Genomic DNA, 72,089 nt, shown 5'->3' with positions numbered 1-72,089 from the left:
TTCTTACCTATAAAAATTACTATAAAGGTATTGGATTAAAGTCTTCAATCAAAACACAGAAAGAAAATGTGATATTTATACATAATGGAGTTTTACTCAACCATAAATAAGAATGGAATTAGGTCATTTGCTGGTAAATGGATGGAACAACACATATGATGCTAAGTGAAATAAGCCACATTCAGAAATTCATGGTCAAATGTTGTCTCTCATGTATGGAACATAGAGAGGAAAAATGGGGGGGAAATGAGGCGATCTCATGAAAATAAAAATGAGACCAAAGGCATATAGGAATCAAGAGGGAAAGAGGATAGGAGAACATGGAGGGAGTAATGGGAAGGATGGGAGAACATGGGGAAGTACTGGTGAATGGAATCTACCAAACAATGCTTTGTCCATGTACAAATAATCCATAATGAGTACACACACACACACACACACACACACACACACACACACACACACGTAATGGGGCAAGGCACTAATTAAACTAATCATAATAATAATAGAAGATAAGAAGAGTAGAGCAAGTGGTTCAGGGAAGAAAGAAAGGGAACATAAGGGGAAGAAGGCTGAGCAAATTGTTAAGTTCATGCAAAAATATTGCTTACCGATTTCACTATTATATGTAATGATGGTGCTCCAAGTACACAAACATAGAGTTGAAGAAAAACAATGCAACATGAACCAACTATATACTACCTTCACAAGAAATTCACATTAGTTTTAAGGATACACAGAAAATGAAGGAATGGAAAAACAGACCACATAAGTGGTTACCAAAAGAGAACAGGGATGACTACCTAGCAGACAAAATAGACTTTAAAATAAAGTGTTATGAGATAAAAAGAGTAAGGAGAGGGGCTGGAGCTGTGACTCAGTGGTAAAGTGCATGCTTAGCACACATGAGGCACTGGGTTCCAACATCAGCACCACATAAAAATGAAATAGATATTGTGTCCATTTACAACTAAAAAATAAATATTAAAAAGAAGAGTAAAGAGAGTAATAAAGTTATAGATGATCATCTCAGAAAGAACCAGAGCTGGGTATGGTAACTCACTTCTGTAATCCCAGTGAATTGGGAGGCTGAGGCAGGAGGATGGCAAGCTTGAGGCCAACCTTAGCAACTTAGTGAGAACTTGTGTCAAAATGAAAAATAAAAGTGGCTGGTTATGTAGCTCAGTGCTAAAGTACCTCTGGATTCGATCTTTAATACCTCCTAAATGGTAGGGGACCCACATTATTTAGAAATTCTTAGCCTCCCCATCATTCAAGAAATGCTAACAATCATAAATTGATATCAAATGATTGATAAGGAGAAAGGTCTAATGTGTAACTATTTAACCTTCTATTCAATCTTAGAAGGTTTTATTTATTTTTTTATAATCAGTATGTGTAGTCACAAGAAAGAACTTTTCAAAAAATTATGAATTTGCCTCACAGATCTGAAGTAAAATTTAAGACCTCTAAGAATTAAGCCATCTCAACAGGAGACCACATAAATATGGTCCCACAAAAGGGTTATTAAAATATTGATTGTTCATAAAAATGGTACATTTGATATATTTCTTAAACTTAGATTTAATGCATTGAAAGAGAATAATAAAATATTAGATTGAGAATGTATAGATTTGGGCCAAATCATTTCAACCTTGAATGCCAAACTGTGGAATTGTCTGGTTATATTATATTTAAATCTTGTGAACAACAGGGAGACAAAGATGAGTTTTACAAATGGAAATAACATTTTCAAGATTCTTTTTCAGGAGAGAGATAATTGAAAATAAAACCAAAAGTTAATAAAATAGGACAAGCAAGACTTCTTGTTTATTTGTTTGTTTGGGAAGGTGTGCTTTGAATTCAACCCAGGGCCTTCTTCATGCAAAAGAAGGACTTTACCATTGAGTTATAGCCATGACTCTGCAAAAAATTAATTTATAACTGTTATATGAAGGGTGCACAGACTCTAGTTCCTTTTTTTTTTTTTTTACTTTTTTTGGGGGATGACATTCATTGTAAATACATCATAACAATACACCTTAAAATGTAAGTTTGTCCTGTCAGAATTAAGTTATATCATTCAGTATATCATACTATGATTTTGGCCTGTGAAATGACACTAAACCCATTATAAATATATGCCTAAGGAATTTTAGGAAAACCCAAAAGGCCAATTACTTGACCAAGGTTTAGTCAGAGAAATGACTGCTTAAAAAGATTTAAGAAATATTTCATTAATAAGCATAATAATGAATCAGTAGTGTTGTTGCTAAGCTAGAAATTCTGGGCAGGACACAGGCAAGAGAATAAATGTCCTACTTTGAAGCATTTGTCAATTTCCATAGTATAAATAGTTCTAGTAAGACTGATTTCAAGATGGTTTGATAAGCAATTTGATAAGCAATGCTATTTTTATTTCCAAAATTCTGCCCAATCAAACCCAGCCAGCTGCAACACACTACTAAAAGTAACAGTATTTTAAAGACTTTGTAAAAGATTGAATTTTAGTAGGAACAATAAGTGGGAACCTAAGAAAAAGAGTTTGTTACTATTAAAATTGATCTGTACAAGATTCTTCTCCAGCACCTTAGATCATAACTGAACAGCAACACCAAAACAGAAGCACTCTTTTCCATACTGGTGAGATCCAACCTGCACATTTCACCCTGAGTTCAGTCCAAGACTTGGAGGATGTCTAAAAGGAAAATAAAATGTTGAAGGACTTTAATTAGATCATCGTAATACTCCTCATAGCTTAATATTCGTCATATAATATGAGACAGTTATTATTAATGCATTTTGAAATAAGGAGAAAGAGGTAAAGTGATACTAATAAATATATAAAACTTCAAGCTAACAAAAATGTAATTTGAAGTATTTGAATAAATGCCATTAGTGTGACAAAAGATATTTGCCAATTGCTAAATATACATAGTATGTAAATACATATTGTAATAAAGAACTATTTATTAATATGAAAGATGTAGAAAACAGGTTGAAAAGCACATAAATGTCATTTAAAAGTAAACTAATATTATTTACATTATTTTCATTTTACAGAATCATTAAACTGTTATCCTTTCCACTAAAAAAAAGTACAGAATAGTTCAGATTATACTTTAAATAGACAAGAACACTAATTTCTATACAGAATGTGCTCCTGCTTAGGCATATCATCATTGTCTTGTCTTTGGAAGAAAGCCTTTTAAAAGTGAATTTGATAATAATATGCACAATGGAGTTTTACCACAGAGTTTTTATTAAATGCAAAATAAAAGAAATTTACTTTACAATGTTCTTATGCCTCAATAAGTTTTTCAGGGTTCTCATGACTAGAAAAAATACCTTTGGTTTTGTTTGTAATTAAACAGTTAGTTTCAACTAGCCACACATGTATTTAAGTCTTAATTCAGTAGGTATTTTAAAAAATAATACAGGCAAACTGAAGAAAACAATGCTATTTTTATTTCACGCTTAGATATTCATGGTTATTGGCATTTATTATGTGTGCATCTGCTAGTGTATGAACAGCTTCAGTTGTTGCTAGGTCTATAAGAGTCTTATTGTGATCATGAGTTTAAAAAGTAAGTGAAGATTTAGATCTTTCACATGGTGACAGAAAGAATTAAAGAGACTGAAATATTGAAGTTTCTCCAATACTAGAAATCTTATAGATTGCACATTTACTATGCTAGAAAAATAACATTTTATTGTGTAGATCCCTGTTAATGCTGTTTTCTTAAATTAAACATATGATGAATGTTGTAGTTTAAAACAAATGCCATTCTAAATATTAAAAGAATTATATTGGAACTGGAGATGTAGCTAAGTGGTCAAGCACTTATCTAGAAGGCACAAGGTTGAGATTCAATCTCCAGTAGAAAACACACAAAATATTATATTATTATTTCTCTAGATTATATCAATGTTGGAAGGTTTTGTTATTATAAATTCTCACTGAATGTATGTCTCTGTGTTAATTTTTGTCCCATTGCCTTCTTATAGAACATTATAGTTAGACTACTATTCACTCTCTAAATATTAGTAATTTTTCCCTCTACATCACATTCTATATTAGGGAGGTATGATCTGAATAGAAAAAAATAATACAGTAAGAAGAAAATTAAAGACAAATGAAAAATATTTATAACACTTAATATAGACAAATGGCAAGTGTTAAAGAAACTAAATGAATATATCTATTTCAATGAAATTACAATGCTTTATTAAGATTCTCCTTTCCCACCGTCTACTAGTATTGAAAAAGGCTGATTTTTTATCAATCACATACATTTTTATTTTAGCATTATACAGATGTAAATACTTCTATAAATTTAGTTTTATAATTCTAGGCAACATTGAGTAATTATAAAATGAGATACAAAACTATTATTATTCAGTCATCAAAGCACATCTAGATCTACAGTAATAATTAAAACATTAAGAATTGGTGAATTCTCATAACTTCTTCCTTTAGCTAACAAAATCATACATTATTAAATTTACAGGAAAAGACTTGTTATTCTTTACTTTATACAAAGGCTATGTGCTATAAAATGTGCTTTTGTTAAAAGATTTTACCGTGGCTTGGCACAGATAACTACTATAAAAATTACACAGAGCAGAATGTCAAAGTACAATGAATATTTCCTGAATCCTGGATTATGTTGAGATGCAATGACAAAAATTATCTGAGAATAAAACAAAGCAAAGCAATAAGCAACAAATACGCAACAAACCCCAAAAGAAAAACACCAGATCTTTATTTCTTTGCCTTCTCTTAAGATGAACACCAGGAACATCACATTGAATCCATTTGCAGCCATTCCTATTTGGACTATATTATTTACCTTTTTTAGTCAGCTTTTTGCCTGCTGTCACTAAATGACCTCAAGAAAACTTAAAGAAGGAAAAGTTTATTTTAGCTCATAGTTTCAGAAGTTCAGTCCACAGACAGTTGATTCCATAGTTCTGGGCCGGGGATAAGGCAGAACATCATGATGGAAGGGTATTGCAATGGAAAGCAGCTCAGGACACGGCAACAGGAAGCAGAGACAAAGAACTCCATACACCAGGGACAAAATATAAACCCCAAAGGCATGCTACCAATGACCCATCTCTTTCAGTAACTACCTAACCTGCCAACAGTTACAAACAAAATCATCCATATTGATAGATTAATGCACTGATTGGGTGACAACTCTCACAATCCAACCATTCCACTTCTGAATGTCCCAGAGTTCTTTCAAAAATGAGTTTTTGAGGGACATTTCATCTCTAAACCATAATATCACCCCAAAGCACTACAGTAACAACAGTCTTATAAAGATTAGACAATCAGTGGGTAAGTCCTTAGACATTTTAGTAAATTCTCAATCACAAAACAATTTGCCTTTAATACAGACCTAAGTTATTTTCTTCAAAATAAACAAGAAGATATTTCAGTTTCTGGAATTCCATCATTGATATTATGAATGGCAAAGGCACCTCTTATTTTTCCAGTCTTTAACGACTTCTTAAAATTTTTATACAATATGTGTATTTTTAATTTTACACCTATGCTCTTCATAAATACTTTTAAAGTTCAATCCCTTATTGATTTCCTTGTAGATGTAATAGTAATGAGACTTCTTTAGAAGCTTTACACTATTTCAGTATAAATTGGCTTACCTCTTCATCCAACAAGATTGTTTTCAAGGATTAGCCTTTATTTACAGAAATGATAGAATAATTATGTTCACATGTTGGCAAGATCCTGCCATTAATAGTACTCATTAGGAATGACTTATGCAAATGACTTTGTAGTTATTCAATGCAATCTGACTGAAATAGTATTTTGCAATTATTTGTTTACACCCTTAGGTCTGCCACTCATGGTGTATGGGTAATGTTTTCAAAACATGTATTGGTTATGGTTTAAAATGATCATTTGATGTGTATGTGTGCATATAAACTAAATATTTTTCTTTTGGTTCTCTGTAATAACATGACTGTTAACCACTTCACTGTCAGATTCCAAGAGCATATGCTTCAAAGAAAAAAAGTAACAACAACAACAACAACAACAACAACAAAAAGACAAATAAAAAAATATATATACTATGTTAAATTTTTGGAAGTGATTATAATTATGATATACATTTTGGGTTGGAAGATTTTCTTTGATATACCTTGAAAAGACAAATTAATGTTGCAGTTTTGAGAAATTTTACATAAAATTCTATTTGTATCACTTTACAGAGGGCCAGGAATATGTTATGTGATTAATTTTAGAAAGCAGAGACTCTTATGTTTAATTCAGTTCCTGTAAAGAAAATATTTGATTACAGTTATGGAACCATGAAATAATTGAGTAAGCAAAATAAATCTATATATGAAATGCCCTCAGATACTGTAGAATGTCTATAGTCACTGGGTCTAAGGTGAATTTCCTTTTTGTTTTTTTTTTTTTTGGTACTGAGATTGAACCCAGGGGCACATAAACTGGGAGCCACAACTCCAACTCTTTTTGATATTTTATTTAGAAACAGAGACATGGTTTTCATTGAGTTGCTTATGACCTTGCTAAATTGCTAAGGCTGGCTTTGAACTGTCGATCCTCCTGTCTCAGCCTCCAGAGCTACTGGGATTACAGGCATGTGCCACTGTTCCCAGCTAAGATGAATTCTTGCTTTTCTTTATTGTATATGTCTGACCCTTGAGGAAGTGATTTCAGTTCTTAGGGTCTCTATTTAAAAGTTAAAAAGTGTGATTATGTAACTCCAAGGACCCTTCTAGTTTAAAAAATAAACATAAATATGAAATTAGATATAAATATATAAAGAAATAGCCTAATGATGTAATGGAACGATTTAAATTATCCTCAAAAGACAAATGATCCTGATGAATACTATCTAGAGATTGAGCCCAGGACAGATAATTCTGGATAAACTACTTTTAGACTTTTCATATGGAATCCCCTCATGTTTGAAGCAGGAGCCATATTTATACTATTTTCTGACCACAATGTCTAACAATAAGGTATACACAGAGATGCTAATTTGTCCCTGGAATGTTTCCCACAGGAATTATTATATTTTTCTGCATGACTTTCTGATCTCATGATTCATTTGCACACTGGTAACAATGTCTTCAAAGCCATTTCTTTACAAATATTTTGGGAAACAGCTATTATTGAAGGTTGACTTGCCTTTGTTAGGCTAACAAATTTCTCCCCACTTTCTAGGTTAGATACATATAACAGCAACATACTGGAAAGAAAATAAGCAATTGTCAAAAAAATAAACTGCTATAGTGTTTAAAATCTCTTCAGATGTGTTGTTAGCATAATAGAAAGCAGCTTATTACATGGTGCTTTAAAGGAAACTTCAAAACCTGTCCAATTTCTATTCACTTGCAAAAATCAAATGATAGTTCTTAGTAACAGAGCATATAGTACAAAAGACATGGAAAAAGAAATAGTCATTAAAATTTATTTTTATAAAAAATAGAGAATAAGCAATGTCTGGAATATAAAGGAACAGTAGAGCATAGAGAACATCTTTGCAATTAGAAGTTAGTACTACATTTTATATGTGGATTTGTAAAACATGCTTTGAAATAGGCAAATTTTTTTCTCAGTATATATACATATGTATAAAACTCACATAAAAAGAAAATGACATATTAAGACTTTTTTAAGTTTAATGAAAGAATTGATAAGAAAGTGAAAAACCATTTTGGAAAATATACACATCAGCCTAATAATTATAAACAACATATAGTTAATTTGATTTAAAGAAATTTTTTTTAAAAAAAGCATATCTTTAACTCTCAGTCTATGTCTGCATAAAACAAATATTAAACACAAAACTATTAATTAAACAGTATACCTAAATTTGAAACTCCCCCAAATTTATTTAATCCACGTGTGATTTTATAAGTTCTGATAATATTAAATATTCAAATCAGCAATGATATTTTAAAAGGAACTACAGTTATTCATATGAACTCTGATAAACTGTAGCAAATTTACATCAAATAAAATATACCATTTCATTTAAAAATTATATTACAAAAATGAATGAGGCATGAAATTCCTTTTATCACTTAATTTGAAATAAAAATATTTTTAAATTGGTTCTTCATAGTTATTTTTAATGTATATAACTTACTTACTTAAAGCAAAGGTGAGTTAGTTCACCTTTCCTCATTGAATAAAAATTCTACAAACTTTTGTTGCCTCTCTAGCCAGTGAGAGCTGGAAATGAGATGTCCCAATACTAGTGAGTTCTTCCTATGTGGCTAAACCCAAGGACCTTGCTCCTGCAATTCTTCTTCAATTTCCCTGTTTCACAGTTCTTTAATGTGAACGGCTCTTTCATCTAGCTCTCTTAAAACCTCCCTTTCCAACTTGGGTATCTCAGGGAGAACTAGAGGTACCAAGGAATATTTTCTCTTCTCCTCCTACTTGGATGACCATGCTTTTTGACACTTGTAGTACCATTACACAGCTTAGCCTTGTCTCTGTGTCCACCTTTGACATATCTAGAACTTAATACAATTACTCAGAAGAGATGATGTTCTAGGTTTTAATTCCATTTCCCCCAAGGATTCTGACTCTTCTATAATAAGCAAGAATCATTAGATCATAATCCACACTAGAATTCAATATAGAAATTCTGGATTATTATTTTTTAAAGCTCCCCAGGAGAGTTTGAGAAAGACTGCATTAAAGGGTGTCATTATTGTTAAAATGAATATGATATTACCTTGAACCATGGTATTTCTCAGCCATACAGTACACACCAAATTATTACTTTTGGGGGGTGGGGGGTTGGTAAAAATCACAAGATTTATGATAGAGCAATCACAGTATTCCAACTTTTGATGCATTCTTTTCTACACTGGAAATCAATTTTGCAGATAACAACTTGTGTTCAAAACTGTCTTTAGTCACATCCTTGTTATTTAACATTTTCTCTTTATACCAGTAGCATTAGCATCATCTGAGTGTTAGAAATGTAAATTACTGCCTCTACCCTATAACTATTCACTTAAACTCTGGATTTTACAGAAGATCCCTAAGTGATTCACTTGTACATTGAAGTTTTGGAAACACTTACCTAAAAATCTTTTTAACTCTGATTGAGAAAATTAATTAATTCTACCAGGACTCTGTTATTATTATTTGTATTATTGTATTATTTTTGACTAATTGTATTATTTCTGACTCCCCATGTTCACAATTGTATTTAAAGTCTGAACCATATATCTTTACTCTAGAGAGAATCATGAATAGCTGCCACCTTTTTATTTTCAGGCTGATTAACTTCTCTGAGGGAGATTCCAAAATTATGTTTATCGTTGTTGGAATCATCAAGTTTGTAAACTGGTCCCTCATGAGCTTGATTCTGGCTCATGCTGATTTTCTAAGTCTTACTCAATTTGGGGGTGGATTTGAAGACAGTTGTAATTTAAACGTGTGTGTGTGTGTGTGTGTGTGTGTGTGTATAATAATTTTCATCTCCATACTGAGATGAAGTTGCTAGTTTCAGCACATGAAAGTCCACTTCTCTAAGCTTTTTCTAGTAGTATGTAAGTTTAATTCACAAAAGAAAATACTTTTGCTGTTTGATGCTCAAGTAATCCTTAAATATAACCAGTTTTCATTGTATCGATGTTTGTTGTTCGCTCTGAATAAAAATGACAGTTTCTGTGTTATTTCAGTGACATGCTCAAATTCCCATTACGTTTTCAAGTTTCTAGCCTCCACAAACAAACTAAAATTTTATCTGACCATAAATTCTGTAGCATCCTTTATGCCTCCATAATTAACCTTTCCCTGCAAAAGTAAAGGAACTTGTCTTTAATTTTCCAGTCATATATGATTTTAATATCCATCATTTCTTTAAGAGATTTAATGATTTTGGAAATGGGGTTTATGTATAGACTTTTTAAAAAACAAAGTCCAACTGGTAATCTTCCAAGAAGGTTGTTAACCCTATATAAGTTTAGTTCTTTTTCTGATTGCTCACATAGGATTTGCCCAATGTTTATGAATTTCAAAGTTTAATATGTTGTTTTGCATCACAATTTACATATAAAAACACTAAAAATCTTTTCTGCTTTTTAAAGTGACAAAGTTTATATAGGTTGATGGCTTACAAAATAGTATTTTGAAATATGTATGAAGTGTGGAATGGCTAAATTGAGCTAATTCAAAAGTGTCATCTCATGTATTTACCTTTGTGTTTGTACATGGTAAGAACACTCAAAATCAAATCTCAGTAATTTTCAAGTATACACTGCTGCATTGATATTTGCTTTTGTCCCCATTTAGTATAACAGAGCTCTTAAACTTATTTCTCATGCCTACATGAAATCATGTGTCCTTTGCTCATCATATCCCCAGTTATCCTCATCCTCCCTGACTGAAGTCCCTGGGAAATTTCTATTTATATTTTTAATAAAAAAAAAAACTTATCTTTAGGAATCTAATTGTTCCATATGAATTTCATAATTGCTTTATCTATTTCTACAAGAAATGCCGTTAGGATTTTGATTGGCTTTGCATTAAACCTATTGAGGACTTTTGGTAATATCGCCATTTTGATGGTGTTGGTTCTGCCTATCCATGAACAGGGTGTATTTTTCCATCTTCTAAGATCTTCTTCTACTTCTCTCTTTAGGGTTCTGTAGTTTTCATTGTATAAATCTTTCACCTCTTTTGTTAGGTTGATTCCCAAGTTTTTTTTTTTTGAGGATATTGTGAATGGAGTGTTTTTTCTCATTTCCATTTCAGAAGTTTTGTCGCTGATATACAGAAATGCCTTTGATTTATGCATGTTGATTTTATATCCTGCCACTTTGCTGAATTCATTTATTATTTCTAGTAGTTTCTTTGTAGACCCTTTTGGGTCTTCTAGGTATAGAATCATGTCATCCGCAAATAGTGACAATTTAAGTTCTTCTTTTCCTATTTTTATGCCTTTAATTTCTTTCATCTGTCTAATTGCTCTGGCCAGTATTTCAAGAACTATATTGAATAGAAGTGGTGATAGAGGGCATCCCTGTCTTGTTCCAGATTTTAGAGGGAATGCCTTCAATTTTTCTCCATTCAGAATGATGTTAGCCTGAGGCTTAGCATAGATAGCTTTTACAATGTTGAGGTAAGTTCCTGTTATCCCTAGTTTTTCTAATGTTTTGAACAAAAAGGGATGCTGTACTTTGTTGAATGCTTTTTCTGCGTCTATCGAGATGATCATATGGTTCTTATCTTTAAGTCTATTGATGTGGTGAATAACATTTATTGATTTCCGTATATTGAAACATCCTTGCATTCCAGGGATGAATCCTACTTGATCATGGTGCACAATTTTATGGAAAAATAAAAGACCCAGAATAGCAAAAGCAATTCTAAGCAGGAAGTGTGAATCACGCAGTATAGCAATACCAGATTTCAAACTATACTACAGAGCAATAGTGACAAAAACAGCATGGTACTGGTACCAAAACAGGCGGGTGGACCAATGGTGTAGAAGAGAGGACACAGAGACTAATCCACAAAGTTACAACTATCTTATATTTGATAAAGGGGCTAAAAACATGCAATGGAGGAAGGATAGCATCTTCAACAAATGGTGTTGGGAAAACTGGAAATCCATATGCAACAAAATGAAACTGAATCCCTTTCTCTCACCATGCACAAAAGTTAACTCAAAATGGATCAAGGAGCTAGATATCAAATCAGAGACTCTGCGTATGATAGAAGAAAAAGTTGGCTACGATCTACATATTGTGGGGTCGGGCTCCAAATTCCTTAATAGGACACCCATAGCACAAGAGTTAATAACAAGAATCAACAAATGGGACTTACTTAAACTAAAAAGTTTTTTCTCAGCAAGAGAAACAATAAGAGAGGTAAATAGGGAGCCTACATCATGGGAACAAATTTTTACTCCTCACACTTCAGATAGAGTCCTAATATCCAGAGTATACAAAGAACTCAAAAAATTAGACAATAAGATAACAAATAACCCAATCAACAAATGGGCCAAGGAGCTGAACAGACACTTCTCAGAGGAGGACATACAATCAATCAACAAGTACATGAAAAAATGCTCACCATCTCTAGCAGTCAGAGAAATGCAAATCAAAACCACCCTAAGATACCATCTCACTCCAGTAAGATTCGCAGCCACTATGAAGTCAAACAACAACAAGTGCTGGTGAGGATGTGGGGAAAAGGGTACACTTGTACATTGCTGGTGGGACTGCAAATTGGTGAGGCCAATTTGGAAAGCAGTATGGAGATTCCTGGGAAAGCTGGGAATGGAACCACCATTTGACCCAGCTATTGCTCTTCTGGGACTATTCCCTGAAGACCTTAAAAGAGCATACTACAGGGATACTGCCACATCGATGTTCATAGCAGCACAATTCACAATAGCTAGACTGTGGAACCAACCCAGATGCCCTTCACTAGATGAATGGATTAAAAAATGTGGCATCTATACACAATGGAGTACTACGCAGCAATAAAAAATGACAAAATCATAGAATTTGCAGGGAAATGGATGGCACTAGAGCAGATTATGCTTAGTGAAGCTAGTCTATCCCTAAAAAACAAATATCAAATGTCTTCTTTGATATAATGAGAACAACTATGAACAGAGCAGGGAGGAAGAGCAGGAAGAAAAGATTAACATTAAACAGAGACATGAGATGGGAGGGAAAGGGAGAGAAAAGGGAAATTGCATGGAAATGGAGGGAGACCCTCATTGCTATACAAAATTACATATAAGAGGTTGTGAGAGGAATGGGAAAATAAACAAGGAGAGAAATGAATTACAGTAGATGGGGTAGAGAGAGAAGATGTGAGGGAAGGGGAGGGGGGATAGTAGGGGATAGGAAAGGTACAAGAATACAACAGTTACTAATAGGGCATTATGTAAAATTGTGGATGTGTAACCAATGTGATTCTGCAATCTGCATTTGGGGTAAAAATTGGGAATTCATAACCCACTTCAATCTACTGTATGAAATATGATATGTCAAGAGATTTGTAATGTTGTGAACAACCAATAAAAAAATAAAATAATAATAAAAAAAGAATCTAATTGTTAATCAAAAATTTACTGGGGAAAAATAATGAATGGATTTGTTTTTATCAATCAATTTTACTACTATAAAAAGAAATCTAAGTGATATGGATGACCTGCATGAAAAGATCAGAACTATTTATCAATCTTATAACAGACATTATCATTCCTATTTTACAAATAATAACAGTATTTCTGGTTTAATTTCAATAGTACAAAACTGTTAACTCATCTTGGCTTGCTTTCACCATATGTTTTTGCTTCTTGTCATTCATTTAGGAAACAAATATTTGCATCATTACTAAATGTCAATCACAGGAATAATATGAAGGTGATAAAAATAAAATAAAACAAACAGTTCTAATTGTACCAGTCATTTCAGTCTAGCAAAAAAGACCCACAATAAATAATAATTTTAAAGATAACAATCTGGAGAAAATGGGAGCTAGGAGAAGAACAGTTAGAGCAATAAGATGCATATCAGCATGGTTGTACTCAAGAGCTGATTCAAACTGAATAGTGGTGGTTCTTGTTTTTTTTTTATTATTATTATTTTCCTGTCAAAGTTAAATTTTTTGCTTGCTTATCTCTCTCTCTATGATTTGTGTGATATTTCATATTGTTTTAAACATGATTAACACACTTTTCAAGTATGCATTTTTTGTTTAGTTATACTTTATCACCACACCCAGATCATTCATGCTTGGTTATAAGCCAAATCCATTGCTTATATAGGTTGTTAACCCTATATAAGTTTAGTTCTTTTTCTGATTGCAAACATAGGATTTACCCAATGTTTATGAATTTCAAAGTTTAATATGTTTTTTTCAACACAATTTACATATAAACACATTAAAATAAAAAATAATATAAAATATTAAAGTCAAAATAATAAGAACCTTTAGAATTTACTAACATATAATCAATCATGCATTCACATTGTTAAATTTTAAGAGGATTCTATTAAACCTGTTTTGTCTCTGATGCTTTTATTTGTTAAAAATGTATGTTTCTACTGGATGTGACTCATTTGAGAGGGACAAAAAAAATAGTAAGGTTTTGGTCAAATTGGAGGTGGTAATACCAGGAGAAATTGTCTATGATCATTGGATAATCATAAATATTCTTTGGGAATGTGGTAAAAGTCCTCTTATTCTGAGATTATGGAGTTTCTTTAAGAATTTATAGTGATGGCAAAAATACAGACATAAAAGTTTATTTTTTATTAAATTATTGTTTCTTTTATTGTTTATGAAATTTTGGAGTTTGTTTTAAACTGACAGTGCAATTTTAGGAATGGCACACGATTACTAAAATATAGACTTGAATTATTATGTTTTAATTAAACTATTTCAGATTTAAAGTATTAGTCATATTCCATTCAGAATATTTCAATTGATCTTGTTTCATTCTAAGTAAAATGAGATAAATGTGTTTCCAATGTACCTCTTTTTTTTTCCTAATGAGCATCAATTTGATAGAATGTTTGTTTCAAGAATACCCCATTTAGGTAACTATGTTGTGGTAATTCTGTTGAGGGTAGGAATGTTCAGCTTGTAGTCACATTTCTGTGCATGCACAGAAACACAGCTATTCAAAATCATGGTTAAGCAAATCAATAAACGCAGTCAGCAATGTGACTGTTAATTTTAGCCAACTTAGCAAAGTGACAACTATAACTTCAAATACTTCCTAACTCTGATAAGTATACAGCATGCACATCATAAGATTTTAAACTATTGAAGAAGCTCATGTTTTCTTGTGTTGTCAAATGCACAGCATACAGTAAGTGACAACAAACAAGTTTGGATTAAAGACTTCTTATACTACTAGGGTGTGTGGGTTGAATGATTTATCCAAAACCATATCTATATATATTCTGGATTTCTTCGAATCCAGTAATCACTCTCCTCTTGTTTGCAATCAATGTCAATGCGGGACCATTTACTATTAGTTATTACTCAGTACTACCTCATATGTTTTGAAAAGCAAATGAACAAAAAGTAAAACATAGAATTTTTTTTTTACTTCCAAGTGAGACAAAAATGTGTTCTGCTATCTCTATCTCCTTCCCATTCCTTTTGTTGATTATTCCAAATACTTACCAGTCTCCTTAGTGCCCTTTCCTATCCCCTTCTCAATGATGATGGAATATTTTCACATTCTGCTTAACTGAAAAAAATGAAAGTAACCAATTACATGTCCTTAAGTTTTTACTCCACTCCTTAGAATTTTACTCTACTCCTGAAATTATTTCACCTGCCTTAAATAGTACCTAATCATAGAAGGAAAATCTCATCTTCTTTACTAATCCTGACTTTCTTTGAAATCTGTACCCTACAACCTTTTCTAGGTACCCTGTTTGTTTGTCATTATTTCTGTTGCTATTAATCCAACGTTTCAAAATAGCTTTGGCCCTAATAGAAAAGCCAGTACCTTAGTACACATCTTCCTATTTTCTTAACTGAGATACTGACTGATTTAATGTCTAAATGAATCTTGTTTTAAATTATTTATTTCTCCTTTTAGGAAATATGTGACAGTAAAGTGTATTTTGAAATATTGTACATACACGGAGTATAACTTCCTATTCTTGTGGTTGTAAATGATGTGGAATTACACTGGTCATGTATTCATATATGAACATAAGAAAGTTATGCCCAATTTATTCTACTGTCTTTCCCATTCCTATCCCACTTTCCTTCTCTTCATTACTCTTTGTACAATCTTTGAATTTATATTCTTCCCTACATTCTTCTTATTGTGTGTTAGCATCCACCTATCAGACAGAACATTTGGCCTTTGGTTTTCTTGGTATTGGCATATTTTCCTTAGCTTGATAGTCTCAAGTTCCATCAATTTACTGGCAAATGACATATTTTCATTCTTATGTATGGCTGAATAATATACCATTGTGTATATGTACCACATTTTATTTATCCATTAATATGTTGAAGGGCCACCTAGGTTTGTTCCATAACTTAGTTATTGTTAATTGAGCTGAATGTAACCTTGATGTGGCTCCATCACTGTAATATGATGATTTTAAGCCCTTCAGGTAATGCTAAGGAGTGGGATATAACTAGGTCCCATGGTAGTTCAATTCCAAGTGCTCTGAGGAATGGCCATACTGCTTTCCATAGTGTTTTTACCAAATTGCAGTTCTACCAACAATGTATGAGTGTACCATTTTCCCCACATCCTCACCAATTTCTATTATTATATTCTTGATAATTGTCATTCTGACTGGAGTGAGATTAAACATCAAGGCAGGTTTTTTGTTGTTGTTGTTGTTATACTTAGTTATTCATGGGAGTACAATGCATTTTGACATATCATGTAAAAATTTCTTCTGGTTGTACCTGATGTTGAATTACACCAGTTGTATAAACTTGTATATGCACAAATGGTAATAATATCTGATTCATTCCACTGTGTTTCCCCAACTTTTTACCTCTTCTCCTTCCTTCACTTCCCTCTGTCTAATCCAAAGTACCTCTATTTTTCCCTAACCTCCTCCTGCCATTGTGAATTAACACAGGCATATCAGAGAAAACATTTGGCCTTTGGTTCTTTGGGACTGGCTTATTTCACTTATCTTGATAGCCTTCAACTCCATCCATTTAACAGCAAATTCCATAATTTCATTCTTCTCTAAGGCTAAGTAATATTCTACTGTGTATTTATACCACATTTTCTTTATCTATTATCTGTTTAAGGGCATCTAGGTTAATTTCATAGTTTAGCTCTTGTGAATGCTATAAATATTGATGTGGCTGTGTCACTGTAGTATGTTGATTTAAAGTCCTTTGTGTATAAACCAAGGAGTGGGATTACTGTGTAAAATGATGGCTTCATTCCAAATTTTCTGGGGAATCTCCATACTTCTTTCCATAGTGGTTGCACCAATTTGAAGTCCCACCACTAATGTAGGAGTGTATCTTTTCCCACACATCCTTGCCAACATTTATTGTTGATTGTATTTTTGATAATTGCCCTTTTGACTGGAATGAGATAAAATCTCAGTGTGGTTTTGATTTGCATTTCTCAAATTCCTAGAGATATTGAACATTTTCTTATATACTTGTTAATCAATTTTATTTTTTCTTCTGTAAATTGTCTGCTCAGTTCCTTGGCCTACTTTTTGATTAGGTTATTTGGGGATTTTTTTTGTGTGTGTGTTAAGTTTTTTGAGTTCTTTATATCTTGGAGATTAATGCTCTATCTGAAGTAGGCAAAGATTTTCTCTCATTCTGTAGGCTCTCTCTTTACATTCTTGTTTCCTTTGATGATAATAAGCTGTTTTGTTTGAAAACATCCTATTTATTGATTCTTGATTTTATCTTTTACTCCTTAGGAGTCTTGCTAAGGAAGTCAGTTCCTAAGTCAACATCATGAAGATTTGGACCTGCTGTTTCTTCTATTAAGCACAGGGTCTCTGTTCTAGTGCCTAAGTCTTTGATCCACTTTGAGTTGAGTTTGATGCAGGGTGAGAGATAGGGATTTAATTACATTTTGCTATGAATTTCCAGTTTTTCAAGAACCCTTCATTGAAGAGGCTATCTTTCTTAATTATTGTTTTTGGCACTTTTGTGTAGTATGAAATAACTATATTTGTTTTTGTTTGTCTCTGTGTCTTCTATTTTATACCACTGTTCCACTTTACATGTCTCTTTTGGTGCTAATACCATGTTTTTTTTTTTTTTTTTTTTTTTTTTTTTTACTATGGCTCTGTTGTTGCCTTCTGCTTTAGTTTTCTTGATAAGGATTTCTTTGGCAACTCTAAGCCTCTTATTTTTCCAAATGAATTTCATGATTGCTTTTTATAATTCTATGAAGAACATCATTGGAAGCTTACTAGGAATTGTATTAAATCTGATAGTGCTTTTTGTATTATGGCCATTTTGACATTACTATTTACAAGAGCCTGGGAAATCTTTTCATTTTTAAGGTGTTCAGTGTTCTGTAGTTTTCTTTGTAGAAGTCTGTCACCTCTTTAGTTTGATTGATTCCAAAAATATTTTATTTTTGTTGAGGCTATTATGAATGAAGTAGGTTTCCTCTGTTTCAGTGGATTTGTCACTGATGTATAAGAACACGTTTGATTTATGGGGGTTCATTTTTTATCATGCTACTTTGCTGAATTCATATATGAGTTGTAGAAGTTTTCTGGTGGAAATTTTGGGGTCTTCTAAATAAAAAAGCAAGTCATTGGCAAATAGTAATAGCCTGAGTTCTTCTTTTACTATTCATATCCCATCAATTTCTTCCTATTGTCTAATTGTTCTTGCTAGAATTTCAAGGACAATCTTAAAGAAAAGTGGTGACAGAAGGCATCCTTGTCTTGGAGGGAATGTTTTCAATTTTTCTCCATTTAGAATGCTGTTGACCTTGGGTTTAGCATATGTAGTTCATAATGTTGAGGTATGTTCCTACAATCCCTAGATTTTCTAGGCTTTTGAGCATGAAGCAATGTTGTATTTTTTAGATGCTTTTTCTGCATATATTGAGATGATCATATGATTCTTGTCTTTAAGTCTATTGATGTGATGAATTATGTTTATTTATTTCTGTATGTTGAACCAACCTTGCATCTCTGGTATGAATCCCACTCCATTGTGGTACACTATCTTTTTAATATGTTTTTGCATGCAATTTGCCAGAACATTATTGAGATTTTTTGCTTCTATGTTTATCAGGGATATTGGTCTGAAATTTTCTTTCCTTGATATATCTTTCTCTTATTTGATATAAGAGTGATACTATATGCATAGATTAAGTTTGGAAGGCTTTCCTCTTTTTTCTATTTCATGGAATAATTTGAGGATTGTGGGTGTTAATTCTTTTTTGAAGTTCTTATAGAACTTGGCTGAGATTCCATCTGGTTCTGGGGTTTTCACTCTTGGTAAGGTATTGATGGCAACTCCTATTTTATTGTTTGAAATTGATATGTATGTCCTCCTGATTCAGTTTAGGTAGGTCATATGTCTCCAGAAATTTGTTGATGTCTGCAAGATTTTCTATTTTATTGGAGTATGAATTTTAAAATATTTTCTGATTACTGTCTGTATTTTAGCAGTATCCATCATGATATTTACTTAATTATTGTTTTTGACAATAAATAAGTCTCATCATGACTTTTAGTAATTTGAGTTTTCTCCCTCTCTTTCCCTTCATTAACATGGCTAAGGTTTTATAAATTTATTTATTTTTTCAAAGAATTTTTGAAATTTTTTCTGCTATTTATTTGTCATTTTCACCATATTACGTAGTCACCAGATGTTCCATTTTTATTTTATCATTGATTTCTAATTTTATTCCATCTTGACTTGATAGAATTCAAGGTACTACCTCCTTTTTTTTTTTAATTTGCTAAGAGCTACTTTTTGGCTTAGGATGTGGTCTATTTTAGAGAAGGATCCATGTGCTGCTGAGAAGAAAGTGTATTCAGTCATTGATGAAAGAAATATTCTATATATGGCTGTTAAATCTAAATTATTAAGAACATTTTTTAGTTTTATAACTTCTTTATTTAGTTTTGGCTTGGAAGATATATCCAGTGATGATAGAAGTGAGTTAAACTCAATTAGTATTATTGTATGTTGTCTATTTGATTCATGATATGAGAAGTGTTGGTTTGATATGCATAGATGCTCCATTGCTTGTGTTATAAATATTTGTGATAGTTAATCTTGTCAATGTATAATTCCCTTAAGCACTATGAAACATCCTTCTCTGTTCTTTCTGGTTGACTTTGGCTTGAGTCCAGTTTATCTATAGAAACCCCTACTTGTTTATGAGATCTATGTAAATAATTTACATTTTTCTATCCTTTTATCTTCAGTCTATGGATGTCTTTGCCTATGAGGTGAGTCTGTTGGAGACAGCATATTTTGGGGTCTTGTTTTTTAATCTCATCTGCCATAGTGTGTGTTTTGATCAAGGAATTTAGGCTACTTATGTTCAATATTATGATCAAGAAATTATTTTTATTCCATGTCATTTTGCTTCATTTCTGACTATTATTTTGAATTAGTTTTTTCTTTCTTTGAATGTTCTTCTAGTGTAGTTTCTTCCTTTACTGGTTTTCACATTTGTTTTTCATTAATTATTTTATTGTATATATTTTGTAGTGCATGCTTTCTAGTTGTGAATTCTTTTAGTGTTTGCATGTCATGAAAGGTTTTTATTTTAACTTCAATTCTGAAGCTTAATTTTGCTGGATATAATATTCTTGGCTGCTATCTGTTTTCTTTCAAAGCTTCATATATCTTATTCCACGACCTCCTGGCTTTGAGGCACTGGATTGAGAAATCAGCTGAGATCCAGACTGGTTTCCCTTTAAAAGTGACCTTTCTTCCTTTTTTTTTACCTCCACTGGCCGTTTTTAAAATTCTATTCTTATTCTCTTTGTGAGGTATTTTTTATTATAATGTGTCTTGTTGTGTATCTGTGGTAATTTTGTGCATTTCAGGACCTCTAAGATTCCCATATTTGATTTCCCATTTTATTATTTAGGTTTGGAAAAAAAATTGCCATTATTTCATTGAAAATATTGTGAATTCCTTTGATTTATATCTCTGAGCCTTCACTATTCTGATAAATCTTATATTTGTTCCTTACAGGTTATTCCATATTTCTTGGGAGTTCTGTTCATGTTTTCTTACCTTTTTTCCAGCTTTATTTTCAAAATTATATATTTTGTCTTTGCCTAAAACTCTATCTTCCAAGTTATATAATCTCTCGGTAATACTTTTATTTTTTTTTTAATTTGGCTTATTGATTAGTTTATTCTGAGGATTTCCAGGAATAACATTTCAGATTTGCCAGGAACCATTCTCACCCCCAACTGCCAGTCCCAGAACCACAGCTGCAAATGGTTTCCTCCTCTGTCTTCCACATGCAACAGAGAGATGTACCTTCCTTCCTTTACAAGGATATTGTTCAGCATGCCTTCTATTTCAGTCATGCAATGTTTTTGATCTCTAAACTCTCCATACACAGACATGCCTTATGCTGCCTAAAAATGTGGATTTTTTTTTACTTCTCTTTTCTTTCAAATTTGCTCACTAGTACTACTCTGACTGGTGCCTCCCAGCTGTGGCACCGAGGATTTCCTCCTTATTGTATTATATCCAACCTCCTGAGTTTCCAATCAGCTTCAAATGGACAATATTAAATTCCAGTAAAGTTCCCCCACACACTTTTTTTGTTCACCCACATTGCTGGGAAACTGCCACTCTGCTTTCTTGGTTTAATGCCACAGAACAGCCAAGACAGTGCCCTTAATTCTGACATCTTGAAAACCCCTATCTCACTGAATCTTAATCTCTAATTCCCCTAGAAGTTTCCCTTATCTTATCTACATCATAGCTATATGATTCAATCAGAAAATGTCATCATATTTACTTTATCTAAAACCCTATAAATGTTTCCCATGGCATTGAGAATGAAATCTAAACTCTAAAACTACTAAACTATCTTAATCTTTCAGAGTCCCTATACAAAATATCCACTCCTATTAGATAGACCCACAGTTCCAGGTTCCATAACAAGCCAAATACCATTACCTCTTACTCAAGAGTCTTGGCACTATTCCTTCAACTCTCCTTCACACACCTTCATTTGACTAAATTCAACACAGCCTTCAAAATTTGACTCTCTACTCTTTAAGTTTATATGCATTTTTCCAATCCTGCTTGAACACTATAATTTGATTTTTATGCTACCTCTTTTGGTTCCCACATGCTGAATATCTGTGTCAGGGCACCTTCCAAAGTTGATCTTGTTGTTTAACACATCTCTTGCTTTTTCTTCTGGCATATCAGTAACTTAAATGCAGTTCTTATCTCCAATGTCTAGAAGAAATGAAGACTCATTTAAATGCCCTACAACTATCCCTTATCTCTTCCTCATTCTTATAAATGAAGTGGTGTAGATATTTTGGACACTCTGAGAATTAGAGACTGACATGGGTTCATATTCATAAATAGGAACTGTTATGGTTTGGATTTGAGCTGTTCCCCAAAAGCTCACATGTGAGACAATGCAAGAAGGTTTTGAGGAGAAATGACTAGGTTGTAAGATTCTTAGCCTTATCAGTGATTTAATCCTCGGATACGGATTAACCGAGTGGTAACTGAAGTGGTAGGAAGTGGCTGTAAGAATATGGATGGCTTTGGGTATATATTTGTCTGGTGAGTAAAGTGTCTCTGCTTCCTGATCACCATGATGTGAGCTGCTTTCCTTTGCCATCTTCTCCCACCATGATGTTTGTCCTCACTTCAAGCCCTGAGGAATGGAGCCAGTCTTCTATGGATTGAGACTTCTGAAACTCTAATCTTCTGAAACTCCAATGCCCTGAATAAACTTTTCCTCCTTTAAAATTGTTCTGGTCAGGTTCCTTAGTCACAGCAGTTAAAAAGCTTACTAAAACAGAGACCCTCTCATTTTTACAAAATCTCTATTAGTATTAAACAGAACCATGTTTCCTTGTGTAAAATCCCCCATTCAAAAGAGAAATTGAAGTGGGAGTCTGATGTTCTGGAAGCATGATATCAAGTATATAACCTTTTTTCTTTTCTTCAAGACTGAATTTTTCCAACTGGCCTTTGCTTTTAGCAGTCCATTCCAGTATCAATGGAATTTGGCATAGGGTAGGGCCCTTTCATCCAAGAGGTTGTGATTACCTTCTCCAAAAAAAGATACATTGCAGAGGCTACAGATCCAGGGAAGCTCTTTACTGAAAGCATGTTTGCATTATATGAAACAGTGTCATAAGGCAAAGGCCAAAGATGCATATTTTTTCTACGTCATAAGCAAAGTTAATGGGGATGTTTTTATAAAATGTGCTAAACTAGGGGAAACACCTACTACCTTAAATCATCCAATGTAGCTTTCTGCCAAGGTCAGACAGCAAGCCAGAACTCCTCCCTTACCCACCTCCTTTTACCACTGGGCCTTGGGAAAAAAGAAAAAAATTTAGTGCTTTGCTAACAAATAAGAAACACAGGGAACTCCTGTACCAGAGACTGTGATTCTGCCCATCAGCAGAAATGGGGGACATTTAAAGAGGTGATTCAAAGGCCACATTCCACCTGTTCTTTGTTGGAGTTGTCATTAGCATGTTAATTTGGGAGATATTAATTTCCGAGATCTTCTATTTCCATCCCTAAAGTCTGGATTACTTCATTTCTCTGCTTTCTTGGTTTAATGCCACAGAGAAGCCAAGACAGAGACCTTGTGTACTCAAGGAAAGATAAATCTGCCTAAAATGGGGAAGAAAGGTAATCTTTTTTCCATTGAGATTAGGACCAACTTTGTCCTCAACACCTGGCAAGAGAGTATAGAATAAGCACAGTCCTACATAGACATTTAAAAGGAAAAACAACATTTTTGTTTTGTTTTGTTTGTTTTTGTTTTAATGTAACTTAAGTTATATACTTTTGTCAGCCCTACCAAAATTAAGTAAATCTGGAGACTATAGAGGAAGAGTTCTTGTGTTAAGTACCTAATAATTATGATGATAAAGAACTTTACAGTTGCAAGTTAAGTTTTCCTAACCTTCTACATTGATAAAGTTTATCTGTTTTTCACTGATATGATTACGAATTACCATCTTCATGGTTTACAGAGACTGAAATATTAATTTCTTTTGTTCTAATTGTTTACAAAAAAGTTGGAGCTTTTAAGGGCATTTTGAAAGTGTATAATTAAGAAGTACTAAACAATTGTTCATAAATTGTTAAAGACAAACATCAGGTTTCTGTGCATGTGTGTGTGTGTGTGTGTGTGTGTGTGTGTGTGTATGTGTATGTGTACACATGTGTTTTATTCTCAATAACTGTGAAAAATTATGGCTAATTAATTATTATAATGAAATACTAATAAATAATTCTGGAAGGCAAAATGATGTTTTAATAGTTTTAACGGAGTTGGTAAGTAACATTTTTGTGAGGAATAACACTTTTAAGCATGTTGTCAATAAGATTTCATGAATTGGTCTGGTTTCTGTTTTCTTTACTCTCTGTGATTAATTAGACCCAGCTAAAAGGAATAGATTTCTGGTACTGATAGCTGCAATTAGACACCCCTTTAATTATTTCCTATTATTACATTTCTTAGAAAACAAAATTAAACATAACAAATCACCCTTGTTTATCATGAGAACAGATATTTTAGTGACATTCTCTTGCAACTCACTTCTGCATTCCTTCACTGCATTTTAGCACATCCTTCTCATTCCTTGATTATATTAGTTCAATAGTTTCATAGTTTTTCTTTGCAACTAATATCCACACTTATTTTATTCTAGAGATTATTTGAATTTTCAAATATATTTTCCTAAAATTTCAACAAATGTTAATGGAAAATATTTTGGGGGGAACATTTCCTCATTTAAATTGAAGGATTCTTATAAGTCTAAAGCCTCTACATAATGTTTTGATAGCAGGAAATGAGAAGTGCTGTAATACAATTTTTAAAAGTGTGAGCTCTAGAATTAGATTGTCAGGGCATAAGTCTTTGTCACAGTTCCTACCTGTTATCATACTGTGAAGAACTTGCCATGGCTATCTAATGCCTCAGTTCCTACAAATGCTGAGTGACCATTTTAGTGCTTATCATGGAAGGGCTTTGTAAGGAATAAATGATGAGATTGCAAAGAGCTCACCATAATACCTAGTATAAAGTTACTACCCAATAAAGGTTAGTCTTCTAAATCACTTCTACTGATTTATTGATGTCTGAGAGTCTCTTAATACTAATAATTCTGGAAATATTTAAATATTCAAAAGTTTAAAATGTGGAAGCCATATAGAATAGATAACCATAAGGAAATAACGGAAAATTATATCAGTTACATCTTGGGAGTCCTCTTACTCTTTGCAGGATAAAGTAATAGAGGGAAAAAGCATTGCTCACTACTCTTGGACGAACATCTTTGCTTTCATTAAAGCCAGCCAGCACCTTTAGAACTTAGATTTATGGAGTTCATGCCATTTTTATGTGAAGGGTATAGGTTCATCTGGCATAAATCAATTCGGTCAGTCACCTCTGCTGATTGACTCATTATAAATATCACCACAAGGCAAAGGTACATGGCAGAGAATAAATGAAAACCATTTATGAAATCAGAATTGAAAGAAAGAAACTGACTCAAAAATCTGTTGAGTGTTCTTTTCCTAAATATTTATAAATGCATCAAAAAATGTGATCAGAAAAATATTATGTAATATATTGTTTTATAGTAAAGGTCTTCATTAATGAATAAGGTTTCCCTCTCAATGATAAAACTTTTCATTTGGGATCTTTCATCTTTCTTGTGTCTGAGCCATTTCATAAATAAGCATTTCTGAGCAACCCATTAATATGTTGAAATACATGAATGTAAATTTTTTGTACCCATTTACTGGCATAAGTTTATAAACTTTAATTTAAATCCTCAATAGAAAGATGGTTTATTCTTGTGTCATATTTTTATTGTTGTTGTTCTTTTGTTTTTGTTTTGATCCTGGGTATTTAACCCAGTGGTACTTTGCCATTGGACTAAAGCCTTAGCCCTCTTTTACTTTTTATTTTGAGACAGGGTCTATGTTGCTTAGTGACTTGCTGTGTTGCTTAGTCTAGCCTTAAACTCAGGACCCACTGGACTTAGCCTCCAGAGTTACAGGGATTATAGGCATGTGCTACTATGCCTGTAGTTTTTTTTTGTTGTTGTTGTTGTTGTTGTTTGTTTGGTTTTTGTTAGTATCCCAATAAATGTAGAAAGTATAACATGATTTTTAAAAAATGCTGAGGGAATAATAAACAAGAACTGTCTTCTTGTTTTGGCTCTTCTATTAAAACTTTACATCAACTCCAGGAAGTAACTTGTTCGTTATAAACATTTACTGGATATCTATTAGGTTATGTCTTGTGCCAGACACAAAGAATAAAAATAAAATGCTATAGTCTCTGTCACAAGTACAGTCATTTAGGTGAACAAACTCTCTAAGTACAGGATGGAAGCATACATATCTTAATGGCAGCTTAATCATTTCCATGCTTTCATATTTTCCACTTAACTCCTTATTAATTATTTTTTTATAATGTAGCTCAAGTTTCTTTTCCATGAAATTCTTCTGACCTCTCCAAGTCTACTTAAATGTTCCACATTTCATGGACTGTGATCTCTATAACCATCTTTCATAGGGACTCTAACACCACATAGTAATTAATCGTTTACATGTAGATCTCTCTCTATAGTACATTAAAATTATGAGTGCAAGGAGTCTTATTTCCTTATTGGATAGCATAGGACACAGCCATAATTAAGTACTTAGTATATTCTTGTTGAATGATTAAGATAAAGTACAACTTCAGTATTTTTAAAGATAACATATAGCTCTGTTGATTATTGTGACTAGTTATATAGTTCTAGAAATCAATATTTAGGCTCTGCATCACCACATGGAATGTTTCTAGACTTTGGTTGTAAGTATGATATTAAGAAGAAGCCAAAAAGCATTCCAAGGATAAAATGAAATGTGAGCATAAAGAAAAGTTTTAAGATGGAAAATTTACCCAATAGGTTAAGAATGCAGGATATTGTCAGCCATAGACAGATGCTTTGGTGGCAAAAAGTATGGAAGAATGGGAAGAGGAAAACATTAGAAAATTGAAAGACTGATCTCTGGGCAAAGAAGGTGTTGACAGGTAATGCTGTATATAGCAAAACCAGTGTGGAGAAAATTGAAGATAAAAACAAAGAGTCTTGCTTTAAAGACTTCATACAAGGATGCCAGAGATAAAAAGCCTGTGACATTACCTTTACTGCACCCGAGAGAGAACTGTTTTTGAATGTATTCAGTAGAAATGACCTTAGCTTTTACAAAATGTTTAGAGAAGTTTGAAGAGTTTTAGGTAGTATCCATTTTTATACAGTGTCCAAATCTCTTGAGAGAAACTTGAATTCAAATAACAATTGAAGAAAAAGCAATATTCTTGAAGGCTCAGTGAAATTGAGAAAATGAGCTCTGAAAGAAAGAAAACAGTAAAACAATAACCTTGTAAGGTAATGTGTGACAAGATAGGATGCACTAAGCTCAAAGAATAGTACTTGGGTCCATAAGCATTGAAAAGTTATGTATAAATCCTTATCAATCCAGCTTTTTCCTATAGACAATGTTCTCATAAATGCTAGGGATCCTAGAATGAATGAGAAAATTGCTAAATAATTTTTAAAAATTCTGTTTTCCTTGCTTTCTTGCTTTGTTCTTCATGTCACTTGACATTACCCTTCCAAAAGAGTAAGACAATGGATAAAGAAAGCATTTTGCTAAGAAGGAGAGAAATAAGCAGAGGACATTAATAATTATAGGCACATGATCAGAAATAGTATAAACTCAGATGCCTAAATCAGGTCTATACTACCATATTAATAATCTATCCTAGAGAGCAGGATAAAAATGATTAAAAGAGGAAAAGCAGAACAATGTCTGAGAATGAACAACTTTGACTTTGAAATGTTTGTTTGACCTTAACCTTTGTGGAAACACCTGGAGCATTGGTTCTCAAATGATAGTTGTATAAACATCAATTCTGAGATTGCAAAAAAAAAATATATTTTCTTCTAAAGAGCATCTGTTTCAGCTAACCATGCATAATAGAAATCTACTTTGTAATGCAACAAGGTGAATATGGTCCAAGTAACTCATTAGACTATCCTTAGAGAAACAGTATTTTGCAGCATTAGATTCAAAACTGTTTATAAAATAATGTTATTTGCCTTGTTAACATTTGCATGGATTATACACAAACAATAGTAAGATAAATTGCTAGTGCCATGAGACAAATCTGGGGATCCTGCAGAAAACCAGTAGTCATTGTATATTTAAATACTATATTTGCAGATTTAAAAAATATATACATTTTTAATTGACACACAATAATTGTACATATTTGTGAGGGATAGTACAATTTTTCCATATTTCTTTGCAATATTACAATTCAAAATCCTCTCATAGTTATATTGAAATATCAATATAATATTGTTAACTGTAATCACCCTAATATGCAAGAAAATGTTAGAACATATTCGTCCTATCAACTATAATTTGGTATCCATTTAATGTCTCTCTTCATCTAGCCTCCCACTTCCTCTGGTAACCATTTAATTCTGTATTATGAAACCAGCTTTTTGATATACCACAAATTAGGGAGATGTCTTTCTGTACTTTATTTATCTCACTTAACATAATGCCTCCAGGTTGATCCATGTTGATGCAAATGACAAGATTTCATTACTTTTTTAGTGGATGAATAGTATCCCATTAAATGTATGTTCCAGATTTTCTTCATCTATTTGTCTGTTAATGGACACCTAGGTTGATTCCATATCTTGGTTATTGTGAATAGAGCTTCCACAAACATGAGAATGCAGATATGTTTTGACATACTGATTTCATTTCCTTTGGATAGTTACCCAGTAGTGGGTGTGCAGAATTACATGGAAATTGTAATTTAAATTTTTTTTGAAACTCCATATTGTTTTCCATAATGATTTACTAACCACAGGTAAAGATTTCTTTTTCTTCATATTCATGCCAGTATTTGTTACTTCTTGTCTTTTTAATGAAAACCATTTTAATTTTGGGGATGTAGTAATCTCTTGTGGTTATAATTCAATTTTCCCTGATAATTAGTGATCATAAGCAGATTTTGGCATACCTCTTGGCTATTTGCATATGATCATTTGGAACATGCAAATGTTTCTAAAGTTTCTGCTCATGTGGTTTGCCCATTTTTAATCAAATTATTTTTTTGGTATTTTTTGAGGTCCTTATATATTCTAGATGTTTACTCTACTTCAGGTATTTTGCTTGCAAATGTTTGCTTCCAATCTGAAGTTTGTCTTTCACCTTGTTTCCCTAGTTGTGTAGGAAATATTCTGTAGTTTGTTATAATCTATTTTTTGCTTTTGTTGTCTTTGTTGATTGAGTTGTTATCTAAAAAACAAAACAAAACAAATTGCCCATACTGATGTCATGGAGCATTCCCCCAATGTATCTCTTAGTAGTTTACTGGTTCAGGGCTTACTCTGAAGTCTTCAATGAACTTTGAGTTCATTTTCATAAGTGGTAAGAGGTAGGGTACTATGTTAATTCTTCTACACATGGAGATCCAGTTACCCCAACACCATTTATTGAAGAGATTATGATTTTTTCAAAGTGTTTTCCTAATGCCTTTGTCAAAAATCAGCTGACTATTAAGTATATGGATTAATTTTTGTTTTATTTTGTTCATTTGATCTACATGTTTTTATTTTGCCAATTAAATTGCTGTTTTGATTATTCTAGTTTTGTAGTGTGTTTTGAAGTCAGAGATTATGGTGTTTGAGCTTTGTTCTTTTTGCTCAAAACGAGTTTGTTTATTTAGGACCTTTTGTAGCTCCATAAGAATTTGGGGATGATTTTTTTTTCTATTTCTTTGAAGACTGTCACTGGTATTGTGATACAGGTTGTATTGAATCCATAGTTTGCTTTGGATAGTATATTCATTTAAATAATGTTGATTCTTCCAAGCCATGATCATGGGATATCTTTCTATTTATTTATGTTTTCTTAAATTTCTTTCATCAATGTTTATAATATTCATTTGGGAGATATTTGCAACCTTCCTTAAATTTATTCCTAGATACAGATATTTTTGTAAACACCATAAGTGAAATTGCTTTTCTGATATTCATAAAAGAAGAAGAAAAAGTAGAAGGAGAAGAAGGAGGAGGAGGAGGAGGAGGAGGAGGAGGAGAAGAAGAAGAAGAAGAAGAAGAAGTAGTAGTAGTAGTAGTAGTAGTTAGAACTAATGAATAAATTCAGTAAAGCTGCAGAATACAAAGTAGTATCTGCAGATTATTTAAATTCCAATTTTGCTTTGAATTGTGTTTTACAAAATACTAAGATCATTAATTTTTATTAAATATTAACCTTAATATACATTATTTAATATTTTTGAGACACAATGGAAAATGTAAATAAAATTCTTCTGTTACATTACAAAATATGGTGGCTGTGTTGAGAAAAATCATTTGTTTAATGATTATTTCCCAGATAAACTAAATATTTTTATATTTAAAAATACCATTTTAAATTAAATGAAGTGACAAGTAACAAATATATTTTTCTAAAAAGTAAAATCAACCTGTTGCTATCAACAAAGAAAAGACCTAAGAATAATTGTTATCAAAATAAATTTTGAGTTTTAAAATGAGAATTAGTTTTTGGAAAATATATGTTAGTAAACTTTTCATCACATGACCAAAATACTGGAAAAGAACAACTTAGATTAGGAAAAGTTTATTTTGACTCGCTGTTTAAGATATTTAGTCCATGGTCATCTGACTTCATTGCTTTAGGTCTAGGATGAGGAAGAACATCATGGTGTAAGGGTGTAATAGAGAAGTGCTGTTTTGCTTGTGGTGGCCAACTGAGAAAACAAGGGGTAGGGAAAGCAGGGAAGATGATCTGTTTTAGAGCACTCTCCTCGGTGACCTTTCTCCTCCAGCCTTAACCCCCTGCCTAAAATTATTATACAGTCAGTCTATTTGAACTAGGATGAACTAATTAGGCTATTGCTCTCACAATGAAAGTATTTCACCTCCAAACATTCCTGCATAACAGATCAGGGGGACCATATCTACCTTTTTTCAAAATAAGTTCACACATGAATATAAAAAGTACCTGTGTGTTTTATGTTTTCCCAATACAGTGGTAGCACAGTTGAAGGAATAAGAATAGCTTGTACAGATCAATAAACACATTGAAGGGTAAATTGCTCACTTCATTGTGTCTCTGCCTTCCCTTATAATTATTTCTCTTGCAACAGTTATTTTGTTTATGTACTTGCACTGCATATTGGATTTAGTTCCCTGAATACAGGGGCACTTCTTTCTATCCATTGTCTATAACTAGCGCTTAGCTTAGGCCACTGTCAAGTGATATTCAATACATTTTAAGTTTTTCTAAGTCAATGAGTATATCCAAAAATGATAACTGATAATAGGGAAATAATTGGAAAATTAACAAATTGCCAAGAGTTCTTGGAAGGATTTTATGCTCTAGATGATAATTGAGCATAAAAACACAAAGACATCTTGTGTGTGTCTATGGTTAAGGCTGGTGCATTATCTCATGCTACAACATATGTGTATACAGTTGGCTGCTGTAAATGACTGGTATAAGTTATGTGCACAGATAAGGAGAGTCACGTGATTCATTAAGGATAACCATTAATGAGCCTATGACAAATGGTTCTGCTATTTGTATGTTTCAGTGGATTCAAATAATCTTGGAAAGTTTTTCTGAGAGAAACTGAAGGAAGCTACTAGCTTCTCTGACTGGAACTGCATGTGTCCTTATCTTATAAACTAATAATTTCTACATGTTTACATTTATAACATTTTTGTACTCTAAATAAGTCTGTAGCCTATGTAAGACAGAAGAACCACATTGACAATGTTTCATCTGGATCTTTTTTTGTGTGAAAATATTCTCATAATAGATTGTATTTTTCAGAGGAGATGTTATGCTAGCATTTGGTGAGTAGGCGAATGTTTTTTAAAGATCAACAAATAAGGAATGGGTAGACAATTACTGTTAGGAGCAAAAATGGAATTGATGTGTGTCCATGAAAACTTGAACAAAACTAGACTAAGTTTTGAAGTAAATATTTGTGTTTACTTATTTAGAACAAAATGGCCAGGAGTTTCAGATCCTGTCTGGGCATTAGACACAGTTCTTTCTGAGAAGAACCTACCCTCCTCTAGGGTACTTTTCAATGGTGACATGCACTCTGCAGGAGCTGATTGCAGAAATAACAAGTCCTCTCTTGAAGGGAAATCTATTGAAACAACTATTCCCTAAGAGTCCTATAGGGAAACAATATGATTTTATATAACCATCTTGCCCGTGCCAGTTAAACCTCTGTATCTTGGAACCAAAATTATATTAACAGAAATTGTTCATATATTACAGAGTGCAATTTCAGGAAACGTGAAATTTAGTGCAAAATTGCCTTCAATTATGTATCAACAAGACAAAATAACTCCTTAACATTCTACAACGATCTTCTTCTAGGGGAAAACAAAGCAATTAAAGATTGATGAGGACTAGTTATTACTGATTTTAAAATTTTTTATGAAAACACAAATAAAAGATACAGCTCTAAAAATGGCAATTGTTACAAATAAATCTAGTTCTGTAATTATGTTGTAACCTCTGCTTCTTTCCAAATCTTTACAGATTGTTGATAATTAATCTCTTACTTTATAATATTAGAGAATTTAATGAATATATATAGCTGTAGATGTTAGAAGATTACAGTTGCAGTGAAAATTAGCTACATTAGACAAACTAATGTATTTTCTTATTGTCAACAGAAAATTGTCATTAATTCACAAGATTATGTAACTTTGATTAATGTTTATTTTAAAAACAAAAATAGTAAACTTTCATGATTTCATAAGAATGAAAGGCATATCAATTAGGAAGTAGAATATTTCAGGTAGTAAAATACTTTAACACATTTATATTAATTTTTATCTTGAAAATGAAAAAAACACTTAAATAGTGTAATTATAAATAAAAGTGAATAGTATTTAATAAAAAGTTAAATTTAAATCATTAAGTTTGTAGTTATTTAGATGACTAAGATATTGTATAATTAACTACAATGAGGCTAATAGCAGCTTAATATAACATGATATTTAACCACTCGAAATTGGTATGCCACATAGGCTGGCATCAACTTGACTTATTGACATCCATACTGCCAGTTGTTGTCAATATGGAATGTCATTAGAGAGATGTGCAGATTGGCATCCATCCTAAATACTTGCAATTAAGAACTCTGAAATCTTATAGCATACACTAACTAGACAGAAAAATCATAAAATTTAGATAGAAATTTCTAGTATCAACTACTCAGGTCATTAATATGTCATATTTAGTGAACAGTAGTTTTGAGTTGGAGCAAGAATATAATTGGTTTTTCTTTGAAAAAAGAGTGTTAGGAAAAGAGAAATAAGTAATATCTTTGTGTTTGGGTAATTTATAATCCATTCTGTCACAGATGGCAATGATAAATTGCTGAGAGCCACGGTTGAGTTGGAATGGCCCCTGGCATTTTGCCAATAGTATTGATTGACAGGGGAGGCATTACTAACCGCCTAGGCAGCTACTTTGCAGTTCTCAAACTACTTTGGAGTTCTCATGGGGATTCCCGGGGATTCGTGGAGAGTTACCATTGGTTGGAGAAGTGCAGGAGGAGGGATTTCTGGCGGATATTTCCCGCTGCTGGTTCCTGCACTATTGGCCTTCTAAAGGAGTTCTCGGGAGCATGTGTGGAGTGTGCTGGTGGAGTTCAGAAATAAACTTTGTTCCTGCTTCAGTGGCTCGTGATTTGTGCCCAGCCAGACTGCGGCAATAAATATACATAAGTTTTATTCAATTTTTCATAAATGTATTATGTATGCTATGTATTATTTATCATACTAATCTATGAATCAAAACATGTGGTCAAGTAAACATTAAATGTTGTATTATGTAATAGAAATGAAATAAAAGATCTTTAAAAAAGTGAATTTTAAAAATTATTTGCTATAGGATATTCATGAACATTAATTTGAATATTTCATTTTCCCTGGATAAGCTCTGTGTTTTTTTGCACTTCTTTTTCATGTTGTTTATCTTATGTTCACGGTAGTGCTCCAATGTTTTCCTATTCTCTACATTTCCAAATTTCATTATTTTTCAAGGATCAGCAGAAATGCTACTTATTTTATGAATAGTTTGGGATACTTCAGCTCATTATATTCTCTTCTAATTTTTACTATCCAACTCATTGTACTATCTACTTTATGGAAAACATGAGTTAAAACCATATTTTTTTTGCTAAACTACAAGTTCCATATTGACAGAAAATGTCTATATCCCTACATAGGTTACATATACATACACATAGGAAAAATACAATTATTATGTGTATTACACATATGTATATGTTCCCTATACAGCAACAGAAAAATAATTATTATAAGGATTTAATAAATTTGGAGGAGTATATTTACTACCTGCAAGCATTGAAAGACTATTATCACATAAAATTAAAATTCATTATCATTTATATACAGTTTCATTTAACACTGTATATAACTGACTACTGATTTCAAAAGAGAGAGCCAATACATACACCTTTAAACGTATTGCACATGCTATAGACATACACACATTAATAGTGTTTTTAAGGATTCTCAAATTTAGTATTCTATATGATTTAGTAATCCCATGAACAAATCACAAAAGCCTTTAAACTATAAGCAGATATATACAAGGAACACTTATTTTTAAATTATTACATTTTCAATTTGATATGCAAAAATATCTAGGTTCCTACATGCATACAATATGAGACCACTGGTCTAAGAAAAAATGATTTGTCAAATAGACATTTATGTAAAATAATAAGAATATCCTAGAATAGCTATAATGGAATAAAAGAAGAAGTAGAAGATAATAGAATAAACAAATATCAACATCATCTGGAAATCAGTTTCAAGAATTATTTTAACTCAATTTAAAATTTAAAAATAGTGCCATTCACTCTTTGGGAATTGAACTATTCTGAAATCTACAATTCATTGAGAAAGAATTATGTGCAAAATAAACTCAATTATAAAATGTATATATGATACATATGTATGTATTTTATTACCTTATGCCATAAGGAACACTTGATCATAATTACTGTGAATTAACAGAATTGAAGGTTGAGTGCAATTGTGAGCAAAACCCAGAAAGCTGTCAATCATTGGAGAAAAGCACTCTTATGAAAAAAACCAAAATATTATAAAATAGTTATTTTTATATCTAGGTATCCAGAGACATTTAATAAACTAAAATTCATGTGTATTATTCATATTTTGATTTATAGAGCTCATCTACTTCCCAGGTCTCTAGGTACATGTAATACAAGAACACCAATTTAATTAAGATAACATTTCAAATTCAAAGTCAAGTTGGTAGCCTTTGCATTAATAAATTCTTGTTAAATAGATGTAGTATATCAATTTCTGAAGTTATACAAAGAGCGAAATGTAAATGAATTGCAAATAACTGGGCCTAAGGTGAAAAACATTGTCTTCAAGTGTTTCATAATAGTCTCAAGAAAGAAGTTTCTTCTCTCAGATGAGATGTATCAGAAGTTCAACATTCTATAATAACACTAGTCAGTTGGAGTCATCATTACCAAAGGAGTAAACACAGTTATCCAACAGTGATTAAATCACTTATTTGTCTCTTGTGTTTTATCTTCAAAATATCACAGTTCATACACAATCTATTATTAATGACTGTATGGAAGATAAATTTAATTGTCATTCAAATAATCAAATACTTAAAATCATTTAAAGAATTAGAAAATCCAGATAAACAATTATTAGAAAACTTCAAATGAGATCTTCAAAAGATGAAGATATATACAGCCTAAAAACCCATCTTAGCCAAAGAGATTTTAATAATACTTAAAATCTGTAGGAAATAAAAGTACTGTAGCATTGGTGAAGATTTAATACACAAAAATAGAAGTTAAATGTATAGGTACAATTAAGGCTTAATCGTAACACAGGATTGATTTTAAAATGCTGTTATGGGACTGAGGTTGAGGCTGGGGCTCAGTGGTAGAGCATTTGTCTTGCATGTGTGAGGCATTGGGTTTTATCCTCAGCACCACATAAAAATAAATCAAATAAAGGTATTGTGTATTGTGTCCATCTACAACTAATATATATATATACACACACACACACACACACACACACACACACACATACACATGTATATACTGTTATCAACCCAGACATTTAAATTATAAATTAAAATATTTTCTCACATATGCAATATCACACTGATAAATAACAAACAATAAACGCTGTACATAGTATATGATGATCACCTCATTTGAAGTGCTTATATTACTAACAATAAAAACTAAATGCTTTAAAATATGTAATATTTAGTAAATGATGATTTCATTACTAATAAAATCTAAAATTAAATACTGAAATCTGTCTCAAATTTTTAATAACATCCTTAACAGGGTAGCATTAATCAAAGGCAAATATGGAAATTGATAGAGATAACTTAAAATAGATAGAGTCGTTATATTTTTATATTTGTCATGGGAAGTGAAAGGAATTCCCAACATTTTAGGAGTATATCCTTTTAATAAAAAGGAAATGTGATATCAAGCTGTTAAAAGACATGTAGGACCCTAAATACATGATGCTAAGTGAAAGAGGTCAATACACAAGGGTCTCATATTATATGATTCTAACTACTTAACATTTTTTTAAAAGGTAAAACTGTAGAGCTAAAAAGATCAATGTTTGACAGGAGATTGAGGGAGAGGATCTGGGATGTATCACTGCATGGGATTTTTAAGGCAGTGAGACAATTTTGTACAGGGTTACATGTTGTTATATACTTGTCTAAACATATGGAACTACGACACCAAGGGGAAACCCTAATATAAACTTTACATGTTGGGTAATAATGGAGTGTTAATTAGATATGTCAAATTATGTCAATGGTTCATCCATTGTAAAATATGTTTCATTATAGTGTGAGACAATGATGGTGGAGAAGACTCCATATGTGGGTAGAAAGAAAATACAGACACTGTTCTCTGTTCAATTTTTCAATGAACTTAAAACTTCTTCAAAAATAAAGTTTCTATTAAACCAAACAAAATTATAATAGTAATTAAAAATGGATTGAAAAAGTTATATAGCAAGAAAATGGCATTACTGTCAGAGTGATATAATAATACTTGCTTGTAAATTTGTTAACTGTTTTTCATCTAGCTCTTTACTTTAAAGTATAGGCATAGTGAAATGGGTAGTATATAGCTTTTGACTTGCAAATTCTAATTTTAGTAGACAAAAATGCCAACTACCACCTGGTATAAAGAATGTGTTACTTTATACATTTGTGTTCAGTTAAGGTTATTGCAAATGAATTGCAAAAAGATCTCTTTATTGGGGGGGTTCCTATGATTTCGAATCTACATTGGTTTAGTCCACGAAAGTATTCATTTTAAGCATAAGGAATACTGAAAGGGCATAATCTCTCAATAAGGAGAATTTCATGCGCTGGTGAGTAGTGGTCAAAGGAGACTATTAATATAATTAATACAGTCATTTCCACACAGTTACACAAGTCTATAGATTTTGAGACTCTGTCTCAGATATCATGTGTAATTTTGAGAAACCTTATCTTTCATTGATATAGTGACATACTATGAACTATTCTCAAGAAAGATTATCCAGTGAGTCAAGTTAGAATGAAAATTTATCCCTACATATACCCATTAATTCTCTCTGTGTGTGTATTTGTGTGTGTGTGTTTGTGTGTGTGTGTGTGCACATGCATATGTGTCTTTTCCATTAGACCTAATAGGGCATGAGAAAATAAAGAGAAATTATTTGGCATCTATTGTATGCCATACTACATATATGTTTTAAAGGGCAACTGAAAAAAAATAACAATTATAGAAAGGCAAAAAAAAGGATATCCAAACACACTCTAATTAAACGTCCTACATTTTAAAAGTACAAATACTTTATGTGAGTAGTGAGGCAAACTAAACATGACATGTCAGTAAAGGGGAAGGTATTTTCTTATCACAGAACTAGTAGAATATACTTTCTACTGATGCTTAGCATTTGGTCTTTAACTACGTTTTTAAACACATGACAGATATTTATTGCATGCTTTTAAAATTCATGTTTCTAACTATTCCTCTATTCCATTATCTACTTTTACCCATAGGTAGTTTCAATCAACATTAGCCCTAGGGAATCCTCTAAATTCTTTTCTCAAACACTTTCACAACTCATCAATTCTGACAAGATTACCACTAATTGTTTTGAGAATTAGCATAGCATATTGGCAACTTTAAGTATATAAGCTCCTTGCTCATGGTCCCCTCCATCTCAAAACCAGAAAAATTATATTATTCCTTTCACTTGCTTGAAATTTCTTCTACTTTCCTCTTCAGTTGCATCTCTCTTACCATTCTGCCTTTCTGTTGTGCTCTTAAGAACTCATGGGATTATGCTAGTAGTACCTCAATTATCTCCCTATTTTAGGATCATTTGATTATTAGCCTTAATTACATCTGAAATTGTTTTACAGCAATATGTAGATTAGCATTTGACTGAATAACATTCTGATAGGCAGAATGGAATGCCTATGAATATATGACCTTATATGTCATGGGAACTTTGAAGATATGATTGAATTAAAAAATATTGAGAAAGGGGATTTTCTGGGTCAGTCTAGCATACTAACACAAGACCTTATAATTAAAAGAAGAAGGCAAATTTTCCAAGTGAGAAAGACAATTGATGATGTTAAACTGCTAGTTTTAAAGGGTTTTTGAAGCAATGAATTGATAAAGGAAAGGGATGAAGTCTTCTAAAGCCTCCAGATGGTAGACCAAAATCTACCAGCACATTTATTTTAGCCCAGCGAAACTCAGTGAAGACTTATGATCTACAAAAGTGTTACAGAGTAAATTTAGGTTGTTTTAAACTACTTAATTTGTGGTAATTTATAAATAATAAAATATAAAATCAAATACAAGTATCTTTTGAATTATGCCTCTACAATTAGTGTCTCAGAATTTTTTCCTGGTGGTCAATAATCTTTTCTCTGCAGATAATCTAATATAAATAAGACCAAAATAAATCTGTTGTCACTGTAGTAATGGCTAAACTTGTATTCCAGGCACTGTACTGACATGCAACAGCTCAAGTAATTTTATATCACCTCAATTTTCAAGTTAGAAAGCTGAATATCAGGGAATTTACATTTTCTCACACACTGAATAAGTGAGGGAAGCAGAATTTTAAATTAGATAATACGAACTCTAAATCTAAGCAGTCTTATTCATATAGCATAAACACTATTACCCAAAACACTAACCTTTGTTGGAGGTCTTCGAGAAATTGAAAAATATGCACTTACATAATAGACAAAGCATGCATACGCTTACTTTTTATATAAATAAGAATTAACAAATTTATTTTTAAAAAGTAAGTTTATCAATATCTGTGGTTTTAGTTCTACTTTAACAGGCATTAGAATACTTCTGAAAGAAGTGATAGGGCTCATAGGAAGAGGATTTGCTGAAATTCCAAGTAATAAGTGATTAGATATTTGAATTCCCTTTCTAGTCATTTTTTAAAAATTTCACAACCAAAAAAAATGATTTTTTTACCTATAAAAATATTAACTCAGGGAGGATCTGAACATGGGGAATCAGGATAAACAGGTCTTGGGACAGAAAAATTGTTCTGGGTATCCTTCAAAATGCCATCTTTCCAGCTGCCACCCTCTGGAACCTCACAACTGCATTCTGATCATGATGGTATGGCTCTTGTATTCAACTACCTTCTTCAGATGCTGGTCATCACTCTCTCCCCTTGCACAGTGATTCCTAGGGCTAGTAATGGCTCTCTATTGTTCCTGGGCCTTGGTTATTAAATATCCCCTTACCGGATTCCAAGAATTCTGCCTGGGACTATTTAAATCATTGTATACTTATTGTCCAACCCCTGCCACTTACCCCAGAATCTTGAAAGCAATTTATTGAAAACACAAGATCTAAGTCATACAGTCTGAAGTAACAACAGTAGGCACTCTCTTTAAAACTGACTATCAAAATTTGAGATCAATCATAATAGCTCCATGTTGGGTGGAAATTGGAAGTTCCCTCTTTGGAGTCAGAGATGAGACAAATTAAAGGGTCTCATTTCTGAAATTTTGTCCCCACACTTTATGCTGCAGTGAAACACACCTGCAGACACACTTCTATACAAAACTACACAGAGTTCATTCTGTTGTTTTAGTGCTTTGATTTTGAACATTACCAGAGAGTTTGTAATCAGTGAATATGAGGGAAAAAAATGAGATTATACTATAAAATACAAAAACTAAAACAAGTAGAAAGAGGAAAATTAGAAGAAATGTGCTAACACCAAAGGTGATCAGACAATAAAAAAGAAAGACTTTGTGTGATGTGCCAAAGTTTTTATAATAATATACCGAATCAATTAATATACCATAAGGTTAGACAATCCTTCTGCTTATATCCTATGGGTAAATTTTTATTCAAATGACCACAATTGAAATGAAAGAGACTAGAAATGTAGTGGAACTGGACGTGATGATTTGGGGGGATAAGAAAAAAATAAACAAAAAGTTAAGATTAATTTTAAGGGAGATCCTTACAGAGATACCATCAAAACTATTGCAGTACTCTCTAGTCCTGAATTGTATGGTTTTCCATGAAATGGCCACATGAGACTGTACAATTAAACACTCCTGGGGAAAATATATGCATATTAGATCATGATATTAGTAAACATTAATTATTTGAGTTATCAAATATTCATGAAGTATTGATTTTGATAGGGGCACTGAGAACATATGAAGCATATGAAAAATTCTAAATAAGGATCTTCTAATAATATGCGTAAATTAGTTTTTACTTTAAATCCAAAATCAAGAATTACCGATTTAAAAATTAATTTTCTCTGAATTATAGACACAGTCATTTAAAAGAATGATATTTTGACTTTGATTTTTGTTGAAATATAAAGCAAAATGATTTTGTTAAGCAAAGCAAAATAAAAATTATCAGTCTTGTGGTGCTGTTTTTATTTGTCAACATAAATAATTGACATTGTCTCATTAAAGTAAGAAGACTTTATTGTAAGTACATATCACTGATACAATTGTACCTTTAGTCAAATTAAAACAATGCATGACAACATAGAAATGTATAATCATTGTCCACATATACCAAGATGGGAGAATAACCAAATTTTATAAAAAAAAAGTCACTTTTCAGGAAAATTCATATTCTTGGAATATAAGTCTTATCTGAATGATAGAAAAACAGGAATATAAAACATTTGCCTCATCTTTGCATTCAACTCTGGTTTGGAACTTATTTTATCCAATTGTCTGAAACTCTTTATGCTGAAGACACAATGCACAAGTTAAAATTACATATTAATGAGTCTTAAACTGCTATTTCCTTGTTTGTCAGGGTAGGAAGGAATATCCTTCATCACATGGAATCTGCAGCATTTGCCTTTTGTCCAAACAGAAATGATATAGGATTACACTACTAATTAGTAAGAACAAGTTTTCCTACATTCTCAGGGTAAGTTTCTGATCTGCTGATACACAATGGATAATTAAAGGGAGAGAAAAAGAGAGAGAGATCATTCCATATTTTGAAATATATTTATGGTAGTTAAGTATTTGCATTTCTTCCACATGTATTGGAGTACAAAACCCACAGGATCCTCAAACCTAAACTGCTAACTCATACTCAAAACAGCAGACTAGCAAACTAACAAAAGATTTAGAAATAATCCAAGCATGGCATTTTCCCTGTTAATTGTAATTACACATTTATATAATGATTTGTTAAAGAAGGCTTTTTAAAACAGCATTGTAAATATAAAACACTCTATCCTCAATTGTGTTGGGTCAATTTCTGCAATTGTGTAATATACACTTTGGATTGACTCTTAAACTAAGTACAACACAATGGGAATTAGGATTTAAAATCACATATATTTCAGTTATGTTTTATTAAGACTTTATCCAAGTTTATACAGTCTTCTAGGGAAACTGACTCATGTTCAAATTAGAACTGAAGACCAAAGTAATTAGAGTCATGGAACAAGTAATTCTCAGGAATTACTTGGGTCTCTGTTTATGTGAATGCAGAGATGCTTTTTGGCACATTGGTTCATGGAGTTATTACATTTGCCACCACATCTCTTAGTCTATATTGACTAGAAGGTTGCCATAATTTAAAAAATGTGTTCTAAATCATTTAAGTTCAGCTTAAATTTCTGCTTTAATTTCTTGAATTTTTAATGCAGTATACATTTTCCTATATAAAAATAGAATTATCAAACATTATAAGAAGACATTTTAATTAGTATTTAATCAAATTTGCTTCCACTTACCACCCATTTAATCCATTCAAGTGGATTAAAGTACCAATTAGATTAAGGTTCTCAAAACCCAATCATTTCACCTCTAAACCTTCTTGCAATGTCTCACACATGAATCAAAAGTAAATTGAATTACATATATAAAAAGGTTTGCACAATGTTAAAGTGACTTGCTAGAATGCTTATTAAAATGAAAAGTATTTAAAACTCTTCTCTATCAATTTTGTTCAATGACATTTGAAAAGTTAAAAATGAAGCTACGTATCAGAGACAAAGAAACTATTATTGATGTGTTTACGTTTGAAAGTATTCCTGTGGGAAAGAAAGATAAGATTGATGCCCCTTTCTGAGTGACTAATTATTATGTGTAATTATAAATGTTTCTTATGAAATTAAATTGGATGTGAGTTCAGCCCTGCACATAGAAAAGGGGCATTTACAAAGAAAACAAGTAAGATACTCTGTAAAATAATTGGTTTCATGTCAAAGAGGTATGGAAAATAATAATGGTTCTACTAGAATTAAATGTTTGTTGACATCATTTTTTGTATGAATTTAGACAAATATATTTACAATATGAAGGTGATTGAAATACAAGTTTTTTGATTTTTTTATTATTTCTTACATAGATCACAACAGAGGAGTGCATTACATTCATATTTTTTTGCATTGCAATTCTTAATAAACCTTTATACCAAAATTTATCAAATCTCTGTTTGTGTATAAGGTATGTTGACACCAAATTCACATCTTCATACATGAATTTTGTATAATGATGACCATCTCCTTCCACTATCCTTGCTATTCCCATTCTCCTTCTCTTTCCTCCCCACCCCTATTCCCTATCTAGAGGTAATCTTCTTCCCTTGCTCTCCATTCCAACCCTATTTTGAGTCACCCCTCCTTATATAAGAGAAGACATTCGGCATTTGTTTTTTTGGGATTGTGTGGGAAGCCATTCTCACACGTGATTGGGCACCTCCCTGATTGGGTATGAGGCGTTCTGGCTAAACTGTGTCGAACTAATCCCCACCCTCTCTAGGTTTGAGAGCCCTTCCGTGTGGGGGTATGACTGACCATTGACCCTGAGACCAATCACTGACCCTGACCTTGGAACGCTGTCCCCCTCGACCTTCATTGGATGGAATTTTCCCCTGAATTTCTTGTTCCCCAATAAAAGGCCTTCCTCTGGTGTGCTCTCTATCTCTCTCCTGCTAGTCCTGAGTAAGTCTTGCTGCCCCACTGGGTGGTTCCAGGCAGGAGCCAGAGAGAGCGCCGCCTCAGACCTGGTCAAAGAAAAAGGTAATTGAGTTTTGTGTCTTTATTTTGATCTCACTAGTTAACTTCTATGCTAAGAACCTCTTGTATGAATCCAGGGTGCTGGATTGGCTAACTTCAATTAGCATAATCTTTTCTAAAGCCATCCATTTCCCTGTAAATGCCATGATCTTATTATTTTTTAGTGCTAGCTATAATATTCCATTGTGTATCAATGCCACAGTTTTTTATCCATTCATCCACTGAAGGACATCTAAGTTGGCTCTACAGTTTAGCTATTATGAATAAAAAATAACCTGTGAAGTAAATAGAGAGTTATAATCTGTGAGGTGAATAGAGAGCCTCCATCCTGGGAACAAATTTTTACCCCTCAACATCAGATAGAACTCTAATCTCTAGGATATATAAAGAACTCAACAAGATAAGAACCAAACCCCCCAAATAATCCAAACAATAAATGGGCCAAGGACCTGAACTGACACTTCTCAGAAGAGGATATACAAGGAATCAAGAAATACACAAAAAAAATGTTCATCAACTCCAGCAATCAGAGAAATGCAAAACAAAACTACACTAAGATACCATCTCGCTCCAGTAAGAGTGGCAGCCATTATGAAGACAAACAACAAGTGTTGGCAAGGATGCAGGGGAAAAAGGTACACTCATACACTGCTGGTGGGACTGCAAATTAGTATAACCAATATGGAAAGCAGTGTGGAGATTCCTTGGAAAGCTGGGAATGGAACCACCATTTGACCCAGCTATTCCTCTTCTTGGACTATACCCAAAGGACCTAAAAACAGCATACTACAGAAACACAGCCACATCCATGTTTATAGCAGCACAAATTCACAATAGAAATACAAGTTTAATTACTGACTTTTGCTAAGTACTTTCATAATTCTACTTAAATTATCTAATATTATTCCCCCGAAAATCTTGAGAATATTTAAAGTGTTCATCAAAAATTGGTCTTAATCTCACAGAACATAGTAAGGAACAAGAATTTACTTAAAGAAGTCCCTCCTTTAGAGCTTATTGTTGGAAAGCAGCCTGAATTTTTCCAAATTTAATTTGTATACAAAAATAAACATTGTTTCAAGTCTACAACAAAGTTCAGCCTATGTCAAAAATAATTCAGTTTCTTCTAAAACTTCTTTCAATTTTAAAAATGATTTTCCTAGAAATGTAATTGAAATTGTATTTTGTAACTTTTAAAGTGTGCTACTATAATGTGACTGTATATTTGGTCATTGTTATAAAATCTTGAATATTGAATACTTGGAAAGGAAGAAATCTGAAACCTATTTGGCAAAGGAGAAGACACAGTTGTATAAATATTATATATATATACATAATAATTATGTATATATTATATATATAATACATATATATAATATATACATGTGCATTAAGTACATAATTATGATTAATCAAAATCAAAGCATAGAATGTCTAAATATGATATTTCTACATTTTTGTGTATATAATAGCCACCTGTTTTATAAAACTTGAAGCAAATGCCTCATGTTTTTATTTACAAGTAAATGTCTTATTAATTTGGTATAATCAATTCTGTACTATTCATGATTGTATTCCAAGCCCTCTTTTTAATTGATTTTTTAAAAAAATTATAGTGGAATGCATTACAATTCTTACTACACATATACAGCACAATTTTTCATATCTCTGGTTGTATATAAAGTATGTTGATACCAATTTATGTCTTCATACATGTACTTTGGATAATGATGTCTATCACATTCCACCATCCTTGCTAATCCCCTGCCCCCTCCCTTTCCCTCCCAACCCTCTGCCCTATCTAGAATTCATCTATTCCTCCTATGCTCCCCTTTCCTACCTCACTATGAATCAGTCTCCATATATCAGAGAAAACATTTGGCATTTGTTTTTTAGAGATTGGCTAACTTCACTTAGCATTATCTTCTTCAATGCCACCCATTTACCTGCAAATGCGCTGATTTTATTCTCTTTTAATGCTGAGCAAAATTCCATTGTATATATATGCCACATTTTTTTATCCATTTATCCACTTAAGGCATCTAGGTTGGCTCTACAATTTAGCTTTTGTGAATTATGCTGCTATAAACATTGATTGGCTGTGTCCCTACTCAGAATTCTTAAAAACAGCATACTACAGGGACACAGCCTCATCAATAGCCACCTAATTCTAAAATACATAAATTAGTTTTTAAGTACTATGTTTTTAAGTTTCATAGACTTATAGTTGTTCAAAAGGGAAATCTGGCATTCTAAACAAAATGTATTAGCGAATTAGAGTTACATTTTTCATAAGACATGTTTACATATAGCATATTTTTTCTTTTGGTAGAATAGCATAGTATATTCTTATTAGTTTGCTCAGGGTATTCTAACACTATACCACAAACTGGGTGGCTGATGGAAAGACTAAGATATTGACAGAATAATCTGCTTTATCACTTACCTTCATGTTCACTTTGTTTTCTCCTTTTGTGCATTTCTCCCTGTCCAAATGTCCCTGTTTTTATAAAGGTAAATTAGGATTAGGACTCAACCTGATCAACTTCATCATCTAAAAAAAAAATCTGATTTATAAAGTCCCCCTCACAATTATGAGGGTTAGGACTCCAAAATATTTTGGGGGCATGAAATTTTACCCATAATGATATTCTGCATGATTAATCAACCAATTATGAGCACTATCCATAGAACTGTGGGACACAGTTCTAAATTTTGTTAATATTACTAAAATGAACATATTTGCCACAAAAAAGGAACAGAAATTACAGCAAAATAGAGTACACTTAATTGAGTAATAAACACTGAATAAATTGATTCAAAATTAAACAAGATTAAATCTCTACATAGGCAACTCATAACAAATATAAAGGACAGGGGCTGGGGATGTGGCTCAAGCGGCAATGCTCTCGCCTGGCATGCACCAGGTGCTGGGTTCAATCCTCAGCACCACATAAAAATAAAATAAAGATGTTGCGTCCACCGAAAACTAAAAAAATAAATATTAAAAAATTATCTCTCTCTCTCTCTTCTCTCTCTCTCTTTAAATAAAACAAACATAAAGGAAAATTGATGCCTTCAAATTTATTTGAAAACATAGGGTGTAAACTACTCAGCTCAGTTTATCACATTAGTGTAAGGTGATATCAAAACACATGTATCAGTGTACACAGATTACATTACCTTTGGAGTAATGAAAATAAAAGCCAGGGGTTTATGCTACCAAGGCTTATGTCTTGATGGTGTTACATGTCCATTGATAATTGCCTGCAGGTTCACTCCTAATGATGGTAGATGGGACAAATGTACCAAGTAGAGTACCACGTAATATTTAATATTACTTAGAGAAACAGTTTTATCTTGGAAAGAACATAGTGAATATGAGTTTAGATTTTAAGATTTTCTGTCTGTGAAACAGGTAATTGAATAGTGCATAAAGACTTGAAGTCAGAGAAAAGAAAATTGAGGAGAAGATGTGGTGCTGTTATATTTCTTGTGCCTATCTCATGGTAGCCTCCATAAACCCATGTTTACTTAAAGATGAAATGGAGGCAGTAAGAGCATCTGATTTATGCTATTGCTGTGAAAAATAAATGTATTAAGCATGTAAGGATTTTAGCAATATGCCTGTGTTTACTAAATCATAATAATGATAACAATAGTAAAGTAGCAATAACAATTAGCATTCAAAGTCAATCTGTGCATGCCAAATTGTATGTATTGAAGTGATCAGGGTGTAGTGACATATTTCACAAAGACTTCATATTTAAAAGCATTAGAGAATAAATTTTGTAGAATAAAACCAATACAAATCCAGAATCCTGTCTTCTCACTTCTCTCTTCTCCTTTGGCCAGCTTTGCTTTTAGCACAGTATGAATCACACTTACAAGTTAACAAGGTTTCCTGATAAATCACTGAGGGCATAGTCTCCTTGAAATACTGCTGCTCATATATGCAACTAGTTTATTTGGATCACATAAATTCTTTCTTCTAATTGAATAAAGGATGAAATATTACTAAAAATGGAAAGAAAAAATGGCTTTTTTATGCATCAAAGAATAAAATTCAATGTAATATTCAGTATAATGTTTAGACCAATTTTACTGATATGATACTTTGAAATATTGAATATTCTTTAGTTGCAGAATTGATTAACATACCAAATCATTATAAGAAAAGGATATTATGATTTTTATTCATTTTATTTCTTTACTCAGATGAACTAATTAGTAACAATTAAACTCTGGTCTGTGTCTTTAAAAGGGGCATGAAAAAAAGTTTATATAATTCAAGTCCAGTTGTAAAATTGCAACAAGCCAAGGTATATTTTAAATTTAAAATTCAATTTCAACATGGTCACAGAATATAATTGAAAGCATAATGGAACTGCAATGCCACTAGAGGTGTTTTATTATTTATCATGGAATGTAAATGACATGCTGCACACCGTCAACATAAGCAATTCACAGAAACTGCATCATGGATATGAGAATGGTTCATTAGAGCAGGTGTTTGATTTGCATTGAGGGGTGACAGTTTGTGCTACTATGTGGAATTTTTAAATTTATTTTCTTCTAAACATCAAGGTCACTCTGAGTGTTCACTATTTTCAAAAAACCTATTAGTATATAATATAGGCACTTAACTAAAAGTTCATTTCCTTTCTATGTTTCCTTCACACACATCCCTCACATGGACATTTCTTAAAATACTGGAATCAAGTTCAGTGACCCAGCTCTGGATCTAGGCCACTCCCATAAATTTGAGAAAGCACAGAAGTGAGCTTGCTATATTGTAAGGAGGGAAAGAAAATTTATCCCAAATATGACATTACCTTTCTACTTGTATCAAATTCTGTAGTCTGGATACTAGCATGTTTATATGCCACAGAGTTGATTTTACTTTTGGAGGAAGTATAGCAATAAAACACATTTAGATTGAAAAACAAACAAAACCACTATAATTGGTCTTTCATTCATATGCAGTTTCACAAATTTTAGTGCTTATATTATCTAAATTGGCAACCCTTAATACTATCACTTTCTATGTAAAATCTAATTAATAATTACAAGGATGCATACAAAGCATCTATATAGAGTAAAAATAAATGACTAATCCAGACAAATATTCTAGCAGGCAATTATGAATCTAATTAAGTAGTTCTATCCTTTTCTTGTGAACGTAGTATGTTCTGTACTTTGCAAAAAAAAAAAAATGTTCACTACTGTCTTTTGAGCCTTCTTCTATTTTCTTATGATTCACCTGACAATGTTTTTTCCATCACATATTAATTTTTGAATCAGGGTTTAATAGGATAAATTAAGCTTCCTATGTGACTTTATATTCACATTCTAATTGTACTTCATTGTGATTAAAATTAGGTCACCTTGATTAGAATTTTTGGGATCCAAGACTTTGAATTTCTCTTACTGAGCCATTTGGACGGTAAAAGACATTTAAGCCAGCCAACATTTGCATATGGACTTTCAAATTTTATACACCTTGGATTCTGTTGCTTTTATAATAACAAATATATCTGTTTACAGGGCTCCAAAATTAGTGGAAAAATGCATCGAAACTCACAAGTTTTAAATGTAATGGAAATTTCACTGTATTCTAGGACATCTTAAATAGGAAAGATCCCATCAAAAAACTAAGATCAGACCAAAGTAAAAGAAAACAAGATTTTTGCAGCACAAGATAACACAACTGCTGTGATAGTAAGATCTAAAGTATCCAGTCATTCACCATGAATGATAAATTAAATAAACATAACTTTAACTTCTGAAATAACTTTATAATGGAAAATCTGATTCAATCGGTTTTAAACTAGGAATAGGGAAGTCACTCAAAACACCTACATATATCAAAAATAATTATTTTTCTTTGGAATACTGTATACTGAACTTCTATGTCATTGCAACTGCTATAATCCTTAGTACATAATAATAAAGGAATACAGCATTCAGTGGAAGCAACAGCTAAAGCATTTTAAATTAAAATAGTCATCTTTCATCATTTTTTCAGTACTTCCTTAATATCTAGTAAATAATGATTTTTCAGAGTCATACAGATTCTTTTAAAACTAAAATTGGATAAGAAAACATCTCCAAGTGTTTAGTTTTAAACATTGGATTGCATGTGCTAGTTTATATTTTGAATGCTCATACCAATCATACATCCAAATACAATTCTGTAATATTTAAGACATAACATGTAACAAAATATATTGCTGATAGTGCATGTAAAAATACTATGTGAATCAGAAGTGTATTTTAAAATTTAATTATATTTTTATAATTGAGCACACATTACCATATGGTGAAAATACAGTCAAATATATTTGGTCATTGATCATTTGTAGATAATGATTAGTGGTTGGAGTTTTAAAAACTATTCTTTTACTGGGTGCAGTGGTACAGACCTATAATCCCAGCAATTTGGGAGGTTGAGGCAAGAGGTTTCCAAATTGAAGTCCAGCCTCAGCAAGTTAACAAGATCTGTCTCAAATTTAAAAAAGAAAAAAATGTGGTCGAGGGATGTATCTGAGTGGTAAAGTTCCCCTAGGTTCAATCCCCAATGTTGCCAATAAAAGAAAACAAAAAGAAAGGAAACTTACCTTTACAAAAGTTCTCAGAGAATTATAGAGAGGAAGCTCTTTACACACACACATGCACATACGCATATATACACAGAGAAAGAATAAAATGTATATGATATAACAATATGTAACATAAATCTATGTCACAAAACATATAACTCTAACATATATACATGTTTTATGTAGTTTATCCAATAAAAATTAACAGAACAGAAATTGATTTAAAGAGTTGCACTTCCCTATTTTCAACCCCTACACAGCAGTTTGTTATGTTAAATAAACTGTGGATTATAAACCATAAAGTCTATTGTTTTTAACTTGCAAGGGTGCTGAAGGAAGCTTAAACGTAGATGCAGTACAGAAATAATCTTTCTTAATTTGGTATATCATATCAAGTAGGATTAATAGGCTATTAGCCTTTGCATTTATTAGAAGGCTCTGACATTTCATCTATCATATTTGAGTCTCATCAGGAAGGTGAAAACATCACATCTCTTTCAATTTATCTTGTGAAATAGTATAAGATGGCAAGTTGCTATTTTGTTCATTAACTTATAAAAAGTTAAAATTCCTGTAAATAGAAACTATAAGAAACGTTCAGGATCATTTAGCATGCTGAACTGAACCTGCATGCCAATGTTCCTCCACCTCCAGGTTATCAGTAAGGCTTTGAAGTTTGACAAAGGAAAATATTTTATTATAGATAGCTTTTAAAGTATTTTTTTTCTCAAGTAGGGCATACCTTTTATTAACAGGCATGTAAAACACCCAGTGTGAAAAATATGAGACTAATTTAAAGGAAACTGATTTCATATTTGTCTTTATTGCATAACTCAAACTTAGAAAACATCTCAGTATAAGTAGAATTAATAAGGGAAAATACAAATAGAATGATGGTAGATTTTGTCTGGGACAAACATTCCCTATTTTTCTTTTTAGTCAATTTATTTATTGTCTAATATTTATTTATTGTCTTAAGATTTTATAATGTAGTAGAATAGAACATGGTAGTACATTAACATGTGCTATAAAGAAGGCAATGCACAGTTTGGAACCAGAGAGTGATTGAAAATTGGTGGCATTGTAGGTCAGTTGATAAGAAAATGATATCTCAGAAATGATCAGCATGAGGGGTTTAGACATGAGAATATGGGAATTTTTTGAGCAAATGAAACAGCAAATGTAAAACCATGGCAGGAATATAATTGGCATACTTGAAGATCAGGAAAAAAGACCATGTGTGGAGGAATGGGAAGACATCATGTTATTAAGAGACTTGTGTTTTATTACCACAAAAAAAATTACCTATGAAATTTTAGTTAGAATTACCTTTTGGTGGCGAGCAGTGGGGTGGTACCCAGGATTGAACTCAGGGGCACTATACCACTGAGCCACATCCCCAGCCCTATTTGTATTTTATTTAGAGACAGAGACTCACTGAGTTGCTTAGCACCTCACTTTTGCTGAGGATGGATTTGAACTCATGATCTGCCTGCCACAGCCTCCTGAGTCACTGGGATTACAGGCATGCACCATCATGCCTGGTTTATAATTACGTTTTATACTAAACAAGTTTCACTAACAGAGCTACTTTGAAATAAATAGGATTATAGACAAGATACATCCCCAAAGTAGATTGTAATAAAATCTCTCAGTCCAAATGACCTAGCCATATAATCATTCAAATCAGTCTTACAAATAAACTCACAGGCAAAAATGAGCAAAATATGAACTTTTTTCATTCTTGAATACTTTTAATTTAAGAAATGTAGTTTGTGTAAGCTTTTCATAGTTTTAAAAAATTATAAAGTGTTAAAGGCAATTGTCATATTACTAAACTTAAAAACCTTTTAGGGCTTCCAATTGCTGCTATTTTCCTTCTTTCAATTCCCTAATCTTATTTCACACACATTTCTATTTATCACATACCAATGTTCTCAAAAAGATCATGAGAAAAATGCCTGTGTTTGAATAAAGTTGGTTCTATTGACTTATAGCAAAAATAGTAAATACACACCATGGGAATCAAGTGGCTTCTCAGTATGAGTCTTTGAATATTCATTATATCGATTTGTCTTAGGGGATTTATTAGAGGTTTTAGAAAGTAGAACTTTGCCCTACTTTGGATTCTTTGAGGAAGTGGAGATGATGCTACAATTGGTTATCTCAACTTTTCTTATATGGAAGATACAAGAACAATGTGAGGCTAGAACTGCCATGGAAAAGGAGCAGCATTTATATTTGTCAGAAATGAGAATATTTGATTGTTTTTGTTGTTTGGACATGATTCTATTTTCCCTAAATCCATATATGAATAGGGAATAGGAATTTTGTTTTTTTTTTAATTCATTGATATCATAGAGGTGCCATGTGTGATGTTGATGTTAATTTATGTATTTATTTGTGTGGTTTTTTTTTTAACCAGGAATTAAATCCAGGAGTGCTCAACCACTGAGCCACATCCTCAGCCCTTTCTTATATTTTATTTAGAGACAGTGCTGAGTTGCTTAGGGACTTGCTAAATTGCTGGGACTAGCTTTGAACTTTCAATCCTTTTACCTTAGTCTCCCAAACTGCTGGGATTACAGCCATGTGCCACCTCTCCCAGTGATATTAAATCATTTACTAAAAACATCATGGTATATCTGTGAGTGCCATGCAATCTGAGCAACAACAAAACCACACAACAGAAAATAGTCCCTCATCAGACATCAAGTAAGTTTTACTTAATCTTGGACTTCCTAGCACAGTTCCCAGTAATATGAAAAGTAAACTTTCGCAGTTTGTAAATTAACCTGTTTATGGTATTTTGCTAAGGAGTTCAAATGGACTAGAGATATTTTATGTTTTGTTTGTTTGTTTTTAATGCTTATAAGATACATACAAATTTTAAAATATAATGTTTTCATGGTTGTGATCAACTCTTTAATCATCAAGTAACTTCACTCTTTTTCTTTACATGGTTTGGGGCCTTTTAATTCTCCTTTTTCAACCTTTCTTCTGTGATTTCATGAAGTGTATTTCCCTATTATTTATTTTCAAACATTCTCCATGTTTATGTTTAATCAAGAATCTTATAAGCATTAGATATTTATTTTAAACCTGTTTGAAATATTAGTTTTATAATTGGAATTTACAATCCATTTACATTTAAGCTAGTGACAATATATATTTGATATTAAACCTATCACTTTACATTGATTTTTTACTTAAATCACCTAGAGTATATTCTATTTTCTTTATTCCATAGGGATTTTTGATTCATCAACCATTTTTTCACTCTCCAAATTATCAATACAAAATAGAATAAAAGTGATAGAATAAAACAGTTTCATTATCAATTTATTTTCTGCTCTTACACACATGATACTCCCCATCTAGAGATAAAGTTAGCCAGTGCCCTGACTTATCTGGACCATCAATGTGAAATTGGCCCCATGCATGTTCCCAACCTGGATCTTTAGAGTACTGGGAGATTATACTTTCCTCCTCTTGGATTCCATACAAAAAGAATTTACATTCCATGCAAAAGAAGAAATTTCTATAATTTATGGAAAAAAGAAAATCTATTCAAAATTATTATTTAAAAATTTTTGGAATTTTTAATTAGAACAATTAATTGATAATTATAGGAGGTCTTGTTTCAACACAGTAATTATGAAATCCAAATGTGGAAAGAACCCTCAAGTAGGAAAATCAGTCTTCTATGTTCTTTCATTGCATTCTGGATAAATATCCATCTGAGACATTAAAAAGGGGTCCTTTATTCAGTGTGATATGGAACTAGAAAAATTCTTATAGGTACAAACAAAACTCCATATTGAATTATTCCAATATATCAAATAAGTAATATAATTATTTTAACATTTTAAAAAACATTTTGTCACTAAATAAATGAGAAACTATTCCAAAATGCAGAAGAACCTTTACAAAGGTATCACTGAAATATTTTTAAGTGTGACATTTTCATTAACCTATGTGATAAATGAAGATATTGTTTGAAGATTATCATACAACATGATTAACTACCTGGATTCAGAATTAAGTTCATTTAGTTAAACTGATAGTTTAATAACTACTAATACAACTTCAAAAGCAAAAACATCAATTTTGAACAAGAATGTATCTTAATACATTACTACTTTCTTTGTAACAATTCTAAAGTGTTTATGACATACCTGTTCACATAACATACTGAAGTTATAATGGTAAGATTTTCTCAGCCTGTTATTTTTTACATTTTCACTAAACATTGTTATTGAAATGTTATAATATATAATAAATACTAGTAAATATTCTTACTGCTACATAATGTTAATAACAGAAAAAACAGTTATAATGTTTCACCAACTGTCTACATTTAGCTTAAGCTGACAAATGAGTTTCACATTCAGATTTTTATTTTTCTTATGTTTAAGATTTAAGATTTATGAATTTTGAACTCTCAAATTTGGGTCTCTGGAAAAGGCAGAAGAGTTTGCTGATATCATCAGAGAACTCTGGACTTTCAAGTCAAAACATATAACAACCACAATTACTTCTTTCTAGATTTATCATGTTGTCAATTATTGAACTTTTAAGTTGTGAGATTGTTACTGTCAAATTCCTAAATGATTCTTCATTCTGTCCAGAAAATATGTATTTATTTAGTCTTTACATATGAAAATAGTATATAATTTTATATAGATGGATAGATAGATAGTTTTACCTTTAATCCAGTCCTGGGAAAACTTGAGCTGTCTTTTGGATCATGATCTAGTATTTAAAAAAAAAATTTGTTTTTTAATGTCTTACTCTAACATCTTAATATCTTACTATAACATAATATTTTAGCTCCATTTTAAAAGGTTTAAGTCTTGAAGATATTGCAGATAATTCTGAGGTAATACATTTTGGGGGGGTATGAATAATTTCAGTTTAATCAATTTACAACTATAAATGACAAGTTCTTTGCCTGGAAGGGTTGCTATCAAGATGGAAAAGAGAAGTACAGGATAGCAGAAGTAAAATGAACTTCAAACACTTTATATCTAAGGTCTGATCTGTTTACTTTCAGCTGGGCAGGGCAAACAGAAGGAAGCAACATATGCCAGACAGGTACTGCTTAATGCCTTCTGTTCCTTCTTGAGTTGGGTCCTCACTGTTTCTCCAAGGCATATGCATTCCTATGGGTTTTCTCATTTTCCCCATGAACACACACGTTCTGGGAAGTAAGGGACTTGTTCAAGATCTCATAGAGTTATGGTTGATCTTGGATTGAATGGAATCTATCGTGCACACAGTTTTCTTTCCAACACGATGTCTCTAGCCTTGTACAAAACTGGGTGTGTATCAAGTAGCTATGAGCCACCACTGGGCAGCTCTGCTTCAGATTAGGTATGCCAGATTTTTTTCTTCTTTCCCTTCTCCTTTTCCTTCTTTTTTGATAGATTAGACTTTCAATATATAAAACAGTTCAATTTTGTTGGGGTCATGTTGGTTTCAGCATTACTGAAAGAAAGATCCTGAGGATTATTGTTTTAGTTAATGCAATGGTTGTTTATCAATGCACGGAGGCTGCCTCTTATTTTTCTCAGAAAAAAGAAGGCATTCAACAGTGTTTGCTGAATGAAAGACTAGCTGTGATAACATTGCTTTTGTCTGTTTTCTAACTGCGCACATGCTGGGCCTTAAAATATGCTTGGAATTTTCTATAGAATCAGAAGATGCTGAAGTTGGACAGGTACCCAAAGAACATCTGAGCAACCCCTCATTTTCTTTTTTATTGGTTGTTCAAAACATTACAAAGCTCATTTGAAATTTCATGCCAAGTATCAATTGTTCAACCACAAACTTTGTCATAAAATATGTAATTTCATTTTCTCTATCATAGTTTAGGTTTCTCTCCTGAACACCTATTCTTCTTGGTTTTGCATTTTGTGTCACTTTCTGGAAAACTTTGGTTTAGTGATTACTAAGTCATCTCAGGTTTGTAACTGAGTCAGAAGAAGGTATAAAATTCATTGAAGTTTCTATTTTCTACTCCATTTTCTCCTTCTTAAATATATATATAAATATACATATACATGTATATATAATTTTTAATGTTTTATACATAATTTTTATACTTAATTTTTATGTTCATATTATATATATAATTTTTTCCAAAAAAATTTTGAACAGTTAAGACACTGGAGATACCAAGATTAACAAGATAGTCATAGACCTTAATTTCCTTAAAAAAAAAAAAAATACCTATTTGGCAAAGGAGAAAACACAGTTGTATAAATAAGAAAATTCAAACAGTACTCTAAAATTTATAAATAAAAGTGAAAATCATCATGAAACATAGAATGGAATCTATTTTGGATATTAAACAACAGGAAAAAGTAACTGACAAGATGTAATGAGAGAAGAGAAATTAAATATAATTCCCATATTTTTGTAAAAGTTTTGATGCTCAGGTATTGAGATTGAAAAAAGTAAAAAAGAAGTAGTACATTTTCTATTGAGGAGAATCAGGAATTCTATTTAATAAGGCTTAATATTCATTTAATTATTAAGTTTTGTATTTTTTGAAAATATTTAGTGACACAAGTAACAAAACCACAGAACCTGGTTACATTGATTTGACTTGCAAATGATTAAGAGAGTAAAAAATGTAAAAGGAATGAATTTTGTAACCTACTACCATTAATTAAATGGTGGGAAGAAACACTGAATATGGAGCAATTTAAGAAATTAAATTTAAATTTAGTGTACTCAAACCTTAACTCAACCTATAATTATTCGGTGAGCCCTTTTTTCTGATTATACTCTTTCAAATTACAACCTTCTATCATGTATTGAATTTTGTGACACTGTCCCTAAATTCTATATCCTAACTCCCAATGTGATTGTATTAGGAGGAAGAACCTATAGGGAGGAAATTACTTCCAGACTTTGGGGGCTCATGTTGCCCTTATAAAAGAGAATTCACTACCCCTGTTTTATCGTGTGAGGATACAAGAAGCACTCATGTGTCTGCAATCTGGAAAGAAAACCCTGGTTAGAACTGACCAACTAGTGGTCTGGTCTCAAACTTCCACTTTTTAGAATTGTGAGAAATGCACTCTGTTATTATTAAGCTACTCAGTTTATAGTATTTTGTTATAATATAGCAATCTGGCCTGACTAACATGCTATTTCCTAAAAGTAATTCTGGATTCCTTTCCCTTTATTTTTCTTCACTGAATATATGACTATTCAATGTATAAAATTCCTCTTATTTGTCCACTTTTGTGTTTGAATTGTAATATTGATATGTATGATTCTGTTTGTATTTAAAATAAACCTTCATGTTTATAAACAAATCTGTAACAACAAATCCCACCACTATATACAATTGTTGTGCACCGGTTAAACATATTAAAAAAACATCTCCATATAGAAAAATACATATACAATTTAAATTCAAATTTTAAAAACAATGTTAAGAATATACCTCAATGTCTAGTTCATATAAACTGGAAAAAATTGTAGGATTTCACCTTTTATGATAGTTTATGCTGATATTATGAATTGTCTTTATCCTCTGATTATTCCTTTTGTTTGAGCTTAATTCAGAATTTAAATTGGGAATGTCTGTTGAAGATATTCAAATTACACTGTAGCACTTCAAAACATTGCAGTTTTATTTAATATGCTAATATAATGTATTTTACTTCTGTATTGGTGTTGAGTCTTTTTCTGCTTTTTGTTTTATTTTTTCTAAAGCCTTCTTGGTTTTAATGTGATATTATTTAGTACTTGATACAAAGTTTTACTCAGCATTTGTACATATCTAATGTGGCTGTGAAACTTTTACAGTATTTTTATCAGTGGGAAAGTTACTGCATAACCTGATTTTTAAAAAAATTTAGAGACTATAATTTTTTTCTATTTAGAATTCAAAATCAATGATCATTTCATAAAATTTGTTCATGAACAGAATGGTAAAAGAAGTGTTTGAGTAAATAGTACAACTCCATGACTCTATACTTGCAGAGGTATCCATTCATGGTGATTCTTTATTAGGCATAAACATCTAAATCTGAACACTAAGACATCTAACTTTGGTTTCTAGTAAATTTTTAAGTGTGCATTTATATATTGAAAATATTGTATCATTAACTAATTATTTTATGTTTTAGTTATAATATTATATTGAATTAATATGCATAATTTATCAATTATATTGTCAAACATACAATAAGAAAATTATAAAATATGTGTTATGATAAGTAGCTCAAATAAATTTGGAGGAATTAAATAGTTGAACACAAACATACATATATCACCATTTTTGTGGTTTTAGAATTGTAATGCTAATGTACAAAATTAGCTGGAGAAAGTTTTCATTTTAATATATACTGAAATAGCTTCAGTAATTTGGAGAATGATTTTTATATTTTAAATTATAAGTTTTAAAGCAATGTATCCTGATGACTTTGTTTCATTAACCAATTTTAATTTTTTTTTCTTCTCTTTTGTGTTAAGTGTTTGTTTACAGAAGTTTCTGCTTTGGGAGGAGTTAATTTTAATGGCTTTACATTGTCTGACTTTCACTTATATTTTCTGCATTAAAAAAATGCCCAATATCTACATCAATTATTTTGTTACAATCTTTCTAAATTCAGTGATATCAATGGTTGTAATTAATTTTTCATTAGTAGTTCTACTTGTTTTATGTAATATCTGTCATTGATCTTTTTAAATAAACATTTTATGAATTTTTTCTTTTCAAAACTTTATTTAAAAGTTAATGTATATAGGAAAAACATTTGAGAAAACATATGTTTCTGGAATGCCACAAAAAGTGTGTGTATTATTAGAAATTCTAGTGACAGAGTGCTTAAATGTGTTTATGCTCTTTTGTTCAGCCGTTAATCATTTTCCTTTTCATCTTCCTTCCCTGGAACTTTTGATTTTACATTTCTGGTTTTCAAGGGAAGTCTTTGAGATGATAAAAACTCATAAACTCAAAAGAAACTGACCACAGGGTCCTTTGTTTTGTTGCTTTAAGCTTTTCCTTTGCTCATGTTTCTCAAAGGCATTATAGAGTTTGTGAGTGTGTGTGTGCATGTACTTCTTAACTCAGATATTTCTTCTAACTCATAGTGCAGTTTGACATTGAAAATCAATAACCTGTAGTTAAATTGATTATTTAAGCAGCAGAATCTAAAATGTTAATTTAGGGATCCACATACTTTTTATCCCATATAATTTCAGAATCTGTTTTTAATTATTATCCTCACAAATTCAAATAAAAGAATAAGTTATTTTGAATAATCTTATATTTAGATTTGAATACGTCTTAGGTAACATATTCTCCTTAAAAATTAGCAAATGATTTTAACTTTATATACATTTTCCTTTTGTCTACAGAATAATTTTCTTACATATGAATCTGTGCAATAAAATAGACTCAATACAATGGTATAATTAAAATGAAAATTGTTATCAGATTTGTTCAAAAAGTGATTTATGTGCATTAGAAACCAATACAACTTTCCAAACAGGTCTTCTATAGTGATATTTCAAGTACTAAAAACATAATTCCAATGGATGCACATAGACTATTTTAAAGGGCAGGTAAATTGAATGTGCATTTGGGATATCAACCTGAAATACTTGTTCATATATAAATTAAGCCTCCAGAGGAAGTTTCCCAGCTAGACATTGCAGTGAAGAAACCATATTCAATATTTTGGAGTTACCTTTGTGGCAATGATCCCATTATATTATTCATCATTATAACATACCTAAAATAATGGAAAATACATGTGAGAGGAGGTGATTTTAAAGCATTAATATTTTTATATCAGTTACTAAAGATATTAATGCATTTTAAACTTTGTTAGTTTAAGATAACATTTCAACCACTCAAAGATATACGCTAAAGAAACAAAATAAATTATCTTTCTTTCAGATGAATGGAGGAATATTCAATGGGACAATAAAATTTTATCAATTAAGAGAAGGCAAAAAAATTATAGGAAATTTAAATTAAATTTAAAATACATGAGTAGAAATGTATTAAAATATTTTGATATCAGTTACTAAAGATATTAATGCATTTTAAACTTTGTTAGTTTAAGATAACATTTCAACCACTCAAAGATATACACTAAAGAAACAAAATAAATTATCTTTCTTTCAGATGAATGGAGGAATAGTCAATGGGACAATAAAATTTTATCAATTAAGAGAAGGCAAAAAAATTATAGAAAATTTAAATTAAATTTAAAATACATGAGTAGAAATGTATTAAAATATATGAGTAATCCTAATATATGAAAAAAGAAATCATTTATCCAGTAAAAATAGATTTTGTCAGATAAAATTACTCTGAGTTTTTATTTTGCTGTTTGTAAAAGATATACTGACAATGTATTGACAAAATTATGAGGTATAAGAATTCTATTTGCAATAATTGGCCATCTCTGTAAAGGTGCATTTGGGAAGTATTCTTTTGCAGCTTCTCAACTCTGCTATTGTTTGATGAGAACAGGCATTGATGATATGTAGAGGAATTAATTTGGCTGTCTTCCAATAGAATTTTACATATGTAAGCAGGACATGGGACAAGTTCCCTAAAATAAATAACCCTTATTGAGGAAACAACTAATTTTGCTACATTAAGTGAATGTTTTTTTTCTTTCTTTCTTTGTTTTACTCAAGAATCAAAAAAACAAACTCAGTATAAAAAAAAGACAAAAGATTTGAACATATTCTCCATCAGAAATACAGCTGTTCCTAACTTACAAGTTTAATGTATGTTTTTTTTTAAATTTATGATGGTAGAAAACATACTATGCAAACATTTAGTTTTTTATAATATTAAATAAATTACATGAGCTATCCAGTATTTTGTTATGATATGTTTTATGCACATATGAAATATGATTTTGCTCAACTATTACTAATGTATATGTTCTGAGCACATTTAATTAACGTAGACTAAGCGAAGCAATGAAGTTTGGAAAATAAGGCATTTTAAATACATTTTAGACTTAAGATACTTTCAACATACATTGAATGGTTTTTATCATTACATAATTTCGTCATAACCAAGGAGAAACTTAAGCACATAAAAAATATGTCCAATGTTATTTTTATTTATTTATTAGGGGGAGTTACTGAGGATTCAACTCAGGGGCACTCAACCACTAAGCCATATCCTTAGCCCCATTCTGTATTTTATTTAGAGACAGGGTCTCACTGAGTTGCTTAGCACCTTGCTTTTTGCTGACTCTGGCTTTGAATTCAAGATCCTCCTGTCTCAGACTTTGAGCTGCTTGGATTACAGGCAAGCACCACCACACCTGTCTTCCAATGATATTCTTCTTAAGATAAATGGAAAATATAACCATAAGATATACCTTCATTGTTAATATACATAAAATGAAAAGATTGACAATAACGAGCATTTGCCAGAATGTGGAGGAAATTAAAGTTTCAAACATGCTGGTGGAAACCAAAATGATGCAAATACATGGAAAATAGTTTCTTAAATATATCTACCTTTTTGGTATTTGAGGCATCCCCAGTCTCCCACTTGACTAGACTACTAATGATTGTTCATTTGTTCTGTTTATATCTGAAAAAGCTGAGTGTTGTTGTCTGAGACTTGTATCTTTTCTATCTAAAAATTATCTTTAAGGCATTCTTCTATTATCTAAAATGCTATATATAAAACTATAAGTGCAATTTTCTCAGCTTTCTCAGCCTTAATATTGCTTCCTTTACCTAGTAAAAAATGCAACCATTAAAAAAAACATTTAATTGACATGAATCCTTATGATAAAATGAATAAAGCTGATTACTACCCACTATGCCAACTCACACACCTCTCCCTTGCCACTCCTTTTGTCTCCAATTTATAATAATCTTTACCCCTCAACCAACTAGCTTCTAAAACAAAAATCAAAGAAATAATTATAATTCCCATATTTTCACACATATGTAACAAAATCATGCCTAATTAACTTACCATATGTTTGGGCACAGAGGAGGCTATCAATAAATATTTGCAGTAGTATTTCTAATATTGAGAAAGTTGAATAATATAAAAAAAAATCAGTTTAATAGAACAAGCTCTTAATCTACTACAAAATGTGGATATCATTCCCTTAACTGCAAATTAAGTAAAATCCATGTTAAATTAAAACAAATGCTGAAAGAATTTCAAAGCATGAGGCAACATTCCATGAAGTAGATGATTTGATAGCAAAAAAAGCAACTTTGATCATAGATGTGCTAAGGTAGGAATTTACAAAGGTGTACATATTTCAATGACATGAAGTGTTAACAGTAATCTGAATAAAAACAACTTAGTAAGAACTAATATCTTTTTAGTATTGGATATTTCCTTTTATTTCTTATTTTAGTATTGGCCATTTTTAGATAACTAGTTCTTGTATATAAAAATAGGGATTATAGTAATTATCTATAGTGAGTATTTAAGTATTACAGTAACTTAGTTTAAGAGCATAATATACACATATGTAAACGGAATAAACATTCCTAAAATTATCACTTCTTAATTTTATCAGGCTTAATATTATAATTACTTAATACTTAAACATACTATTCTAATAATGTATAATAATGTCAAGTTGTACTCTAAAATTAAAATATGAATACTTAATGATAGCATATTATTATACTATTGCAGGGATAGAAGTTATGATGATCTCATTAACATGGACTTCTACTCATCAAGGATGGTCTAAGTCACTTCTAAGTGCTGAGTCTGCTAGCAGCAGTGACAAACACTAAACTGTCAGGTACATGGCTTTCAGGTTAATTACATAGTACCACTTCCATCACGAAAGGGGCGAGGTTTTATTCATACTGGAATAAACATTTGCTCTTGATATTAATCCATCATCCCTGTTATGGTTTGGATATAAGGGGTCCCCATTAAGCTCCTGTGTTAATGCAGGAATAGTCAAAGGTGAAATGATTAGATTATGAGAACTGCAACCTAATCTATTCATCCTACTTTGGACGTACTGGATGTTAACTGTAAACAGGTGGAACTTAGCTGGAGCAGGTGGGTCACTGAGAACATGTTCTGGTAAACTGATTCTTCCCTACAGCCCCTCTGCACTCCTTTGCCTTTCACCCACCCTGGGGTAAGCAGGGCCAGTCTCCCATGCCCTTCCTCCATGGTGCTCTGCCTTACTTAGGGCCCAAAGCAATGGAGTTCAAAAACCATGAACTGAACTTCTAAAACTGTGAGCCCTTAGTTTAAGAGCAAGATATAATCATATGTAAACAGAATAATCATTAGTTACTCCTGTAAGTTATTCCTGTTGGGTATTTAGGCCACAGCAACAAAAGATGGACTAACACACTTTCTTATATAATTGCCTCTGGGAAAACTCACTTGTTTGCATAAGTAACCCCTTATCCACTGTCATGGTATTCTACACACATTGCTTATGATAAAGTAATTTGTTATCATGGAATTTATCTTCTTACCATATTGTCAACTGTTCTGTGGGAGGTATTTTGATACAATGGTGCAACACAACACTTGGGTAATATTCTTCGCATTCTGTGGAGAAGGAAAAATGTTTGGGGTCACAATATGGGGACCATGCTTGCCCTATTTACATAACAACTCCTGCCTGAGTTTACAGCCTGTTTTTTGCCTAGTGGTAAAACTTTGGCACTTTATTTTTCCTTATATATAAATGAACTATTGTTCACTTAAGCATCCTTTCAGTGTCTTAAGCTCTAATAGAGAGCATAAAGAAATCTATTACCCTCCTTTATTCTTTTCAGGCTCCCAGTTGGTTAGATGTTACCTCAGTGATCCACAAGGAAAATGGATCACACAATCCAGACACACACCAATCTCCTTTGGAAATACCAGTACAGACAGACATAATGCTTTACCAGTTCTTCAGGCATGTTGATCCAGGCATGTTGATACCTGAAATTAACCAACACAACCGTTCACATTCAGGACAATGAAATATTATTCATTGCTAAAAAGAAATGAGCTACCAATCCAGTGAAAGGACATAAAAGAACTTATATTCCTATTACTAAGTGAAAAAATCTAGTATGAAAACACTACCTATTATATGATTCCAACTATATAACATTATAGAAAGAGTCAAACTATGAAGAAAAATATTTAATGGTTACCAAAGATTGAGGGGGTTGTAGGAGGATTAGGTGGGGGATTTTTCAAGCAATGGAAATACTCTGTATGCTACTTTAATTGTTGATTCATGTCATCATGGATTTGTCCAAACATATAGAAGCTACAACACCAAGAGTAAACTGTACTGTAAGTTATGCATTTGGGATGATAATTGTTTCAATGTTAGTTTCATCATTTGTAATATATGAATCATTCTAGTTGTGGCTGTTGATAACACAGGAGTCTAAAAACATATTGAGGGCAATGAGTACATAGCAAATATAGCTTTTTTTCTTTTTTGCTGTGAATGTATAACTGCTCTCTAAAAAAAGTCTATTTCAGAAAATCTATATGGACTAAAATTGCTGTAGATTTACATAATGCATATTCACTATTTCTATAAAATAAGAGAAAATGAAATATTAGAGAAGTGTTTATTTATCAGGACACTTCATATGATAAAGAAATGTAGATTTCAATACTTCAGATTAGTGTACATAAATGTATCAAAGTTTCAGGACACTTAAATATATCATGTATTTATATTTCCTTAAAAACTTATTCCGTACTTTTAGAGTTGTCTCTTTTTCGATTCTCTTCTCTTTCTTTTGAAAATTATGTTTGCTTACACTTTTCCAGCATATGAACTTCCTAACATATTGAAAAACTTCAATTTGAATAAATCATCCAGATCCTAACTATGTATTACACAGTTGCATTCTACAATGTGACTATCTCATGTGTTTCACATAGTAGGTGTTTAGTAACTGTTGTTTAAATGGAGATAATTTGATGTCTATAAATTATGTGCATATCTATTTCATGCTTCTCACTTGAATGAAACAGATTAGGTTATATTTCAAACAAGGCAGGTCAATTCCTTTTGTTCATTCCTAATCTCATTGAAGTTAATAGACCCAATAAGTCATTCTCAGGGACTAAGTTACTCATTTGAGAAGATATCTTAACTCTTTCAATGCATAATGAAATCATTTGTGTTTGGAACCCTGAATTATTGTCACATCTCACTTCGACACTGGAAATTACTGGTAATTCCAAAATCAAGGCACCAGCATCTGGGTCAAGCCTTCTGGCAGAAGGAGAAAGCAGCAAAAAGGGACCAAACTCTTCCTTTTACAATCGTCTTAACACTGCCCATAAAGTCAGAGCCCTAACTCTCTAATTTATTCTCAAGTTCCTCATCTCAAATGCCATTAAAATGGCAATTGAATTTCAACATGAGTTTTGAAGGTGACAAACATTAAAACTGTTGCAAAAGGTAGTCTTCATTTCTGTTATGTGTTTTTTTATTTGATCTGTAGCATTTCTTTATAGAAATTTTGTAGGATCTTTTTTAGGATTTCCACCTTTCTGCTCACACTGATCTTTCATTCTTGTATTAAGTCTACCTTACTAATTAGAGTCTTCATCATATTCATAATAACTATTTCATATTCAATATCTTTGCTAATTGTGATTCTGATGCTTACTCTTCTAGTCTACTTGAGATGCTATAAGACTAGGATGCTAAAACCATTACCATGTAAACAATAGAAATATATTTCTAACAGTTCTGGAGGCTGAAAAGTCCAAGCAAGATAAAAGAATTGGCAGAGTTAATGCCTGAGGAGAATCAACTATCTGATTCTTAGATAAGCCTTCTATGTTGTATCTTCACATGGTGGAAGAGACTGGATGGACATCTCTCAAGTTTATTTTATAAAGGCACTTTGCTAAGATATGAGAGTCCTGTCCTGATGACCTAATTCACCTTCCAAGTTTCCAAACCCAAATACTTGCACACTGTCAATCAAGATTCAACATATGAATTATGGGTGGGCACAAACATTCAGATCATAGACTTGTGCTTTCTCTTTAGTATGACTTTTAGAATGCTTTATACATTTTTTTTTCTTGGTGGCCAGTTGTGAACTGTGCAAAAGAAACTCTTAAAAAAACAGGTCTTTGATAATGTGTTGTGAGCTGTGGGAGTTGGGAAGTGTTCTACAGTCTTAGAATTGGGACTCAGTCTTTTAAGGAGTCTATGTACTCACGAACTGTGATGTTTACAAGTGCTTCTCAATGATTTATTCACTCTTTAGTGAGACAAGATGGATAGAATGAGCTCAGGTTGGTCCTTTTATTTCTTCCAAGTGGAAGGTTATATCTGTCTTTAGTTGGCTATCCTTCCCTTAGGTCAGTTGGGCTCTGATAAAACCTCATCATGCCACACTGGTTAATCAGTTTCTCCCGAGAGAAGACCTTATAAAAACATATGGCGTGCTGAGTCATATTTTGAAATGTTTCCTTTTCCCCTTCCCCTGTCATGAATATGAGAGCACTTTTCTCTGATATATAATGTGAGAACCCAGTTGAGCTCCTAGAGACAAAACTTACAAAAGCATACTCCCTCCCAAGCCTGGGACACCCTGAAATTTCAACCCTCTAACTTATCCACACACAGCCTCCAGCATTTCATCAATTATAGCTCAGATGGTTTTAGCCTCCACGTTTTCCTGTGGAGATGTCTGCTCTGTTATGATTCCTGGGTCTGCCTTTCTGTCTCTCCAATTTTGAGGGAAGCAATTTTCTCTTCAACCTCACTTCTCTTAGGGATCTAAAAAAAAAAAAAACTTCAGTTTGTTCAGCTTTTCACGTGTTAGGATGCTGTGGTGATTTCTACACACTTTATATGGAGAACTGGAAACTGAAATTTTACACCAAAATTTAGTTCACCTTAATATTTTCAAAACATCCCAACTGCATAAATTCTAATATCTTGAAGACTAGATAACATTGATATTCTGCATGAATTTTCATTTTATATGAAAGACTGGACTTCTACTATGATAATGCCTCATGAAATAAATGTTTTTTCCTCTAGATCTCTGAAAAGGATGTTCATTGTTTCAATTTTTTAAAATATTTTAATATGTGAGATACATTCTAACTCCAGCTTCTATTAATGTCACATATTCCCTTCTTCTGGATGTTGGATATTGGATACTGTATTCCTGGTTTCCCTGAAGCCAAACAATGTATCAGGTGACAATGAAATGTCTAGAAGTATTTAATTTGAGAAACTATTTAATTAAGAATCAATATCATCAATCATATTGTAGTAATGATTTTTTTTTAAATTCCACTTCAAAAACAATAGTGCAGGTTGGCTGTTGAAATTATAGGATCTATGAGAATGTTGAAAGATACAAATTTTATAAGACAGTAATTCAAATTTAACATTTGAATCATTCTAGTTTTTTAAACACATTTTATTAATGCATTTAATATCACTATAGAAATTTAAAATTATTGACATAATTTGATCATTATTAAATGTTTTGTCAGTAATATGTTTTTTAATAAAAAAAATCATTGTTTATTGGAAAACAATTAGATTTTGTCTTTATGTAGGGACAAAGTAAAGAATTAATGCTCTTATAAATATTGAATAAAAACTACTTCTAGATTTTAGGTTTGAGAAGACTATTAAATCATTGTTCTTTGATTTGAAAATTGCACTTTGGGGAACAAATTCAATGAATAATAAAATCTGTACATGAAGTTTATCAGTATATAATAATAGCTAAATTTAGATAAATTATAAAATAAAATGTTTAGATAGAATATATAATGATAAAAAATGATAATGATATAATATTAAAGAATTCTAAAAACTCAATTTATATACTAATATTTACTCACTGACCTTGAGATGTATAAATAATGTGGCTAGCAGATTATCAATTATAGTTTTATAAAAATAATTTTAAAACTTCATTTTTATTATATCAAGCAATTTGATAAAGACATTAATTAAAAATTTATTTTCACAGATGATACATTATAAAATAAATGTAGTTGTTATTGGCAAATGGAGAATATGATTAGAAGCCTGTGTTTTTCTCATAATCACAGTGCATTTTTGTCTAAACTAGATTGGCCATTATCCACAATGTGCTCTCTCTACTCCAGAGATAACAATGCAGGACATAGGTATATTACATTAATGCACATATGCTGTATTAGTCAACATTTTTCCATAACAAAATACCACATACTGTATATTTACTCTCTGAAAATTTTGAAGGTTAGAAAATTCAAAATCAGGTTATAGCTAACTCATTACTTATGGGGGCTGTCGTTCTAGCTTACAGATGATTGCCTTTTCTTTATCCCCCCATGTGCTAGGGAGAGAGAGACAATACTCTCAGGTGTGTCCTAAGAATATTAATTATCATGAGTTCATCCACACTACTTATCTTACAAAGACTTCATATCTAAATAACATCACACTTGGGGTTAGGGTTCCTACATAAAATTTGGGGGATAAGGTGGCAATCATCTGCAGCAAAAATATCTTACATTTTTAAGAGCTGAAAATATTCTTCTTCATTGTCATTTCTATAATTTTTTCAATGGTTGAAGGATAGATACTTTTTTGGGGGAAGGATACTAGGGATTGAATCCAGGGGCACTTAACCACAGAGCCACATCCTCAGTCCTTTATTTTATTTAGAGAAGTCTTACTGAGTTTCTCAGGGTTTTACTAAGTTGTTGGGACTGAGTTTGATCTCAGGATCCTCCTGTCCCAGCCTCCTAGCAGCTGGGATTATAGGCATGTGCCACTACAACAAGTAAAGGATACAAACCTTTGAACACAAATTTAAACCTTTCCCTCTATTCTAATAAAATGCATAATATAGTGTTTTTAAATTTGTAACATATTGACAATTTATACTAAAAAGTCTCAATGTATAAACTTGCTGGGATTATATGAATAGACAGATTGATCCTCTGCTACCTGGACTGCCCTTAATTCAGAAACCAGTGAGGGGCTATGGGGGATGGACAAAAGACAAATGCATATAAAGAAAAGCTGGATCCTGGTGGTTCTTCATCCCCTGATGATGCAGAACCAGCTCAGCATGTTTATTATATAGGTTTTAGCCATCAAAAGTGTTTTCAGTGCAAAAGTTTCTTCAAAGCAAGCAGGCTGAAGGATGAAGCACAATTATAATTATCATAATTGTATGCTCTCATAACTTGGACACCATAAACAGCTGGTGTCCAAACTCAGGTCAAGACTGATAGTCCCTTGGCAAGCACAGAGCCTCCTTTAAACAGAACATCAACATAGCAACTGGGCAGTCTCAACTTGTGGTTGCACCAGGAGTTCCCACTAGAGGTGCACTCCTGTCATTGGTTTTCCCATATTTTTGAGTTTTTCCCAAGGTATTTTTCTTTCCTCTTATGTATCCAAATCATTGAAACATAAGTGATTTTTTTCAAAAACAAAACCAACAGTAACCTACACATTTGCATGAAATCTAAGTAAGGAAGATGGGGAATAAAGGAAGTGCCAGTTTCTAAAACATATTTTACAGATTAACAGACTGTTATCTGAATATTTATGTCCCTTCCAAATTTATATTTTTAAAATTCTCATTCCTAAGGTGACTATATTGAGGCAAATCCTTTGAGAAGTGATTAGTAGAAAAGGGTGGAACTCTCATGAGTGGGATTGACTAGGAAAGACACTTGGAACTTTTGTCTCTCTCATCATGTAGGTATAGAATGAGAAGAAAGCCTACTATACAAAGTTGACCCTCACCACGCTGCAAATTTACCTGCATCTTGATCTTGGACTCCTAGTCTCCAGAATCATTACAGAGAAGATATGTTGCTCTCTAGCAACCCTATTTAAGGTGTGTGGTTACGGAAGTTCAAACAGATAAAAAAAGATAAAAACCAAATTTAAGAAATGCCTCCAGTAATGCTCTTTGTTTTAGAATTACTTAGTTTTCACTTTTTGATCTTTGTTTCTGTTGTATATCTACCTAGAGTAAATTTTATGCCTAAAAATTTAACAAAACCATTTACATCAAATGGAAAGTAGCACTAATGTCCTGCTTTTAACAAAACGTTTAGAAGGCTTTTCTCTAATTACAGTGGTTTATTCATTTTCCTCCTCTCTTGTTGTGTACAAAACGGACAAAAGTACGTTATATGAGTTTTCACTAATTTTGTAAATAACAATTTTAAAAGTTTACTGATATGTAAAAGTATCCATATATTAAATAATTTGTAATAATTTATCAAGAGAAAATAAATAACTGCAGGTACTAACCTGAAATCCTATAATCCAATCATATCTTGTATGCTACCCCTTCTCTTTATCCCCATCATTTCTTTTCTCTCTTCAAGTTTCTAACTGTATTCACATAGTAATCAAATGCAGCTTTTCATCACAAACTTGGGAAACTCAATTTAGACTTTCTGTATAACAGCATTCAAGTTCCTAATCCTTCAATCTTAAACTTACAATTATCTGCTTATTCAGAAAGTATTAACTAACATCAAATTCTAAGTCATATACATCATACCTGATTGTCATTCCACCAGACAAGTCTTTTGTATATATATAAGCTTAATTTTTGTTGACAGGGCTAAATTGCGATTTAACTTGTAGCTGTAGCAGGATTACATTTAAATGTAAATTTATTTTTTCAATGATAGATTTTGAGAACTTAGCCAGAAGAATGTGAATCTAATGAAAGTATTTGCACACACAATTTTCTGTGCAAAACAATCATCCAACTAATTTAGCAAATATGTGATTGCCATCAAATTTTCTACTTCCTTAATCCTAGTCTATAGGGTGGAAACTTCGAATGTAGTAAACTTTAAACAAAGAGAACACAATAAAGGGAAATAAATGGATATTTGACTCAAATATTCTAGAGATAAATTTAAGTATATAGTCATATGTACAATATCAACCCTCAATGCACATGAAAAGTCTGACATTAATAAATAACACTTAAAAATTGTTCTTATTTTGGTGATTGGAAATATCCAAACAAAATGAGCTTATGTTCTTATACTTACTATATATGCAATACATTTTCTGATAAATGTTATTCCTCCTTCAGTATTCAAGTTAATTTAAAGTAAATACTAGTCACTGTGTTTGCATAAAACCATCAAAATATTGTGCTATTCAACTTTAGAAAGAACATATTGGACACATTGTACATTTTTTGAACATCAATAAACAAATTTCTTTGAATGAAAATATACAAATTATGATTTAAAATACCAGGTTTATATTAAAATCACACAGTGCATTTCTATTTTAATTTGAATATAATTTCTGGAGGTATAGCTCAGTGTTAGAGTGCCTGCCTCGCATGTATAAGACACTGGATTCTATCCTCAGCATCACATAAAAATAAATACATAAAATAAAAGTATTGTGTCCATCTACAATTAAAAATGTATTAAGACAAACTAAATTGGAAATAATATTGTAGACATAAGTGCATATACTTGCATAAATCCATTACATATATGTACAGTTATGTTGAAGAAAATACTAAGATTGCAAACAGTATGATCAGTTAGTCTCTCCACTCAAATTATTTAAATGAAACACTGCATCTAACATTGACTTCAGATTAAGCAATTTTATAATGTGCAGATATTTTCAGAAATTCCAGAAGTATAAAAGCAGATAGGATGAAATACATAGTAACATATAAGAAAAATAACCTCAAGCTAATAGATGTCTCAATACATCTACTAATTTTGTACTCATCTACAGTCGGTTGGACTCACAGAATTTTAAGTTGTTAATTGTAGAAATCATTTTGAAAAAGCATATTTTATTTTTTTGGTAATACAAGAGGTAGTAATATGAAATATTTTATTTTTCCCTCTAATTTGTTTTCAAAATGTTCATCTTTTATGTTAATTTACTACTTAGAAATATATTTATTAAGAATATTTAGGTTAAACTATTCAAATGGCATAGAGCAGAGAAAAAGCCACTCAAACTTGTGCAATGCAAGAATATCACTGGT

This window comes from Ictidomys tridecemlineatus, chromosome 3 (genome assembly GCF_052094955.1).
Source record: "Ictidomys tridecemlineatus isolate mIctTri1 chromosome 3, mIctTri1.hap1, whole genome shotgun sequence".
Lineage (NCBI taxonomy): Eukaryota > Metazoa > Chordata > Mammalia > Rodentia > Sciuridae > Ictidomys > Ictidomys tridecemlineatus.
The sequence above is the reverse complement of the archived record's forward strand: the minus strand, read 5'-3'. Positions refer to the sequence as shown.